This window comes from Medicago truncatula, chromosome 8 (genome assembly GCF_003473485.1).
Source record: "Medicago truncatula cultivar Jemalong A17 chromosome 8, MtrunA17r5.0-ANR, whole genome shotgun sequence".
NCBI classification, from domain to species: domain Eukaryota; kingdom Viridiplantae; phylum Streptophyta; class Magnoliopsida; order Fabales; family Fabaceae; genus Medicago; species Medicago truncatula.
The window spans coordinates 6,878,714-6,949,414 of NC_053049.1; the positions used below are offsets into that span (position 1 = coordinate 6,878,714).

General features: G+C 32.0%; 5 protein-coding genes across 8 annotated transcripts; 4 read left to right on the top strand and 1 right to left on the bottom strand.

Moving 5' to 3' along the window:
• Window positions 1-3,068: 3,068 nt before the first annotated feature.
• On the top strand, window positions 3,069-6,425 carry LOC112417246 (uncharacterized). Of its 3 annotated transcripts, XR_003007819.2 has the most exons (4): window positions 3,069-3,217; window positions 3,320-3,441; window positions 3,657-4,619; window positions 4,764-6,425. XR_003007819.2 is itself a non-coding variant. In XM_024772571.2 (2 exons), the coding sequence occupies exons 1-2, from the start codon at window positions 3,322-3,324 to the stop codon at window positions 4,056-4,058; spliced, it is 522 nt and encodes a 173-aa protein (XP_024628339.1). In that variant the 5' UTR covers window positions 3,085-3,321; the 3' UTR covers window positions 4,059-4,731. The 3 variants fall into 3 exon arrangements, 1 of the variants encoding a protein (XP_024628339.1); XR_005643422.1 differs by having other exon boundaries at window positions 3,088-3,441; XM_024772571.2 differs by lacking the exon at window positions 4,764-6,425 and having other exon boundaries at window positions 3,085-3,441; window positions 3,657-4,731.
• Window positions 6,426-17,700: 11,275 nt separating this feature from the next.
• LOC25500535 (protein Brevis radix-like 2) lies at window positions 17,701-22,236 on the top strand. Of its 2 annotated transcripts, none has more exons than XM_024773387.2 (6): window positions 17,701-18,023; window positions 18,449-18,604; window positions 18,967-19,346; window positions 20,602-20,737; window positions 21,318-21,712; window positions 21,804-22,236. In XM_024773387.2, the coding sequence occupies exons 2-6, from the start codon at window positions 18,485-18,487 to the stop codon at window positions 21,880-21,882; spliced, it is 1,110 nt and encodes a 369-aa protein (XP_024629155.1). In that variant the 5' UTR covers window positions 17,701-18,023; window positions 18,449-18,484; the 3' UTR covers window positions 21,883-22,236. The 2 variants fall into 2 exon arrangements, with proteins under 2 accessions (XP_024629155.1, XP_013444429.1); XM_013588975.3 differs by having other exon boundaries at window positions 17,702-18,023; window positions 18,446-18,604.
• Window positions 22,237-25,896: 3,660 nt separating this feature from the next.
• LOC112417297 (uncharacterized) lies at window positions 25,897-26,319 on the bottom strand. Its single transcript, XM_024772836.1, has one exon. It carries the CDS (start codon window positions 26,317-26,319, stop codon window positions 25,897-25,899), a length of 423 nt encoding a protein of 140 aa, XP_024628604.1.
• Window positions 26,320-30,478: 4,159 nt separating this feature from the next.
• LOC25500537 (uncharacterized) lies at window positions 30,479-38,531 on the top strand. The gene is made up of 10 exons (XM_013588977.3): window positions 30,479-30,876; window positions 32,190-32,233; window positions 32,334-32,892; window positions 33,899-34,028; window positions 34,631-35,238; window positions 35,606-35,948; window positions 36,067-36,331; window positions 36,454-36,546; window positions 36,923-37,375; window positions 38,008-38,531. Exons 1-10 carry the CDS (start codon window positions 30,690-30,692, stop codon window positions 38,344-38,346), a joined length of 3,021 nt encoding a protein of 1,006 aa, XP_013444431.1. The 5' UTR covers window positions 30,479-30,689; the 3' UTR covers window positions 38,347-38,531.
• Window positions 38,532-50,747: 12,216 nt separating this feature from the next.
• Window positions 50,748-52,380, top strand: LOC25500538 (protein BIG GRAIN 1-like B). Its single transcript, XM_013588978.3, has one exon. The coding sequence runs from the start codon at window positions 51,069-51,071 to the stop codon at window positions 52,284-52,286; it is 1,218 nt and encodes a 405-aa protein (XP_013444432.1). The 5' UTR covers window positions 50,748-51,068; the 3' UTR covers window positions 52,287-52,380.
• The last annotated feature ends 18,321 nt before the right edge of the window (window positions 52,381-70,701 follow it).

The following is a 70,701-nucleotide window of genomic DNA, read 5'->3' on the forward strand; positions in this document are numbered from 1 at the left end:
ATCTTTTTTTTTTTTTTTTTTTTTTGCAGATTATGATAGAAAGTAATAACATGAGATAAAAATGAATAAAGAAGTTGTTGAACTTTTCCATCAAATATTGTGTGCATGCATAAAAAGTGTTTTTCTCTTAAAAATAAATCAAAAAATAAGAATCAACAATCAACAACTCTAATATAAAGAAGAGGGAATGATGAGACTATACATGAAGAGAGAATGAAATAACAACCAAAGGAAGATGAATGTATTGAGAAAGTAGGAAAGTAAATGTGCAATTGTTGTAACCGTTACATGTATTAGGTGTGTTTCGAAGAGTTTGTTGGTTATGAATTTACTCATGTATTCCATGTATTTATGAGAATGGTGGATTAATGAGAAGGGTGGACAATTTGGTCATGAGAAGGGTGGATTAATTAGATAATAAGCAGTTTTTTTTTTTTTTTTTTTTTTTTATGTATTGTATGTGTGAGTGACATGAGTTAGTGGGGATATATAAATTATTTTTTCTATTTTTAATTTAAATTTCTATTTTTTTAATTTAATGATTAATGAATAGAATTAGAGTTTTGGGTGGAAATTTTTTAGTTGTAGGGATAACTTCTTTTCCAAGTTACCAGTAACTAAATTAATGAATAGAGAAAGATCTCCAAACAAGCTACACATAAAAATTGAAGGATATGCTAATCCCTCGTAGTATAGAAGTTAAACAATGCTTCACCAAATCCTAATTGATCCTTGTAAGAAGAGAATGGTTCCTGAATATCTTCCTTTGGTGCAATATCCTTCACAACATTAGCCTTCAATTTTTAACTCTTCAGACCAAAGGGTCAACATAAAAGTTACTTGCATAACTTTATAAACAATTCTAGCAGTAACATAATCAATAGTATCTTTATTCGGTTGGTACTTTGTTCTCTTGATGTTGTGCTAACCACTACATGTTTTCCCCTAAATACATTGAATGAAAAACAACATATATGAGTGGTAATGAGGCCTGTAAATGCAAAAACTTAACTAAGTTTATTTTTTGAATTTGTATGTTCTGCATATAGTCTTCTAGGTAGGATAGCTATACCATTAGCAGGTGATATATCGTTATTTAACATAAGCTTATAACTTTTTTTTTCACGAGTTACTCCATATCATATTTTTTAGACACCGTTGTAAGTAGAATTTGAGTTTATAACTTATTTCATGATTCATATTATTTTTCGATTACTTTCTTGATTTTTGTTAACCGTATGTATGTGTGATGTATTTTTCAAATATAGACCACCTTAGGAACAACCGACCTTCCCAGGTTGCATCTGAAAAACGAGTGCGGATGGAGAGGGATTTGATCGCATGGTCCATGACACATATTATTTCTTAAATTTAGTTTTTTTTGGTAACAAAAGGGAAGAAAAAAAAAAAGGGAAAAAAAAAACAGAGAAGCTAAGAAAGACCCATACTAGGGTCGAACAAACTCAACACCTATTGCATCTGCTAAGAGGACAGAGGCTATATCATGAGGGGCTTCATTCAAAATAACAAGGCTACTATCACTAAGAGCACCCTTTTTAGCTAGAAAATCAGCTGCAGCATTACCCTCACGCAATGTATGTCGTAAACTAACCACCCAATCTCTACGAAGAAGTTGTTTAATAGCCATGATTAAATTTCCATATTTGTGATGAACATTCAAATCTTTTTGGACGAGGTCAACAACAGTAGTTGAATCAGAGTGACACACCACATGCTTAAATCCAGTATCCCAACACAGCTTCAAACCATGGTATAAACCTAAAATCTCAACATGGAGAATGCAAGGTCTACTAATTTTTCCAAAGAAACCATGCAAAAAAGAACATGTATGATCCCGAATAAGACCACCAAAACCTCCCAAGTTGGAATCAAGGAATACACTGCCATCAACATTAAGAGCTACTGAATTCATACTAGGACATTGCCAACTGACAATACGTGCAGGCTGCTGAACACTGTGAGAGGTAGGATGAGCAAAAGCTTTCAAGATATGGTGCAGAGAAGATAACACTTGAGCACCAATTTCTTGGACAGAATGCTTGATATCCTCAAAGATACATTTGTTGCGAGAACACCAAATCTTCCAAATGATAATGGGACCAATTGGCCCAATATTTGAAATAAAATCTTTCATCCAAGTATGCAAATTATCTTGATCTGGAGGAGTGATCGACTTGTGGAGACAAAAGGACCACACGTCCTTGGCACGCGGGCAGGAGAACAAAGCATGAAACATATCTTCACTACCTTGATTACAAATAGGGCATAGGTCAGAAGAGATAATATTACGATACAATAAAACGGACCTGAAGGGAACAGAGTCATGACACAATTGCCATAAGAAAAATTGAATATTTGAAGGAACACAAAGGCGCCAAATCCAATTCCAACTTTCTTCCCCAAGCAATGAAGTCTGAGCTCCCATTAACCACTGGTAGCCTTCTCGAACAGAGTATATGTCAGATGTGCAGTTGGTCCACACCCACACATTAGGAACACCATGCACAAGAAAATGAGGAGCCGAATTAATCTTTTAATAATGTTGATGGGAAGTATGGAATATAGGCGAGAAAGTTTCCGATCATTCCCATCAACAAGGTCCTTGATACTCCAATTCATATCATGATAGTGAACATAAGGCACATGAGTGCAAAGAGGTTCCTTGTCTAGCCAAGGGCTATACCAAAAACTAGTTAAATATAGATTTTTCACTTTTTAATGTCAATTTTTTTTATAACAACATAATTTTAAAATAAAAGTTATATACTTTTCTTAAAAAAAAAAAAATTAGATTTATATATACTTCTCTCTCATTTCAACATTAAGGTGAATAAATGTTGTTAAAAAAAGTTGAATAAGTGACGGATCCAGCTTCTCTCTCATGATTATACTGTCTGAAGTAATCAAATTATACGATCCAAAAATAGTTAAGAAAGTTAGCACATTAATAAAATAATACGGGTCTTCAGCTAGTTTCCGCCAAAAAGGGAGTGTAAGTATCCTTGTTTAATATGCATATAAACATTAGCACCTGAATTTTGCTTTCAACCCTTTTTTACCATATTCTTCTCCATCTATTATATAATATATTCTCATCTTCTTTCTTTTTCCAGGGAAGTGCAAGAATCTCATACTCCATTTTTATTTTATTTTTCAAGACGCGGTCTAGCCACAGTTGAACAACCAAAAGTCCGGTGTAAGATATTTGAAGATCTAGAGTATAATTTTACGAAAAAACTACAATAATATCAACATTTTTATATTCAATATGATAGTTAAATTTATAAACTTATTGCAGAAATGGAAGAAGGAAATGCCCATAAATTACCTGTAGATCCCTTTGAGCACACTTTAGATAATGAGACTAAAATTTTTCGTACATATATGCAGAATTGTTATGAAGACCAATGTAGAAGATATGTAAGTCCGGTGCTAAGATGCAATAATCATTTGTTAAAGTTCCTTTTGTTTTAATGTATTTGTTTCATTTTTTATCAACCCCTGGTTTTACCATTTATGAATAAATGAGAAAAAATATTTAGCAGTTCTATTTAGTAGTGTGTCTTCTATTGTTTTGTTTTGTCACTTGCATTTTTTGTGCTTTCCTTATTATGAAATTTATGAAATTGTTGTAGGGGCCTGAGAAAACATATAATGAAGATACGAAAAAGGACGATAATAATCACTTTGGTAATCTCACAACCGTTGATCAGGGTGTTCCAACGATTGATCCACTGAGTCCTTATTATGTTCATCCAAGCGATGGTCCGACCTCAGTTTCAATTACTCCTGTGCTTACCGGATCCAATTACCATAGTTGGGCTCGGTCTATGCGTAGGGCTTTGGGTGGAAAAATGAAATATGATTTCGTTGACGGTTCTATTCCGGTTCCTACCGATCTTGATCCATTATTCCGTGCTTGGTCGCGTTGTAATATGCTTGTGCATTCATGGATCATGAATTCTGTCACTGAATCGATTGGTCAATCCATTGTATTTATAGAAAATGCGGTAGATGTTTGGAATGATTTGAAATAACGCTTTTCTCTAGGTGATTTGGGTCGTGTATCAGAATTACAACAAGAAATTTATGCTCTCAAGCAAGAGCATCGAACGGTAACTGAATTTTTTTCTGATCTTAAGATTTTGTGGGAAGAACTAGAATTGTATATGCCAATACCTACATGTACCTGTCATGTCAGTTGCTCTTGTGAAGCTATGCGTACTGCTAGATCTAATCATAATTTACTCTATGTGATTCGTTTTTTGACTGGTCTTAATGAAGAATTCAGCGTTGTTAAGTCACAAATTCTGCTATTAGATCCTTTACCTAGCTTGAATAAAATTTTCTCAATGGTTATTCAGCATGAGCGTCAAATTGTTCCTCCTATTTCAGTTAATTATGACTCTAAAGTCCTTGTTATTCAGTATGGAGTTCCACCTCATTTGCAGAAGAAAAGTTTAAACTATGCAGCTCATAAGGTTAATGCAGAAAATTCTGCGCCTCCAGCCCTTACTCATGAGCAGTATAATACTCTTGTGTCTCTACTTCAGGCTTTTAGCATTGGTAAACAATCTACTGCGCATGCTTCTAATTAGGTGAGATCCTCCCGATCAGTTGATCATCCATGGGATTAGTCTTATTTATGTTCCTAATTTTCTCTTATTCTAGTTTCAGTTTCCAAACTCTATTCCGCTTTACCTTGTCTTGTTAATTTCACTAATTCACAATGTCTTGTTCAGGATCCTTATTCATTGAAGATGATTGGTTCTGCTGAACTCGTTGAAGGATTGTATTGTATCACTTGGTTCTCCTAGATAAGATTATGAGTGCATCTGCTGCCCCTTGCAACTCTGTTGTCATCATACCAGAAAATGCATTATGGCATTTTAGACTAGGCCACCTCTCTAGTTCTAGAATGACTTTACTACATTCTGATTTTCCTTTTATTGTTAAAGATCAAAAAGGAGTTTGTGATGTATGCCATTTGGAAAAACATAAAAAATTACCTTATCAAAGGAGTTTGAATAAAGCCTTGAAACCTTTTGATCTAATTCACTATGATATATGGGATCCTCTTGCTATTAAATTTGTTCACGATTTTTCTTATTTTCTTACTGTTGTTGATGACTTCAGTAAATATACTTGTGCCACTGTTATAGATCTAAGGCTGAAGTTAGTCAACATGTCATGAATTTTGTTAAAGCCATAAAAACTGATAATGGCCCGGAATTTCTGATGCCTTCTTTCTATTCTTCCAAAGTCTAATCAGGTGTTTCATGTGCTAAGCCTAATCAGCTTTGTAAACTTCTTAAAAATCTCTATGATCTTAAACAAGCAAGCAGAAAATGATATGAAAAATTGATATCTTTGTTAGTGAAGGAAGGATATCAACAATCTAAATCTGATTATTCACTTTTCACACTGAAAAATGGTCATGAATTTACTGCCTTGTTGGTTTATTGAACAATCTAAATCTTTGTTGGATTTATTGAACGATTCGGGTTTATTGGGATCCAAACCAGATGGTAGCCCTATTGATCCTTCAATTAAATTACATCAAGATGATGGTAAGCCTTATGATGATATTGTTGCATATAGGAGATTAATTGGTAGGTTGTTATATTTGAATACTATTCGATCAGATATCACATTTGCAACTCAACAACTAAATCAATTTCTTCATACTCCAACCTGACACATTATAATGCTGCTTGTAGAGTTGTGCAGATTTTGGAGTATTTAGATTCTGACTGGGCTGGTTGCATTGATTCTAGAAAATCAATTTCAGGATTTATTTTTTTTATTGGTTCTTCCTTGATATCTTGGTGAGCTAAGAAACAGAAAAACGTATCTAGGTCTTCTTCTGAAGCCGAGTACATAGATCTTTCTAGTGCAACATGTGAATTACAATGGTTGCTTCACTTGTTCAAAGATTTACATGTCATCTCCACACGACAACCTGCGCTATATTGTGATAGCCAAAGCGCTCTTCATATTGCTTCCGATCCTGTGTTTCATGAGAGAAGAAAGCACCTTAAAATAGATTGTCATCTAGTAAGGGAGAAGGTTCAAGATGGCACTCTTAGACTTTTACCAATTTCATCACAGGAGCAGTTAGCAAATTTTCTCACCAACGCTTTGGCTTCTCCAAAATTCAACTCATTTATATCCAAGCTTGGCATGATAGTCATCTATATTGCTTCAACTTGAGGAAGGATACTGAGATAATAAATAATAGGCACATCTTTATTGGAAACCTGAAGTTATTGGCTGTTATATCTTTCATGGTATATCTGTGCATTAGTGTCAGTTGCACATTGCTTTAGGGTGTAATTTCTACCCAAAGTTCTGAGTTTTAGCAGAAAAATGCAGTTTTAAGTTCTAAGTGCTTGAATGCTTCATGTGACTGATTCTAAAACAATTTTGAAATATTATTAAGCAATTGAGTTATTGCCTTAATGCTTAAATAGGTTTAAGTCTTTAAGTATCGACAGAAGCAAAACCTCCCGTGTAGGAACTGGTTTAAGCACTTAACTGCGTAATTTAAGCAATTAAAATAGTTTCAAGATCATATTCTAACTTGTTAGATCTTACTTCATGTGGCTCAACTGTTGCTACAAGAAAAGGCTTTGTGAATGCATTGCTCTATTAAAATGACACAGTGTTATTATTCATTCTGATATTTGCTTCTTTGTGCAGTTTATATTATGATTTAGATTTTAAGGGCCATGTTTTAGACATTTTAGACATAGCCATTCTGTTCTTTTTGACAGAAAACATTTTAGACATTAAGAAGGTTTTGTATAATACAATAATATCATAATCACAAATAACAAGAATTTCAGGATGGTCAGTTCAATATACAAAAACAATCGAAAGAGAAGTACAAATCGTCTTCGGTTGCTTGTAATTCAAGGAATGAGACACTTGCATATTAAGGTCAACTACTTGTGCCAGATCTTTTTTACTATCTCCTACAAGGTCGTTGTGCCTTGAAAAAAACACTGCAACTGAATCTGATTCAACTTGAATCAAAACATCTCATTACATCACAATCAACTAAAAAGTGAGAAAAGTGTGGTGCTCGTCACTAAGGAAAAAAAGCTACTCAATCGAGCAATGTTCAAGCTCAATGGGAAAATTAACAAACCAATGCTTCATATAAAGATACTCAAATGATTATTATTTTTTTACTAAAAAGAAAAAAAAAAACAGATGGAATAACTTCTTTTACAAGTCACCAATAGCTACACATCAAAGGGTCAACATTACCTTCAATTCTTCACTCTTCACACCAAATGATCAACACAAAAGTACTTGCAAAACTTTATAAACAATTATAGCAGTAACATAATCAATCGTATATTTATTCAGTTGGTACTTAGTTCTCTTAATTTTTATTTTTTTTGAGGGATACTTATAGTTTTCTTAATGTAGTGCTAACTATGTCCCTCATGTTAGTAATTGAGCTTTATCTCCAATAAATTAATCATATTTAACTCTACATTTTCCATTGAAAATTTTAAATTTTTTAAATGTTTTTTTATGTAATTTTATATTTATTAATTAGTTCAACCACTAATTTTATCAAACATTATAAATCCAATAGGGCAACATATTCTTTACTATAAGCTAGTTTATCCGTCATCAGTTAACTTATCAAACATCTTTTTTTTTTTTTACCATACATCACTTAAGTAAATTAATTGATTGTGTAAAAAAATAAATTTATATTAATTATTAGCAAAAATGGCGTGCCTATGCTTTACCCCCCAAATATGTATGCCTATAAACCTCCTTTTGCTAAAAATAAATAAAAAAATTCTTTAAAATTTAAATGGAAAATGCTAACAAGTGCCTTTAAGGTATTGTTTAAGCATGATTATCCCATTTCTTACAAATTTATGCATAGTTTGCACATATTTATAGTGGTGTACGATATGTAAATATTAATCCAAATCAACACATACATGCATTGCTGCAACTAAAAAACTTCAAAGTCCACCAACATGATATATTGAATTTAACACAAAGGAGTTAGTCTCCCGCAATATGATGAATCATAATTTGAATTTCGATTGATTGGTGTCTACGTCTATTATCTTATGCTTTTCTAGATATGATTTACTTGATAGAGAGAACATATAACTGATGAAAGAAATCTTGAAGCACCTTTCATTTATGTTTGGAGGAGTTAAGAACATATTTCCAAAATAAGCAAAATGTCAACTTCATCTATCCCTTTTTCATGAATTGGGAGTCCTTAGAGGCCAATTGAATGATTAAAGCACCCAAAGTACCATAATTGTTTTACCCTCCCAAAACCAAATCTAAATGCTCTCAATTCTTGAAACATAGTACAAAAGCCAATCACGTCCTATTTTTTTCCTTGCAAAGCATGTGACTTATGGTCCACAAGATATGATGACACCATATATATCTTATTTCACCAATTGATGAACATTAACTATATAGTACATTAATTGTATTGAAATAATTCATATGATAATGTCCCTCTAAGAAACTAGGTGGGCCTAAATCTTTTACTCAGATGCCATAGGCTCTTGACTCCACCGTCATGGATAATGTCCTTTATGGCTCTAACACTTGCATACGTGAATGGATTTGAACTACTACCAGAGTATGATCATACCAAATATGAACAAATTTTAATTCTATGCATTAATTTCTGGGAAACGCCCATGCATGTGTAACAGTAACATCGTCTATGATAAATTTTGATTTCAATTTTGACTTTTGGCGCATACAAAGTTTAAATAGAACAAGTGTTTTTTAAACAGTCAAAGTCACCGGTGTAATTTTTAGATTTACAGTTTTTTCTGTCGTTCGTCGAGTTTGAATTCAAAATCTCCAACTCATCTATCATTTAGCTCAAATTAGTTAAGATATTCAACCCAATAAAACTAAATTGTACACAATATAGTACAATTATTATATTGATATTATACAATAATTATTTTAAAAAGAAAGAGCAGAGTATTGAGCCATTTCATTAGATAGTAGCAATACATATTAGAAATATCATTCAAAATGTGAGAGTTAACTACTAGTTATATATAGCCACCCGAGCTAAATCATATGCAACCACTTTAGTTTGATTTATAAAAAGAATGGAGTGGAACACACCTCTTTTTATTGGAAAAGACACAACACAACTAAAGTTGTTCGAATTTGATTAAAAGGTAAGTTATGAGATTAAACAAAATGAGAGGTGGCACAAGCGGACAAAAACAAAAAATTATGGGTGGACTTATTAAACCATGCGACAATTTTGTATCTCAAATATAATGTAATAATAAAATGTACATTTTTTATCGAGTAATTTAGTGGTTAGAGAAATTCATTTTAAAAATAAATAAATAGGGTGTCCAGGTTCGATCTCTGACCCCTCCACATATTGTGTATTATCTTTTACCAAATGAATTAAACTCACATAACAATACATTTTATTTTCTATTCAAAACATATTATGATTTCTCATCACCTCTTCTCTCTCCTCTATGCCATCTCTCTCTCCCCTTCCCTCTTTCTCCTCTCACTATCTATATTCTCTCCTCTCTAATTTCTCTTGTATCTCGCTCTCCTCTATATAGTCTCACTCTTTCTCTCTCTATTAATAATATAATTGTATTCATAAATATTTATAGGATTATGCTAACCATTGCCGCCCTTAAGGCATTGGTTAAGGTTTTAAAATAGGAAATAATTTATAAATTTTATGTATATAAAGTTTCTTTTTGAAGTTTCAATGCTTTGAATACACAATTCCCAAAAAAAAGTTTCAATGCATTTTCCATATTTATATTATGAGAAATCCTATTATTTGAAGGGTTTTGCTAACCATTGCCCTGAAGTAACATGTTTGCATTGGTTTCAACAACATTTTGACTTTTAAAAAGTTAAATTTATCACTTGTCACCATTTTTCAATGTTATATTTCTATTTTTATCTCATTATTCAATGCCCCATGGACAATGGTTAGCATTCTCCTTATTTGAAAGATAACAAGAAGGGGGCAGTAGGTGTAGCTAGGTATAGAAAAAACACGTTGGTGTGTTTCATGTGGTCAATATTTGTCAAAAGCAGCATTTTTTTGTGTTGTTCATTCATAAATCGTTGAATACACATTGTATTATTCAGTTAAATATTCATTCTTTGCAAATCAAATGAATCATAGAGAGATGACTGCATTTAATTCAAATTTGTGAGCACATTACAATTTGTACGAGGATTTTGATTATTAATGATATGAATTATTTCACCTTTTGTTTTTTTGGAGTACATTATTAGTTCACCTTTTGTAAAAACAAGTATTTGAAAGTTCTCAAACACAAACCAAACTACATTGAAATGAAAGCAAAATTTCATATATATATATATATATATATATATATATATATATATATGAAATTTTATAATTCCTTAAGAAGTAAGAATTCTCGCATACCCGTGTAACGTTTGTATATAGAAAGAAACAAAAAGAGTGTTCTTTTATTTTTGAATAAAAAAAGGAAGTTCCATTATAAAGAAAGGGTGTATTTCACTTTATTCCTCTCTTAACTTACAAATAAGAAACACAAATAATCCAATAATTTTTGCTCCAATTTGAAGGAACATGTATTTTATATAATATCGAATTGGCACTTTTATGTTAAAGTAACGACAATTATGTTGTGTTGATTGAGCCAAAGGCAATGTTTGCCCTAACACAAGATTTTTAGTAATTTTTTATGGTTCTTTTCATTCAGCTCTTTAAGTAAAGGGTTGGGTTTGGGTTCTTTCTTTTTTTCTCATCACATTTCTAAGTAGTATAATCGCCAACATTTAAGCTTGTATACTAAGGAGTACAAAACTTTTGATCTCTATGACTTTATCACTTTTCTTATTCATGATGATAAAGGTTAATGAGGAATATCTGGAAGAAAAGGGTTAGTGATGTTTGGCTTATACTAAGTAATCGATCAGTGTCTTTTTGTCATTATTGTACATATGATTGAAGAAACCAAATCATGTGATTTTTTATTATTTTCACACTATAATTTTTCACGAGAGAATAAAATTTATGTGCTTCTCTCTCATGATTTTAATGTGGGAAGCAATCAAATTATACAGTGTGAAAATACTTGAGAATTTTTGCACATTAATAACACTAAAAAGAATATGATTTTTGTAAATTGTTTGAATGTAAAGTATTTATTTTATTAAACCAAGTTGTTTGGGCTCCAGTGGTAAGGAGCTCATTCCAAGGAGGTATCCGGAAAATATCGGGTTCGATTTCCAGGTGGAACAACGCTTGGCTAGTGCGCATACTTTACACATGAGTCGAATTAGTCATCCACCTTTGGTGGGTAGGAAACCGATGTGAAAGAAAAGAAAAAAAAGTAGATTACGCTCGGACCATTCCTCTATCATAATTCCAAAAAAAACCACTGAAAAATAATAATTACCAAACATAATATACTCTGCCCTAGAATAATTATATGTATTTGATTTATTTGGTTAGCCTCAAAAAATAACCTTAGTAATCCAGGAAATTTTTTTGAGTGGCCGAATTTAAGCCTAGACATCGCATATATTATGCATTATTTTAATAACGAGAATTGCATATTTGAGTGCTGTTATTATTTCATGTGGCCATGCATTGAATGGCCTAACACAGTAGTTTCCAAATGTGTGCCTGTTAGAATTGACTAAAAAAACTGTAGCATGAAATTGAAAAGGAAGTTTTTGGTAGCATTAAAAGCTTGAAAGAAATGAAGGAAATTGAGGCAGACACACAAGCAATTTTTCTGCTTTGACTCATCACTCATATGCTTAGGTCAATGTCAATCTATGTGAATAGATAGAACCAAACCATTTGCTTGGCCTTCTCTACATGTGACTACTCTACACATATTTTGATTTATTCTTTTTGTTTTTCTTTACATTAAAAATAAAATAAAATAAAAAATCAACGGCTACAATGCTAATAAAGTAATAGTAGGGTAATGAGACAAATTTCTAATATATATCTCTAACTAAGGTCCAATTTATACAATTTGGTAGGGCTTACATTCCACTATATAATTGCATTTTAAATATGCTGCTTCCAGCACTACTTGAAATTTTAGCATACTACAAATTAAAGTCAGTGTTACTTATGCAAGTGACGCCAAAATGACATAATCTTGTCTCTTTTCATTCTTTGTCCTCTCATGAACACATTACTGTTTTTTTTTTTTTTTCCATTTTATAAGGAGTTATTAGTTCATATACGTTCAACAGTTACTACCTGCTTTATTTATTTCTAAACATTCAGAACTGAATAATGTTATGATGAACTTATTGGAACATTTTCTTTTTGACAAATTGATATTTTTTCACTCAAATTGTTAGACTACATCAAATACAACCATAAATTTAATACCGTTAAAAACAAAAATGATATATTTGTGAATAAACTCATAACATTTAAATAAATAACATACAAGTCATAATATTTAGTTCAATTTTATGACCATCGAAAATATTTTGACTTGTTTTTTCTTTCTCTAATTACTAAGGAAAATAAAAACATAGATATATATTTGTAGAATATGCTTTAAGAAAAGGAAGAATATTTTTTAATGACAAATATTATTTATTATGTTAGTTTTTTCTCTTGTCAGGACTGAAACCCTAAACCTCATTAGTACAAAAATATGAATCAAATATACACAGCACAAAAAATCTACTAATTTTGATTTAATTCCCCATGGTATGATAAATAGCAGGACTATTAGCTTGTCTACTGTAAAAACACCTATGACAACCCCCAAAATTAAACAGACAAATATGTCGTTGTAAACCCTTACAACCGTCTCTGTACACTTCAATATGATAATCTAAAAGACCTCTTCTTGAAGCCTCAGTATCATTGAGAATTACCATAACAAGAAGAAACAAAACAAGTGAAGAAATGGAGGATTTTTCCATAGTGTATATGAGTCACTCAAATTACTCCCTTGTTAATTTGTTTTCTTAAATTTTATATTATTTTTTGTATGGATGAAATTGCTTGAAACGTAAAGTGAATCAATTAATTTGGCATTTGCGTTATGGTTTTTATTTTATTTTAAATTAAGCTGATTGGATAGAGCTTATGGGAACTGTAGAAGAGTATACATATATGGTTTTAAATACTTTTTTTTTTTTTTTGTCAAGTAGTCTAGTGGCTAGAGCTCACACAATTTAATTGTGGAGAAGTGGAGTGTCCGGGGTTCGAACCCCGGCTCCTGCATATAATATGCAATATCCCGGTTTTAAATACTTATCATCCTTCAAAAAAAGAATTACGGTTATCATTTTCAATTTTTGGTTTGTGTAGCTGATGAATTGGTTGTTTTGGAAGCAATAAATGATAATTAAGTTAAATGAAACTAGTATAACTAGCTGATGAGTTTTTTAGTCGTAGCTATTTTAATTTAGGAGGATTATGGTTCATCAGGTGTCATTTCAATGATAAGAATTTGATTTTAATTTGCAACATCAAATGACATAATTTAAGTCTCAAATGGAACAGTTGTAAAATTATTATTTGTGTCCTAATCATTAATAAATAGTTTCCATGTCCCCCATTTTTCTTTAAAAAAAATCATGAATTAATAACATCTATTTTATAGTTACATTAAAAAAAAAACATTTGTTGGAGAAAGGAAAAAAAAAAAGAGAGAAAACAGTGGTTAAGATGTTGTAAATTTTGATGGTGGGGGAAGAGAGGAACGCCAAAAATGGTGTTGTGAGAGGGAAATGTGTAAATTTATTTAAAATGATAAGCTATTTTAAATAGCTTCTCATAAAAATCATTTTGGAGAGATATTTTTCGTTTTCTCTCGTACGAAAATACTTAATAATCTCCTTTTTTTTTTAACTTTCTTTTCTTTCCTCTATCTTGCTTTTTATCAACTAAACAATGCGCATATAAAAATTAACTCGTTTTTGTGACTTAAAAACTTATACCCTTAGACTTTGTTTGAGAGTTTGGAGGGGAGGGAAATTGAAGGCTTTGAGGTGTGGAAAATATGAGGGAAACCGGATAAATCTTTCAAAAAATTTAAAATAGTAGTTTTTTTAAAGAATGATAAATTAATGCATATGATTACTATATTTTTAATTTTAAAAATAAGTTAACAACATAAATTAAATTTGAAGAATTCATATTAACCCTCCAAAACCCTCCTCCAATACAATTTTTTAGTATTACAAAAAAGAAAGTTAACCTTCAAAGCCATCACCTTCCATTTTCCTCTATTTCTTCCAATTGCTCATTCTTTTTTTCCCAAATCTTCCTCTCCCTTCCTCTTCAAACTCGCAAACAAAACCTAAATAATTTTAAGGCTTAAATATGGAAATGGTCCCCGCAAATATTTGGCGTTTTGGTTTTAGTCCCTATAAAAATATTTTTTTGATTTTAGTCCCTGCAAATATAGAATATTTGGTTTTGGTCCTTGGTATTTTGTTTTAATCCTTGTAAAATCATTTCATATTGAAATTAGTCCCTATAATATTCATTTTAGTCCTCATTTTGAAGGACTAAAATCAAATATTCTATATATTACAAGGACCAAATCCAATATGAATCAATTTTACAAGGACTAAAATAAAATATCAAGAACCAAAATCAAATTTTTCATATTTGCAGGGACTAAAACCAAAAAAATATTTTTACAGGAACTAAAACCAAAATGTCAGATATTTGCAGGGACTATTTTCATATTTAAGCCTAATTTTAAAGATAATCCGAGAACTTGACAACAAAATGTGCAAATGTGCAAGAAGAGCCTTCATTTTCATGCCCTACATTTGTGGAAAAATTCTACCGATTTTCACGGTTTGACACATTATATTGAATCGATTTTGTTGACATTTTGATCCAAAAGTCTCTTGTGCACGAATGAAATGTTATCTATCACAATGATTGTTACGTTCCCCACGCAACAGTGACAAGTTGACAACACAAACCTTAAATATTAGAGTTTCTTTTGCACTCTAAAAATTAATTAACAATGCTTTCACACTTTCTCAGCTTGTGAAACACAAATGATGCACTTAGTTGTTCTGTCTTTGTTAATAAACTTCCTCTCTGTCAAGTACAACTAGGTGTGGTCAATGTAATCTCAAGTTGAAGGAACTTTAAGAAACATTTATACTATTGTCAAATCATTTTTTAGGTCTAAAGTATTGAGTCATATTATATCATGCCAGCGTTGCCATTTTTATTTTTTTTAAAACCACTTCAGTTAAAACAAAGTGATTAATTGAATAAAAAAAATCAAATGGTTAATGAGAACAAATTGTTTGTGAGAATTTGAATTATGTCCGAAACAATTTTTTATCGGACTTTACTTATCTAACTCTAAATTACTGGAATTCATTTATTTTGACAATGAAAGAGTTAAATAGTTAAGATATTTGACTTTAATAGCATCTTGGGCATATCCTTTTGCTTTTGGATAGGTTATGAACTAATCATCGATTTGACACTTAATTAGTTAACTACACTTAAACTTAATCTCTCCAAGTATTGTCAACTGAGGAATATAAAATTGGATTGTCATTTTCTCAAGTAGTATATATAATCGATTAATAACACTTAAAAAATAAGTTATTTGACCGCAAGAAAGGAAGAGTATTTTTTTGGTCTTTACCAAGACATATTAGTTTTTGAAGCTTAATTTTAAGTGTTGTAACAATCAACAAGCAATCTCAGCAATGTGGCCCTTTTCAAACTTGAAATTGTCATTCCTTTTTTATACTATTTACAAAGATTCAACCTTTTGTATAGTTGCTATAAGAAAAACCCTTCTATACAAATCTACATATGTTGCCATCAAGGAATGAGTAAACACGTGAGGAAAAGGGAAAAATGGGTTTGTGATAGTATTCCCTCGTCGCATATGATATTTCAATACAAAATTTATATCTTAAACTTTTTAACATATGTAAATTTGCACATGATATAATTATTTTTTATTTTTTTTAAGTTTTGTGTTGATCCGAGAGATCAATTCCAATATTCTTTTAGAGAATTTTTTAGAGGGGAGTTCAATTAAAATCAAATCAAAATACCGTGAGGACTAGTTCAACATAGAAATTGTTGACACATGAGGAATTCATTCATAAAACATAGAGTGGATTATTTATTTTTTTGGTGAATAAGGATATTTTATTTTCACTACAAAATAAGGTATTGCCCCGTAATGGTGATAATAAAATAAAATGGATGTGGTAAGAAAATCAAATCAAATATTGTAATGAGTTTCGAGTACACTTTATACTCTCATTAATTTGTTTTTCTTATAAAAAAAAAGTGACATGATGAGAATTTAATATCGAGATATTCAAATTCACCAACTAAACTTTCAAAACAAACTAAAATTTTGAACCATCCCCAATTCACCAACTATAACATTCACAACCAACGTTCAAATAATAATGCAATTGAAATTTACCATTTCAAGTAATGCATGAATCCCCCCTTAATCCTTTATAAGTAACGCACCCCACTGTAATTAATTAGGATCTGTCATAACATTCAAATATTAAGAGTTTTAAGAAAAGAAATAATGTGACTGTCAAAGAAGGAAAAAAAATAATGTAGTTTAAAACGAAATCACTACATAGTATACATAGATGAATAATTATTCAAAAAATCATATGCACAATCTCTCTAGTCAAATATAAGTAAAAAAGTAGATCATCAAAATTAGAAAAATGATAAAGAATTTTGAGGACTTAGGTCATCTTTGTTATAAAAAAAGAAAAAAGAAAAAGATTTCGAGGCAAATTTTGTTAGAAAATTAGTTAACAATAGATGTGATATCTTGGTTTTTGAAGATGAGGCAAATCAATCACTATTCTAAATGAACCTAAGTTCGAATTCGATCTAAAACAATCATATATCAGATTTTACCTATCCCTCGATCAAATTCTCAATTATGGAGGTTCTCTTCCTTATGAATCGAAGAGTTAGCACAAAAAGAAAAATCAAGCAACCTTTTAAAAATCAGACCAAAGTTGAATTACATAACAACACTTAAATAAGATAGTAAAAGATTTTTTTTTTAAAAATGATAGTAAAAGATCATTTCCAACTTAACCGAATGTCTGTGTTCGAATCTAATAGTGGGAATGCATTAGTGGTGCATCTTATAAAGGAGAGTTTTGTCATAAATTACCATCTTAATTGACTCAAGAAATTAGTTTACACACTTGTGCGCGTAGAATACATAGTTCACACAAAAAAATTAAATCAAAGTTGACTATTATAGAAAAATTATCAAAACCTACTAACGGATGATCAATCAAATTCAACTTGGTTCGATCCCAATTCAATCCAGTCAACAAAATGTCATCAATTCAATCAAAATCTAACCACGCGATATATTCTTTTAGATTTGATGTGTCTCTGTGTGTCAGATACATATCTTATCGACACGGAACATAGGATTACATTAAATTATATTTTCTCAACATATCAATATGCTATCCGGTATCTATGTCTGAGTCTATGTTTCGTAACAACTGATTGATTCTTGAACCGATCGATTCGGTCCGATTTTCAAAACATCTAAACGAAGTAGATCAAGACTCTGCTATGCTCACAGAAATTCTACCTTTTGTGTTGTGCCAAACATAGCACATAACTTCACGCCGCTACATTCCCATTTTCCACCTTTTCTTTTCAGAGAGAGAGAGAGAGAGAAAGAATAGGGTGGCGCATGCACAATCTCTCTCTCCTCTCTCTCACTATATATATACACAAGTGTACAACAATAACACTATCACAAGAAATCACACATAGAATAGACACATAGGGGACCAAGCCACCACGCCAATCCTCAGTACCTTTCACACGTTGTTGTGAAGAACCTATACATACATAGTTAGATACAGCTACCCACCTAAACAACCCAAATCTCAATGACCCTTCAGGAGTGACACTGAGAAGAAACCAAAGGGTACTCTTAATTTTCTTATTTACATTCTTGCATTCCTTGTGTTTGTTCTTATGTCTCACTCAGTTTATGTTTCAGTTTTAGTCTCCTCTGACTCATAGAGAGAGAGAGAAAGAGAAAGAGTTCAATTCACTCAACATGTAGTATATATATAAAAATTATCATTTTTTTATATGCATTTTGATCTCATAGATCCATTTTCTATATCTCTCTTGTGGGTGTGTTTATTTTGGTCATCATTCTTCATAGGATCACTGTTTTTGCCTTATAAGCAATACATTGATTCAATGAAGTTTTTGCATTTTTTTTTTAAAATATTTGTGTATTGAAGAGAATTGAGTTGACCCCAGATCTTATATTTGTTTGATTGCTATAAAGTTTCATTTTTTGGTATTAATAGCTTTGGTTCTGTTTTTGGCATTTAGAAGTGGAATTGGAAATTCAAGTGAGTTGTTGAATCAGAAATGTTGACTTGCATAGCTTGTTCAAAGCAACTCAATAATGGATCTCTTCATCAACAAGAAGAAGATGAAGCTGTGCAAACACCTAGCACCAAACAAGCCATCAAGGCTCTCACTGCTCAGGTAAATTGCCAGATTCCTCAGATTAGTCGGTCCTTGGGTTGGATAACGAGTTTTCAAAAGAAAAAAAATGTTAAATCCATATTATACACCTGTCTTTGTTTCTGACAAAGTCATGTAATAATGTTTATATTTGGGTGCTGATTAAGAAAATCAAAATTCCATTATTTTGCTAACATGAAATTTGTTAGTTAGTTAGTTATGGTTATGCAAACGTACATGTTCCTGTTCCTTTCATGTAGGTGTGAATTTTAGTGACCCTTTATGTAATTAAAAGACCCAATTTTTGTCTTTTTTTATTTATGTTTTTTGTTTTTTTCTCTAGAGGTGATTTTGGTGACAAATGTGTTTTTTTTCTTCCTCAGATCAAGGACATGGCAGTAAAGGCTTCTGGGGCATATAAGAATTGCAAGCCTTGTTCAGGATCTTCAAATGGTAACAAGAACAAAAAATATGCTGATTCTGACATGGGATCAGATTCAGCAAGGTTCAACTGGGCGTACCGAAGAACCGGGAGCGCAAGTTCAACACCAAGAATGTGGGGGAAGGAAATGGAAGCGAGACTCAAAGGGATTTCAAGTGGAGAAGGAACACCAACATCGGTGAGCGGACGTACCGAGTCAGTTGTGTTCATGGAAGAAGAGGATGAACCTAAGGAATGGGTTGCACAAGTTGAACCTGGTGTGCTTATTACTTTTGTTTCATTGCCTGAAGGTGGGAATGATTTGAAGAGGATACGGTTCAGGTACTTCCCTTCTCTTCTTTTTTTGTGTTTTGGAAATTGCACAATGTTTTTATTAGTTGGAGTTGTTGCAAATCACATGCTTTGTTATGTGGTAGAGAGTAGCTAGCTTTTTAACTACTGTGGCTTTGTCTTTTGTAGTTTTTAAACTTTCTTTTGTTCTTGTTTGATCTGGCACTTAATTACATGTTTGTTTGAGAGTGATTACATGCTATGTAGTACGGACATGTCGTGTTTAGTGTCCGACACTTGTCAGAGTTCAATACCAACACATGTAATTACATTCAAGGTTTAAATATGACTTTAGTCTATGCGTTTTTTGGTTTTAGTCTCTACAATTTTTTTCGTTTGGATTCAGACTCTGCAGATTCAAATGTTGTTGCTTTTAGTCCCTGACATCAACTTATTGGGTCACGTAGCATGATTTTGTTGGGCCACGTATAATGTCAGGGACTAAAAGCAACAATATTTGAATTTGCAGGGACTAAACCAAATTAAAAAAAAAAAAAACTTACTGGGACTAAAATAAAAAACAACTATAATTGCAGGGTGCAAAATCATATTTAAACCTACATTCAGTTACTTCCATTTTCCAAATTATTAAGTGTCTCTGTCGCGTTGGATTTATGTGTGTATGTTCCATAGATCACATGCTTTTCAAAGGCTGTACAGATTCTAGATTGGCATTTGGCAGGATCTATCTTGTTTGTAGTGTGCCTCTTTGGAGAACCACTGCTTTGTTTCGTTGTCAGTAACACATGCTTCACTTGTGGTAGTAGAGTGGGACAAAAGCAAAATGGATTTTTATCTCCTTGCTTGATCATTCAAATTCCCTCCCTCCTCTCATCTCACAAAAGAAAAAGGAAAAGGAAAAAAGAATAAAGATGGAAAAAGGAAAGAAAGAAAAAAGGAAAGGAAGCTATGCAAAGAAAAATTCTAGGCTTGTTTCTCTGCTAGAATAATATATTTTATGAAATGCAAGCAAGTTTGAATAGAAAAGGAAACTAAAAAACAAGAATTATACATTAAGGATCCATACATTGAAACATCAATAGTTTATGAATATAAAATTCTACTTTATTGATACTGAATAATTTCATTAGTAGCAAATAGAGTTCCCTTTTTTTTTATATATACTTTTTGCTGTCAATACATATTGAGCCTTATTCACTATGGGAAATATACTTGAGTATTATGGTGATTTCTTTGTTTTTACCCCATCGATGATCAAACTAACTGTTTTATAATTTCTGATCAGTCGCGAAATGTTTAATAAATGGCAAGCTCAGAGATGGTGGGCGGAGAACTATGACAAGGTTATGGAACTGTACAATGTTCAAAGGTTCAATCAAGAAGCAGTTCCTCTTCCAACCCCACCTAGATCTGAAGATGAGGTGAGAAGAATACACTTTTTGTAGTATCATGTTAAAGAATTCCATGATTGAACTTCTGTTTCAAAAACAAATCCATGCAGAATGCATGTTATCCGTGTTACTCGTCTTGAATTCCATCTAACTCATACATGATCTTGAGGTCTGAACTTGAGATATTTGAAATGGAAACCTGCCTCTTGAATGGGTGGGATGTGTTTAAGGATCAAATTCCTATTTAGGCATTGTTTAGATAAACAACTTAATTAAGTGCTTATAGCATAAACGCTTATCATATAAGCTGTTTTTATAACAAAAGATAAAGTAAAGACAAACTGTTTTCATATAATATAAGCTAATTTATAAAAAGTTATCCTAAAGAGCTTATGGAAATAAGCTGAAAACAACTTATCGACATGTCATAGGTTGTTTACATAAGCTCTCCCAAACAATCTCACAAATGTTTATGCCAGTAGATAAACTCAAATAAGTCAATCCTTAGTATTGGGCCTTACTAAGTAAGTGGATTGTTACCTTTTGTATTTTACGATAGCAATTTATGTAGAATACTTGGTGTTTAGGTACCTTTCTTTTCTTTTTTCAGAGTTCGAAGATTGAATCTGCGAGGGACAGCCCCGTCACACCTCCTCTAACCAAAGAGCGCCTGCCCCGTCATTTGCACCACCCAATGACAATGGGCTACTCCTCATCAGATTCACTGGATCACCACCATATGCAACCTCAACCTTGCTATGAAACAAGTGGTCTGCCATCAAAATCTAATCTTTCCAACATTGGTGTGCCAAAGACCGAAAGATCATCCATTGATGCTTCTGTAAGGACGAGTTCATCAGAAGAGGAAGATCACTCAGGTGAGCTCTCAATCAGCAATGCCAGTGACATGGAAACTGAATGGGTTGAACAGGACGAACCGGGAGTATACATCACTATCAGAGCACTACCAGGTGGAACCAGAGAACTTAGGCGTGTCCGTTTCAGGTTTGTCGAAATTGTTTGCATGGAAAATAAATTACTTTTTAAAGAAACATCAGTTTCATTCAAAATTTCATTTGTATATCCTTTTACGCAGCCGAGAGAAGTTTGGAGAAATGCATGCGAGATTGTGGTGGGAAGAGAACCGTGCGAGGATACAAGAGCAATATTTGTGACTATAGTAATGAGCCTTTACACACATAACTGCTTCAGAAGACTAACAAGAGAGGACAATGTGAAAGCTTTACATTACTGTGAATTTTAGATTCAGTTTCTTTCTTTCTTTTCAGTGGATAATATTCAAGTGACTACAACTTTCAAGTTTGGAGTTCAGTGTAGCTGTGGAGAAATGAAGATATTGGGAAATATTAAACTATGATAGTGCAATTTAAGTTATAGTTAAACTTGTTAGTGTCAATGTCTTGATGTAGTTGTCAAATATTTTCCATTTTGTATGAATTTTTAACTATTCCATGTGAGATAACATGTTTGGTTCTTGACAATGTTTACACTGAAAACTTAGTGCAGCAGATTGAAAACGATCTTCATTATATTTCAAATCTGGAGAAAATAATTAATGAATTTTTGTGATGAGTTAATGGCTATAAATACAACAGAATGGGGATATTTTTTTGTTAATCTGGAGTGGGGCTGTGAATATTTGACGAGTAACCGAATCGTTGTTGTTGGCCTCATTTTCAAGGTGTCACATACCTTTGGTTTTAAATGTTGCTCGTAAGAGGACAATAGTAAAGCAAGACAACAACATGGAATGAGATAATGATGAGAAACGGTGACACCAATGACCAAATCAAAAACCATATACTAGCTATGAAGGAGGAGTCGTGACAACAGAAGAGTTAGTATATGTTTGGAATGACAATGCTTTTTGCAAAACTGTGGCAGGAGGAAACCACGTCACTGTGAAAGCTTGGTTTCTTGGCTTCTCTTTTTCAACGAGATGCCTATTGGCACTTCTGCCGCCAAACCAAACATGACATTAGTCAACGAGACGAAATGTACTAGGAGTAAGTGTGGTAGAATCAAGAGGTATATTTTGAAAAAATAATTAATCCCTCTCAAACATAAAACTTTCATGTCTAACTAAAATAGCCATGAATTACACTAAGATTTAGAGTTTACCTTTTTAAGCGTGTTTTAGCCAAAATCACCTATGCACAAAAGAGTGACGTCACTACTTCTCCATGGTCATGGATGGTGCAATTACCAAAGATGCTCTTGAAGGAGAGAGCTTTGTGATTCTCTGGGTGCTAGTCTTATATATACTCCATCCTTCCATTATGATTTACTTTTTTTCATCCAATCCATTTCTACTCGCTCTGTTTTGTATCAAAAATGTCGCTTGGGGGGGTTTTGGATTATTGAATCTAAAATGAGTTTTTTTCCTGTTTTTGGATGGAAAATGAGTTTTTCACATGCTGAGATTATACAATACGAACTCAATAAGTAGTTTGAATTTTATAGTCTGAAGCACCCCATGTATAGGGTGTGTTCCTTGTTTTCTATATACCCCTCTCGTGTCTAGAATCCGAAGAAAACCAGTTCGGATTATATAATATGAATTGTAACAACACAAAAACCGACCTTATTTGTAACAGGGATAGGTAGTTCAAGAACCATAATAACCATCCTAACTCCTATTTATGTGCTTTAGATCATTGTTAGTTATTGATGCCGTGTCTAAGTTGAAAATCCGGTTTTCAGACTACTTGATTAGATTGCTCTGAAACATCCCAAAAAATTATAATAAAATAAAGAACCTTACTCTCGTAGAAGTTACACTGAACTCCACAACCTTTTTGCGGGAAAACCAATTTTTTTATTTTTTTTCAAGAAATTTTCGTTTTTGTTTGGACTTTGGCCTATTGGGGGGTAAATCAAAACAATTGTTTTTTACAGGGGGATAAATAAAAAAAAATTACAGAGGGATAATTGGAAATGACATATATTACAGGGGATAAAGACCTATTAACCCTTCAAAATATTATTATATGTACATCTTTAGAGAATATCTTTTTTTTTTAAAACTCGGTATTCGATCCAAGAATCGACTAATCCGAGGGACCAATCCCACCGCCAACTTGCGGGGGCCCTGTTTAAAGCCAGAGCAAGCTCTGTATGGACTTAGCCCACCGAAATTGGCACCAGAGGGAATCGAACCTGAGACCTTTAGAGAATATCTTAATCCACGACGAGACATACAAGTATCCTATTTATATATATATATATATATATATATATATATATATATATATATATATAACTCTTGTGTTCTATTTTGTTCTTAGGATTGATAGAGACATAATATGAATTAAAGCAGAATAATAATAAAATACGATATAGAAATGATAAACAATTATTCTACAATATATTTGATGTGCACACGATAATAAACATCATAACATTATCTTATCATACCATACTTTTGGTACACAGACATGATATGATATATATCATATATTTAAATGTGAATATTATCCTTATAAAATAATTATAATTTTAAAAATTATTTTGTAATATTATTTAAAATTAAATAAATAATTAAATCATTTTAAAAAATTCATTGACACTACAAAATCAATTATTCCATTTTTTTTAAAATTCATAAGTAAATGAATAATTTATTATATATGCTAGATAAGCCAAATAAAGGTAAGATATATATTACATTTTTTATAAGGCAAGATATATATTACATATAAATGAAAAAACTACTAATGCAATAATATTATATTGAATATATTATAAAAATAAATTAAAATTCATATTTTTTAATTTTTAATAATTTTCTTTTAAATTAATTATTAATAGCTTTTAATTCAATATCTATCTGTTTTTTATTTATATTTTATTAGATTTCAATTTTTTATTTTAAATTATATTTTATAGGGATGAATAAGTAAATTATTTTATATGTCCTCGTGAGCTTAGTTCAGCTGTTATGCAAAATGCATAATAATATGCAAGGTCTGTGGTTCGAACCCCGACCACCACAAAAAAAGAAAAAAAATTATAACCCTGTCACATTGGTTTCTAATGCAACTCAAATTGTGAATAAGATTTTTAACTGCAGAAACAATATATGATACATTTCAGAAAAAGTTATTTTACCATTTTTTTTTTTCAAACATCGGATAGAGATAGATTTATGAGTTGTTTTTTAATAAAATTTGTAAAAAAATATTTTAGTTAAGAAAATATTTAATTTAATTTAATTAATTGATAAAAATAGTCAACTTTTTTTAATTTATAAGTTAATATTCAATTTAATTTGTAAATAAAAATATGTATATGCTAATGAAAATTGAAAAAAATATCTTAGTAGCTATGTATAAGTTAGTTTTTTGACCAAAATTTACAAGTGCTTATGTATTTGTCAAAACAATGTATCTATATATAATGTAAATATTTAATTTCTTTGACCAAAATTTAAGTTATTATGTATCCATGGAATTATGGCTCCAAAAAAAAGTGAATCTTTAATTTTTGAATTAATCCCTCTTTTGAAATAAAAAAATAATAATTGTCAGTTGTGAATTAATTTTTGAGATTCCTTATCTTTTTTGTGGTGGCCAGAGTATGAACCTCACACTTTGTATATATTATACATTTATTACCATTACCAACTGAGATAAGCTCACAAGGACTGAGATTCCATATCTCAAGCATTCAAAACGCCACCCAATTTCTTTTCTCAAAAAAAAAAAAAACTCCATTCAATTTCTTCTTTCTTCAACAAAAAAAACTCCATCCAATTCTCTATTAAAAAAAAAACTTGATCCAATTATCCACTTTTAACTTTTGTAACTGCACCACCATTAATTATAACCACGCCTTCGATTGGATTCATATTACTTTTAAATCCAACTAATGATTCCCATTTTAATTATACATGATTTTGTGACAATGTTTTTTGGTACAAAATTTTCACCCTTCAACAATAATCAATGCGTTGGTTTGTGGATTCCAACTTTCAACTCTTTTTTTCGACGAAAAGGTACTAATTCATTTCATTAAAAATCAAAGGATCAATATAATCAGGTATGTCAAAATAAAGATGAGAATTGGCATTATATACAGCCACCTTTGCAAGTTCATGAGCAACCATATTAGTCTCTCTCTTAGAAAACTCGACATAAGAGTTGTTACAAATATTAGATAAATTTACTCTACACCTCTAAGATGGAACCAAGCTCTGTGTCATCTCGAACATGTGAGTTGAATGAGTCTACTACTCCTTTTGAATCTAAACAGAAGATAACTTTCTTGAACTCCAATTCTCTTACCCATTCCATAGCGGCTAGTAATCCTGATGCTTCTCCTATGTCAACTGACATAATCGGTTGCAGCCATATAGTTTTAGCTCCTATAAACATACCAAATTCATCTCTTAAACATATTCCAATACCCACTTTATTGTAGTTCTGAGAGAATGAAGTGTCAACATTACACTTTACGAAGCTATTGGGTGGTCGTTGCCATTTCACCCTATCAGGATGAGTTTGTTGTCGTGACGACGGCAGCTCCTCAATTTGACGTGCATTCCGCCATTCTGTCAACATGTAACTCCCTCTATGAATAATTTCTGCCATCCCCTCATTTTGATGGTCCCAAATTGATACATTTCTCCTCTTCCACAAGCTCCAAATATTCATAGCAAAAATATATTTATCTTTCTTTGACATTAAGTTCATAAGTAGAAAATCATACCTCCAATATTACCATGTTGTGGCTGGGCCTGGTCTATGTAATTAATCAGATCCAACTTCACCCAACATTCTCTACTTTTGTTACACTGCATCAGAATATGTGTTGTTGTTTCCGGGACAGATTGTTCCAATTTGAATACCCTTCTCGCTAAGCCTCACGTGAGTTGGCAAGCAATTTCGAGCTACTCACCAAACAAAGTTTCTAACCTTTGGTGGTACAGCTAGTTTCCAAATCGAAATCCAATCCCCCTCGACCTCCAGCCCTACATTTTCTACTAGTTCTGTTAGACAAAACCTATATGTTGAGCGAGCGGTGTAAGTTCCACGCTTATCTGGCCTCCATACTCGCTCATCATGTGCAATAGAATTAAATAACGGAGTGTTCATAGCCTCACACATCGACTGTGGACTTAAATAATGTTGCAGCACATCCAAATTCCATGACTTTTGACCCGGCTGAAGCAATTCGTTCACATTAAGTTGCAGCAACTGATTGTACTGCGCAGTAGGCTGTGCTAAACTGCCATTCATGAGCCACCTATCTTGAAAAACCCGAATTTTATCTCTGTTACCAATCTTCCACCTTGTTCCTTGCTTGACCATGGGTATAGCCTCATGAATACTCTTCCACACATAACTTGAATTGTTTCCTTTCTTTGCCTCAAAAATATCATTCCTTCGGTAATGTCGTGCTTTAAAAAGTCTTGCTACTAATAACTCTGGTTGAGACATTAACCGACATACTTGTTTGCCTAGAAGTGCCATATTGAACATATATAAATTCTTAAAACCCATACCACCATTTCTTTTATGGACATATAATTTATCCCATGAAAGCCACCTGATTCTCTTATTTCTATTTTCACCATTTCCCCACCAAAAAGAATTCATCATTTTCTCGATTTCATCACCAAGAGATGAGGGAATTAGAAAAATACTCATGAAATAGGTAGGAATAGATTGGAGTACAGATTTAATCATCACCTCTTTTCCCGCCGTAGATAAAGAGCGTCATCCCCATGACTTGATCTTCCTCCATATTCGATCCTTAATGAATTTAAACAAGTCTTTCTTGCTCCTCCCTGTCATGGAAGGAAGGTCGAGATATTTACCGGTTCCAATTGCAATGTTGACTTGTAAGATATTCGATATGTTCACTTTGGCTTCTGCACCTACATTCTTGCTAAAAAATATTTATGATTTTTGGAAATTTATTTGTTGGCCTGAAGTGTCTTCATATATGGAGAATATGTTCTTTAATGCATTTACTTCTCTCTCTGTGGCCCTGCAAAATAAAAAGCAATCATCGACAAACAAAAGGTTTGTGAATGTAAGAGCCCCCGGACACACTCGAACTCCATAAAGGTCTCCCCTCCCTTCCGCTTTGTCAATCAGTGAAGTCAAACCTCGTGCACACAAAATGAAAAGGTAAGGGGACAATGGGTCTCCCTGCCTGAGCCCTCTACCTGGTAAAATAGGTCCCTCAGATACTTGATTCACTAACACCTTATACTTCACAGAATCCACACACATCATGATCCAACCAACCTATTTCGCATCAAAGCAGAGTCTTAACATAACTCTGCGCAAATACTCCCAATTAATTTTATCATATGTCTTACTCGTGTCAACTTTTAAAGCCACATCCCCCACATTCCCTTTGGTTTTACTCTTCAAGTAGTGAATAATTTCTATAGCAATCATAACATTATCCAAAATAGATCGTCCAAGAATGAATGCAGACTGAACATGGGAAAACATTTATGCAGGCAATACTTAAGTCTATTAGCTAAGACTTTAGAAATTACCTTATACAACACATTGCATAAAGAAATGGGGCGCCGATCCTTCCTAGATTCCGGACTATCAATTTTGGGAATTAAAGCAATATTAGTCTCGTTTAGTGTTGGCGGAAAGGAGCCATCTTCCAACCATCTACACCCTGCTTGAAAGAAAGCATCTCCATAATTCACCCATAAATGTTTAAAGAAACCAGGGTTAAACCCATCAGGTCCTGGAGCTTTGTCTGCGTCCATCTGCTTGAGAGCCATTGAAAATTCCTCTCTAGTAAAGGGTTGGATCAACTCTTCATTATCTTCCAAAGTGATACAAGGTTCCATACAACTTATAACAGGTTCATACTTGCCTTGTCTACTTTGAGACAGATCTTGAAAGTATTCACGTGCCACATTCTGAACATGTGCCGGATCATTCACCACATCCCCTATTTCATTTTCGATCTTCTCAATTTTATTACACTTCTTCCAACAAGTTGTTGATGCATGAAAAAAACGGGAATTAATATCACCTTCTCTAAGCCAAAATGTTTTGGCTCTGTCTCCAAAAAATCTCTTCCTGCATCACCAACTTGTTCATTTGGTCCTGGGCTGCCTTATACCCCCTGACTCCATCTTCATCCCTCCTATACCGAAGCCTTACTAACTATTTCCGACACTCATCTATATCTTCCTTGAATTTCATTCGGATTCGTCTACTCCACTTTTGAAGTCTATCAGCACATCCTCCCAAATTAGCAACCACATCACCACCACCACCACTTCTTTGCCACCCTTCTTTAACCACGTAATCAATATCAGACTCTAGTAACCATAAATTCTCAAAACGGAAGCGTCGGTGCCCACGATTCACCTCCATTTTGAATCGGTTGAGAAGAATCGGGGAATTATCTGATCTTGATGCCACCAAATTTATGAGCTTAACCTCTGGGAACATTTGGAGCCACTCTACATTTTCCATGGCTCAGTCAAGTCGTTGCTCTATGGAATGGTATGTCCCCATCGCAAACCTCCAAGTGAAAGGATATCCTTCAAGAGGAATGTCAACAAGTCCGACATCCTGAGTTGCTTCACGAAAACCTTGAAACAGATAATTCGGGTGGTCACATCGTCCGACCTTATCATCACTTGTCAACAAGTCGTTATAATCCCCTACCATACACCAAGGTAAATCAAACATACCTGCAAGTCTACGAATAAGTGCCATGACTCTCTCTTCTTCGTCTTTCTGGGTACCCATAATATCCGGTCAACCTCCAAACACCTTGTTGGTCACTATCCACCTTCATGTCAATATGATGCGAAGAATAATTGAGGACTTCACAATTAATGTTGTTTTTCCACTAGACTGCTATTCCACCTCCTTTGCCCACTCTATCAACATTGAAGCACGAATCAAACCCCACTATCATCTTCACCATCTCCATGTTATTTGCAAGTAACAAGGTTTCAAACAAGAAAACAATTTCTGGGTTATATGTTTGGATCAGGTTCTTTAAACTAGAAACAACACTCTGATGGCTAAGGCCTCGACAATTCCAACTCAAAACTGACATTTTTCTAATTATACCACACCCTCTGTTCCACTATGATATACTACCCTTCAACTTGGTCTTTAATCCATATATAAGAGACCAAACTTAATTTTAAGTTTTTTGATAAACAAGAATAAGAGACCAAACTTTAACAATTTATTTAAAGATGTCTCAAATTCTTTATTACTTGACCCAATTTATAGTTTTTTTTTTCTTCATAAATTTTGTTTAGGTGAGTTGTCTTGAGCAGAGACCTCCATAGCCATATAACATGTTCTCACATCGACAGTGAAAGTTATATACTTTAAGAGTCAAAATTGTATTATTACTATTACAGTAGTGCTATACCACGCGAACAAAAATAACCTGATCCATTCATGAATTGGTCGAGAGCGTTGGATAATTGAGTTTCTAGAAAATCATGGATGAATAAAAATAAAAGGGATCATCATACACTTACACGTCACCATCGTGAGGAACAAACATTTCCCTTAATATTATTATTATCATCACAAAAAAAGTTTATTGTTATTATTCTTATTATTTTGACTAATTTGACACTTTATTATTATTTTTATAATTAGTAGTATAATCTTAAATTTTAATGGATTAACCAAAGGGTATTATAGTAGTTTAATCAACCCATCAAATTTTCACTCACCAATCAAAAAAACATTAATGACATAATTATTTTTCCTCAAAACACATAAAACGTGATTTGTCAAAGGTTTTCAAAACCCTCACTCTGTCGCTTCGCTTGTTCTTCTCAAAGCCGCTATCATTTTCATTTTCCTTTCTAAGAACCCTAATCCCAAAATCTCAACCACCCTTTAAATCTTTTTCACTGATTCATCATAAAGTTTTGTTTTTTCTCATTCTCCTTCGTGATTTCTCATCTGGGTACCCTTTAGTTTTCGCTGAAATGGTCCCTGCTTCAAGAACGGAAGGTGCTGGTGGCACTGGAACCCACTTGTTGTCTGCTAAAGTCCGTAAAACTATTCAATCCATTAAGGAAATTGTTGGCAATCATTCTGAGGCTGATATCTATGTTGCTCTCAAGGAAACTAACATGGATCCTAATGAAACTACTCAGAAATTGCTTAACCAAGGTTGGGTTTTTGCCGGGTTATAATGTTTTTTTTTTCTTGAATTTTTTTTGGTGTTATAAATTGTGGGGTTTTGATTATTTTGTTGGTATTTATTGATTTTGGATTAATGGGGTTGTTTGTTTGTTGTTGCCAATCATTTTAGGGTTGAATGATTAGCTTCATTATAGTGAAATGTTATAAAGTTTTGATTTTTAGGTTATTTTGAAAGTGTGTTGGTTTATTTCTTGATTTTGGATTAATGGGGGTTCTTTGTTTGTTGTTTCCAATGATTTTAGGGTTGAATGATTTCTTCATTTTAGTGTAATGTGTTGATTTTTAGGTTATTTTGAATTTTTGTTGGTTTATTTATTGATTTTGGATTAATGAGGTTCTTTGTTTGTTGTTGCCAATGATTTTAGGGTTGAACGATTAGCTTCATTATAGTGTCATGCGTCATAAAGTGTCTATCTCTTGAATTTGGATTTATGGGGGTTCTTTGTTTGTTGTTACCAATGATTTGAGGGAGGAATGTTTAGCTCTGTAGCGTGACCCGATCTCCAACACATGTCAGTGTTGCGATTACATTAAATTATGTCATTTTCTCAAAATTTTATCAATGTTAGTGTCTGTGTACAGTGTTGGTGCTTCAAAGATGATTAGCTTAATTTTTCCTTTAGTCATCGACATTGTATGGTGTAATGCAAATATTTTAAATGCAATCATTTTCATTACGTGGTTAATGGTTATTGACCGAGTTTGTGAGTGCTCATATGCAATGATTAGGAAGAGGTGTACATGTTCGGCTATGTATCTTGATCATTATGTTTTGAGTGATCGGTTTAAGAATGTCAGTTAGGTTTGTTGTATAGTTTAAATTTGGTTTTGAGTCAGTTTCTTTTTTGTTGTTATAAGTCAGTTTATTTTATTTTATTTTGGAATTGTGATGGTTCTTTGTTTGTTGTTGCCATTGGTTTGAGGGAGGGATAATTAGCATCATTTTGCCACTAGTCATGGATATTGTATGGTGTAATGTAATTTTTTTTGAATGAAACCACTTTCATTATGTGGTTAAATATTGGTTAAATAGTTATTTATTGAGTTTGAGTGTCCATTGCTGTTGCTATGAAATAGTACAATGATTAGGAGGCGGTGTACGCTTTCGGCTATGTATCTTGATCATTATGTTTTGAAAACCATCTGTTTGATGATGTCAGATTGCTTGTGTGGTTCAAATTAGTTTTTGAGTTACAGTGTCTCAGATTAATTTGAAAGAAAATTATGCAATGATTGTTTGGATTGTGTTCTCCTAATGTACATTGTGTTTTGTTATTCAGATCCATTCCATGAAGTGAAGAGAAGGAGAGATCGAAAGAAGGAGGTATTGCCTCTTGTGTAATTTTAACGATGTTCTATGGTAACACATTAAAGAGCTGTGGTTTTCTCATCTGTAATCTAATAACAAATATCTCTTGTTGCAGAATCAGAATCATGTGAATCAGAATGTAGGGAACAGGGGTTCGAGTGAACCAAGGAGGCATTCTGACAATGGTGGTCAAAGAGCGCAATCCCACAACCCTTCTGAACATAATGCTGGGAACAGGGGTTCGGGTGAACCAAGGAGGCATTCTGAGAATGTTGGTCAAGGACAGCAATCCCAAAAATCTTCTGAACATAATGCTGGGAATAGGGGCTCAGGTGAAGCAAGGAGGCATTCTGACAATGGTGGTCAAAGAGCGCAATCTCACAACCGTTCTGAACATAATGTTGGAAACAGGGATTCGGGTGAACCAAAAAGGCATACTGAGAATGGTGGTCAAGGACCGCAATCCCACAACCCTTCTGAACATAATGTTGAGAACAAGGGTTCAAGTGAACCAAGAAGGCATCCTGAGAAGGGTTCGGGTGAACCGAGAAGGCATCCTGAGAAGGGTTTGGGTGAACCCAGAAGGCATCCTGAAAATGGTGGTCAAGGAATGCATTTACACACCCCTGCTGAACATAGAGTTCGAAGAACAAACTATTCTCGAAATCCACCCAGTAATATTCTTATCTTGCATCTATTTATGGGTTTAAAATATGATGTCCTAGTTTGCATAACTGTCTGCATAAGTATCCATTTTCTACATGTAAAATGTCAATGCAAATGTTAAATCTTTTGGACATGTTTTAATTTCTGATAAATTTTTTAATATTGATGATCATCATTTCAATGGAATTTAAACTAATAGTTAAAGCAGCCTAGGTGAAGACACTAAACTATGTTGAACTTTGGTTTTCCTTTGTAGTTGTGATTTGCTTTTCTTTCGGACACTGGTATTTGTGCTGCATTTAGAGAGACAAACTATTTGATTTGTTAACTAATTTATTGATGATATTTTAGTTATCTATTTACTTCAGATGGTTAATCTGTGGTTTTCATAGCATATCTTCATTAGTTTATGTATTTGTTAGGAACCTAGAGAAATTGAAATGAAAGAAGAATCAAAAGAATAAAAGTTGAACAGAAAATGGAGAGTAGAGTTTTGACTAAATAGAAAGAATAGCAAGAAAAAAAATTCTACAGAAAATGGAGAAATTTATGTATTTGATCATAACTGTATCCCATAGTTGATCAGAAGTTTTTAGGGAGATTACATTTTCTCACTAGTTACGAGTTTTCAGGTTACTTGTTAGGAACCTAGAGAAATTTAAGTGAGAAATATAGAAAGAGTCAAAAGATAAGTCTATTATTGGATTCACACTTTTCACTCACAAAGAATCAATTGTACGATGTGAAGGCTCCTAATCTGATTTCCTTCACCTCTACTAAAGCTAATAACTGGACATGTTTTCCTTCGGACGCTCCTACCAAACCCCTTTATTTAATCCTTCTAAGTAGCTACCTAATCTTATTATTAAAGTAACTGAGTAACACAACACTTGTATCGCTTCCTTTGATCATGTTTTCTAACAAAAAAATAGATGTTTTTTTTTTCCTTCTTTCTTATTGCACCTCTGTTAGCAATATTATATATGCTGATCTTTATTCATGCCAATTGTTCAGGTTACAGCAGAGAGTTCCGTGTTGTCAGAGACAACAGAGTAAATCATATATATAAAGAAGTGAAACCTCCTTCACAACAGCACTCACCATCTACCAGTGATAAATTACCTGCAAACACTTCTGAAAAGGGGTATGCTCTGATCTTCAAATTTGCATATCTAGTGTCAGTAGTTGTCCTTGTATGGACATCCCTTACTTTATGACCTAACAGATAGATTTTTGTTAGATTCTGCTGCTAGACTAGTGGTGACAGAATAGTATGTATACCTGAGTTGTGAATGCAGTTCTATTGGGTGAAATTTGTTTAATAGATTGCTGTAAAAAGAATTATGTAAAACCTGGTTCAGGGATATATATGTACAACAAACTACAAACTGAAAAGTTAATTTTTTTTTAATCTCATGCAAAATGTGCTGCTACGGATTGAAAGATATGAGTAGACACTAGACAGTTACAAATGAATCCAATGATGAGAAGTGATAAACCTCTCATGATAGGATAGTAATTGCATACGTTCTATCAAATGTAGTCAAATACTTTAGGTGTCATTAAGACTATGAAGGTGCTACCTTTTTTTTTTTTTTTTAACTAATGCACTTGGCTATTAAAGTAAGACTTCTAAAGTTACCTTATATAATTTAAAAGCAGCATGTCTCGGGTCACTTTTGATTTGTTTTCAGGTCATTGGATAAGTAAACTTTGTATATAATTCATCTGTTTTCTCTGTTCCAGCTCGTCAGCAGCTTCGACCAATCAAAGGTCATCTGGGGCTAGAAATCAGCAGACTCTAAATGGTCCTTCTGATTCACATGCTAGACATTCAAAAGATGCTGCCACAAATGCTAGCGACAAAAAAATTACATCTGATGACAAGCAAGGCTTGATTTCGAATGCATCAGCACGGGTGCAACCAATTAAGCCCGACAACATCCATCAAAATTCTTCAACAGTGGCTTCAACCAGTTCTGTCGTTGGGGTGTATTCCTCTTCGACAGATCCAGTTCATGTGCCCTCTCCTGATTCCAGATCATCGGGTGTTGTTGGAGCCATTAGGCGTGAAGTTGGGGTTGTTGGTGTTCGGAGACAGTCTTCTGATCACAAACCGAAACAGTTGTTTCCTCCTAGTAGTTCTAATGCTAATAATTCTATTGTTGGAAAAGATAGTACATCTGCAGATTCATTTCAATCGGTTGACACCGTCCAAACAACTGAACCACTTAGCCAACCAGCTGTCGGCGTTGTTACCGAACCCTCATTCTCTGGCATGTCTGTTAGCAGACCATCCTTGAACAATCAGTATAATAGTAGGGCACATCAACAACTTGTGGGACATCAGAGAGGTATATCTTTAAACTGACACCAACAAAATTATTGTTTTAATCTTACGTTCAATCTTCGAGATCTTTAGTTAAAGTATATCATAGTGTAACTGTGTCGTTTGTTCTTAATGCCCTATTTGGATGAACGGCTTGATTTAACACCAATACTCTTAAGCGCTTATATATGAGCTATTTTCTATAACAAGATAAATTGAAGTCCAACTGTATTCATATAATCTATGTTGAACTCAATTAAATGCTGTTAATAATATGAAAAGCTACCCATTCTGTAATCCACTTTAGTGAGGGCTTGATTTTAGGCAGAATATTTTTATTGTTTACCATTTTGTTTCATGCGGGCTTTGAATTTTGATGAGTTCTGTTGCAGTTTCCCAGCATAATAAGGAGTGGAAACCTAAATCAAGCCAGAAGACAAACAGCAACGGTCCTGGAGTAATTGGAACACCCAAAAAAACTGTTACATCTCCAGCTGAAAATTCTAAAAATTTAGAATCAAAATCAGCACAGCTTCAAGATCAAATTTCACAAATGAGTGTATACGAGAATCAAAATGTGATCATCGCACAACATATTCGTGTTCCAGAAACTGATCGCCGTCGGCTGACCTTTGGTACCATTGGAGTTGCAACAGAGCTTGGTTCTTTGATGCATCAATCTCAGTATCAATTAATAGAAGCTACTGCAAATTTAAATGGGGATTCAGCCACAAGGTTGGCATTCATTTAGTGTAGATAATATGTTATGTTCATAACTGCCAGTAAAGATATCTTGTTAATAAAATGCATTTTCAGTAACCTAGTTGTGATCTTGTTTAATTTTTGATGCCAGCTTAACAGTACCTGCTTCAGAGTTGTCCACCGACGATGTTTCTGGGAGCAAGCAGGTGGATTTACGTGATGACCACGTTAGAAGTTCCGAGTCCGAATCTCCAGCATCCGGTGCTGCTTCTGAGCAACAGTTGCCTGATAATAAAGAATCCTCAAGCTCTCAGAATCTGGACAATTATGGCAATATCGGATTGGTGCGTGATACAAGTCCATCCTATGCTCCAGCAGCACAACAACAAGATTCTCACAACATGCCCGGCTTCTCTGTGAGTGATTACTTTTATTTCTACCATCGGAATATTTGGTGCTCTTCTGCTTGATTACATATGCCATGTATCTGTTTTGCATTTTGTTGTTTATTCATTCTCACGTTTATGTTTCCAAACAGGCTTACGACCCTCCCACTGGTTATGATATTCCTTATTTTAGACCTAATATGGATGAAACTGGACGAGCGCAGGTTCTTTCACCACCTCAGGAGGTATAATAATTAATACATACATAATGAAGTATTTGAAGTGATTTAATTGCTGGCATCTGAAGTCCTTTAGTTGCTAAATTGTAATGGAATATATGCAATTATGCAAATGTACTTTGTTCTCTTTGTTAAATATGCATTTAAGGTTGAGCAGTGGGAGTTCAATTGATGAATCTTACAAAAACTACTGATATTTCGGTTCAATGTTTGATGTATGCTAAATTGCTAATAATTAACAAGAAAGCACCTAGTAGAATGCACTATTTGATCTTATTGCTTGTCGACGAGCAACACAAGCTGGCACAGTGTTATGGTCATTTTATCCTTAACTAATTCCTTTAATTCTTGCCTCAGTTTAACATATTTTTGGTATATGCAGGTTATGAACTCCCACCATGCTGCCAACAATGTTCCCACATCTACAATCTCGATGGTGCAACAACAGCAACAGCAACATCAAGTTGCACAGATGTATCCACAAGTTCATCTTTCACATTATGCTAATCTAATGCCCTATCGTCAGTTTCTGTCCCCAGTTTATGTACCACCCATGGCTGTGCCTGGATATTCAAACAGTGCTCCATATCCTCATCCAACAAACGGCAACAGTTACTTGTTGATGCCTGGAGGTGGTTCCCATCTTAATGCCAACGGCCTTAAATACGGAGTTCAGCAATTCAAGCCGGTCCCTGCTGGTAGTCCTTCTGGGTTTCAAAACTTTGCAAATCCAGGGTATGCCATGTTAGCTCCAGGCGTGGTTGGTGGTGCCTCAGCTTTAGAAGATTCATCTCGAGTCAAGTACAAAGATAATCTTTATGTCCCAAATCCTCAGGTATGGTGCTTTTGTAATGTTTTGAAAAAACAACTTTTTTTTTTGTTTGAATGTCAAGAATTAGAAACATTAAGAAATATGCCGGCGCCTTTTTAATGATTTTTATATGGTAAAGCTTGATACTCATGTCGTTGTTAACATATCTATCTCTGGATTAATGTTTTGATGAACAACTTCAGCTCTTATAACATAAGCACTTATCATATAAATGCTTATGTATAAGCTATCAATTTCTATAACAAATGGAAGCTATAAGCTGTTTTCATTAGCCATCTTGGGGAGCTTATGAAAATAAGCGGAAAATAGCTTAATGACATGTTATAAGTTGTTTCAATAAGCTCTCTAAGAGAGTCTCACAAGGCTTATATCACTAAATAAGCTCAAACAAGCCAATCCAAATACAAGTGCTTATGTATACACAATTTCTATTACAAGAAGTTCTGAAAACTTTATGGAAATAAGTTCTGAAAACTATATATCGATCGATATGTCATAAGCTGTTTCCATAAGGTCTCCCAAACGATGTGTTTATTCCAGTATTTAAGTTCAAATCAGTGAATTCAAACATGCCCAATATATTTATTAAGATAATTTATTTGGTGTTCTATTTTTATTTTTCTTCCATTTCACAGGCTGAGACATCAGAAATATGGTTACAGAATCCAAGGGATCTTTCCGGAATGCAATCTCCTCAATACTATAACATGCCAGGACAATCGCCGCACGCTGCTCCATTCATGCCTTCACATGCTGGCCATGCTAACTTCAATGCAGCTGCAGCTCAATCTTCTCACATGCAGTTTCCCGGCATGTACCACACTCCTCCACAACAAGCTCCTATGCCTAGTCCTCATCATTTAGGACCAGCAATGGGAAACAATGTCGGAGTGGCTGGAGCTGCTCCTGGAGCACAAGTTGGTGCATATCAGCAACCTCAATTGGGCCACCTCAATTGGACAACAAATTTCTGAAGGGGGGGAAGGGGATTAGAAAGAAAAAAAAAAGGCTGAATTTTAACCGGTTTGTGAATTTACGGACGGAAGTAGATATAGAAAAATCGCAGTTTTTTTTTTTGTTGTGAAATGAATATCGTATCGTTTTTCTCTCTCGCTAATGCATTGAGCCATCACATTATCAGCGTCCTTTATATGCAGTATGTTTGGGAATCATTCTGAGTTTTAACTTAAGAAAGTCAAATCTCAGATAATGCTTAGGTTGCACATTCTCGGACGATAACAATCTCCTTAAGTCACTAATAACTAAGTTTTTATGCCAATTTCAAACAAAATAAACATGATAATGTCACTTGGATTGAAAATTTGCTACATGTGTCCATTTCTTAAGTTGTAAAAGATCATATAATGGAGTTGAAATTACAGTTAATCGAATGGTCTCAACCGACAAAAAATATATCAAATGTTGTCCAATAATGTCTAGAAATGGATCATGCATACATCACTTGACTTTGTTCATTCAAAATGGTTATGAGGAGTGTTATTTGAACAATCAATTTGGTGACAACTTAATTTACAACCATAATTTACAAAAAAAAAGTAGTATTGATACGGAAACCATAACAATAGACAGATAAAGTAAAAAAGTAATGTGAGTATGAGAGAGAAAGTTGTCACCAGATTGATGTTCAAATATCATTTCTCAATGGTTTTTATCTGTTGGAATGTCAATATTCGACATGTCTATCGGATCAATGAGATGGGAACGGATATCATATCATATTATTGGACCAGTAAACTTGAAGTTGAGAGAACTAAATATAAAAACATGCCTACTTATTCAATAAAATAAAAATTGGAGTAGCCAAAAAAAAAAAACCTACCTCATTCATATGTAAGTAGGCCCTGACCTCAATGACTTCATAGTCTAAATGATAGAGGTTAATGGAGGGACCCTTTTAAGTCATGTGTTACAATTTTAAGGATTTCTTCGCTAAATTGTAAGATTAGATGATTAATATTCACAATTCTGAGAATTAATTTGTCTAAATCATTATTACTTTTTCAATTAATTAACTTTACATATAAATAGGTCCAACCAATAAGTTCACGTCTTTATCATTCATCCATAAATGTGATACACGATTCATGAAACTCAATCCTTTTAAATTGTTGTTTTATGATTGTTTACACATACTTAAAAAAATCAACAAATTTTATTAGTTTAGATGAAATTATCTATCTTTTTAAATTGTTAAGAGTATTATTGACAAAATAATAGTTAATATTACATTTAACTTTAAAACGCCACATAATTGGAACATATATATGGAATGGGGAGAGTATCAATTTACCTATAGTAGATGATTTATTTTGAAATGACGTAATATTATTGGTGGGACCATTTAATAAAATTTGTAGAGGTGCTAAAATTAGGGAGATAAAATTCTTAATAGATACTGATTAAAAAATATAAATAAATGAAGTGTAGATGTAAAATTCACTTAAATACATTAGATTTTGCTCCATTGTAAGTACTCTTCGAATTATTCTTGTAAAAGAGTACTCTTTGACTAATATCCACAATAAGAGTGTTTCTACTTGGCTCCAATTCTTAACGATTAAGCACTATTTTAGAATCATCATTGTGGATGTTTTTTCTTTTCTTTTCTGAAGGACCATTGTGAATGATCAAAGCTTTGAGATATAGTATGTTTGGTATATTATAAGTTATTTAAATCAAATACATCAATCTTTATTGATCCAACCAAATAAATCAATTTTTATTGACTCATAGTAGGTAGTATATATAAGGACTATGAAATATTTCTACTCAAGAAATTTCTCAAATGTTTCCAATTAGTTGAAAATAGGTTTTTCTTGGGTAGTTTTGCAGGTTGCTAATACTAATACACTTCATTCTACCAAACAATTTTTGAATTATAAAACAACATTCCATTTCTCAATCACATTCCCTTCTTTTTCTAAAGTAGAAAAAGAATAAATTAAAAAGCAAAAAACAGAAATCGATTTTGCACTTTTATTCTTATAGCTGAAAACAAAAAGAGAGGGTAGCTAGGTAGATAGATTCACTTTAAATTTGTATATATGTATACATTAGTTCATTCCTCGGGATTGATGTACCCTTTATCTTTTGTATTAATAGATATTTTTATAGGTCACCGATCCCTTTTGGTTGATCAAAATCTGAATCCACATGTTCATTCAAACCCTACAATTATAGGGACAAATACCCTTCTTTATAGAGCTTTAGACCCTCTTTCATTGCATCATGTGTCCCATCTTAAAGGACTAGTGCACGTTCAGGTACTGACCCTTCAAACAAGGGAGTTGCTATCTATCTATCTATCCTAATTGTTTCAAATAATTCTTCTTCCAGGGTGTTCCCTAGCCTTTTAATTTGTGCTTTTTCTTTCCTCAAAGAATCTCCTAAATAGGGCTCATTATGATCATAACTAACATGTTTGCTTTTGGCAATTTTGGTGTTTACACTTAAACGTTCTTGCTAACTAACATGTACAGATAAGACATAACTGGTGCATTATACTACACATATGATTTGAATATTTTGATTTATAAAAATGATAACCGGTGTCGTTAGGGCAAGATCACAAGTTAAAAAGCTAAATATAAAAACATAATTTTATAAATTGTACATTTATAATCTTAAAAGTGAAAACTAAATACGAGTGTCAAGGGCCTTTAACTTGTGCTTTTTCTTCCTCAAAGTTAAGGGCTTAGTTTATGCACACAACAGTTTATGTACTCATGATATATGAACCCTCAGTACTCTATATCTCATCGAATTTTTTTGGGTGCGGGTTTGAGAGAATAATATGTATACACATGCACCATGTACACTTCTTAGTGAGAGGTTCTTATTCATTTTATACTGAAAAATAAATACCATAAAGAAACACCATGAAAAACAGAAAATAAAGTTCTATATACTACATGCATGCATGCATGCCTCCCTTCATGCATACATATTGTTTATATAATATATTTTTTCATCAAGTAGTCTAATAGCTATAATTCACTTTTTAAGATAAATATGTGGGATATTCGAGGTTCGAACCCCAACTTCTGCATATAATAATGCATTGTCCATGCAAACTGTGTTGTGCGATCACGGGGATTATGTAATATTAATACCATGTTGTTGATCAAATGAAAAACAATTATGGTTTAAAATATAATAAAATTAATACAAACCAATTTCATCATTTTTAATTACATATTTTTCTTAATTCAAAATTTATTTTCTAATAGTATTTTTTTTTAAAAAATTTGTTTGGCATAAGTTCAAATGATATCTGTTAATATTTTTTTTTTAAATGATGGACAATTTATATTTTTTTCCTAGATTCCTTTCATTTAAGATAATTCTATTTGAGACGTGTTAGATTAAATGTGAATACCTTTTTCAACCAAGATTCTACATATATATTGTGAGTTTAACCCTTGAACTTGACCCAACAACTCACTGGTAATTTTTATTTTATTTTATTTTATTACGACAATAAATACGATTAAGTAACATTTTTATTCAATTTGATTGTTTTTACTTGTATTCAAATTTGTTTTTTTTTTTTTGGGAGAGAGTATAAGATGGTTTATGACCAATGAACCTAGCTAGTACTCCATTGTCGGCTTAATGAGGTCAAAATTGACACTATACCTCACCAATTATAATGGATATGAGAACCCACATAATAGGGTTTTCCCTAGCTAGTGTAATCATACACTCTCTTTTATTAATAGCTTATCTTTTTCCACTTAATAATCAGCAACTAATCATGACTGTTTATGTCACAAACATGTCTTAATTTTGTTTTAGCTAGGTAAATTTTTATCATCTCTAATATATAGGTCCTAAACCCAAAGCTATGTGAAAGTTTTGTTGCTCTAACTAATTTTGATGACGAAAGCAAAAATATCCAAATAATAATTTATAGGAGTAAATCATTGGGCTTTTGCAAACCACTTTGTTTGTTAATAGATATCCAATTAAGAAGAAATAAAACGATAAATATTGAAGCATGGAATTTAGAATGATTTAGAATGATTTTATATGAAAATCGTGCAACAATAGTTGAATGGATAGGCAAGAAGGAGCAGTCATGCTTGAATTTTAATAAGTGGATGTATTGAGGAAACGATCAAAATGGGCCAAAGCAATATATTTGTTTTGATTGAAGCAAAGGTTGTGGGGGTGACCCACGATTTGAAACCAAGTTAAAGAAATGATGGAGGCATGTAAAATGGCTACCAACCCAACCTTTGCAAAGTGTTTTGTAGTGTGGAGAGGTGTCACTTGAGGCTGATCGATGCATCTCTTTCTTTTTCATAAAGGGAAAAGTTAATTATTCCAATTTCGCATCTCCCTCTTTCTTGTGGAAACCACTATATAATATATAAATTAATGAAGAAATATTCACAACACTTCTTTAATATATACATCCTCTCATTATACTATCTTTTTGGCTTAAATTTTAGAGTTTCTCACTGGAGTAGAGTTAAGTGCAGTTGCAATTTTAAGATAGAGAAATGATATTTGTACAGTCATTTCTTAACAACTTTTGTGACAACTTTCTATCTCATATTTACATTATATTTTATTTTCTCTCTCTATTGCTTTGGTTTTTGTGCCAACACATACTTTTCTTTGTAAAAATATGGTTGTCAACTAAATTGATGTTCAAATAACATTGCTCTTTAAGATAATATTAAAGTCTATTTAAAATTTATTGGGACACCAACATGTTATCATAGGGGTGGCACAATACATTGAATCGATCAAACCCACCCAAATATGATGGTTGAACAAGCAAACGGTCAGGTTTGATCGGGTTCACGAGTTAAAATGGATGAGAGTTATGATACATACTTTTTATTACGGTTAAAATGGGACAATCAGAAATCAAACCTTCTCGAACCTATTATGTTATAGTTAGATATAGTACAAGCCCAATTACACTACACATCTAATATTGATGAGAAGTTTTTTTTTTTTTTTTTTTTTTTTTTTTTTCCATTTCAACCCAATTTTAATCCAAAAAAAGAAAAGAAAAGAAGAAGCCAAGGTTGCATTACATATCCAACGAAAAATTGTAACTGAAATTCATTCATCTCTCATTCTAGGGTTTCATTTCCATATCGTGCTCTCTCTCTCTCTCTCTCTCTCTCTCTCTCTCTCTCTAAATCGTAACCCAAATTCAATTTCATTGTCTTCCACACACACACACACTCCCCCATCTCTCTCTATCCATTTTAACTTTGAATCATCGTTTTTTTTTCATCGAATGCATCGTCTTCCCCTACTTGAATCTTCATCTCCATCTTCTGGGGTTTACTGTTTGGATTTTTGGGTTTCTTAATCTTCTTCTTCATCTAGATTTTTGGTTTTACCAATCCCTATTTACCGACTTGGTCAACCCAAAAACTCAAAATCTAACCAAATCGTTTCAAAAACTAGTAGAGATTAGGCCATTGTTCATTTCCCGCAGGTCTGACTGGATTCACGGGGGTGGTGGTGGGTTAGAACCGATGACCACAACCATTATCAGCTTAGAGTTATCAAACCACTCGAGTGTGTTTAGAGTTTCACATTGAATGAGATACGACACGTGTTTATAGGTGGTGGCAATCCTCATCTTACAAGAATATTTTTGGTTGGATATAAAAGTCTAATTGTCTTATAATTTGGATTGGATATAACTCAATCTATACAAAATTATATTGTAAAGCGACAATTGTCCCCACATATAAAGTCATTTTCACGTCTTATTGCATATGATTTGAAATTCTTAACACACATCTCACACTCATGACTGAATTTCTTGACCTAAGTGGCTCGATAACGGATCATCCAAAGGATATTTGTTAGACTCAGATACTACATTAGAATTTAATTTGAAACTAAATCTACCTTATAAACTATTTTCCCTGTAAACATCTTGTGCTCTTAAGTTGTGGTTTTAGTAATTTAATTTGACCTTTTCCCAAACAAAAACTCATTTAAATTTCGATCAATAAAAAAAGGAAAATATTAGGAGGAGTGTGTTAAAGAGAGTTTTAACACCCCTCGCTGTGTGTGTGAGTGGTAGACAAGATATTTCTTCTTTCTTTTTTGATAAACAAAGTGGTAGACAAGAATTGGTTTAATATCTCAACATGATTGTTCATAGTAAGTCTTGTAACTCCTTCCCATGTGTATGTTCTTCTATTTTTAGCAAATTTATCTTGGGCATCAAACAAGTATCTTACAAGTGTAACCTTTATTTCTTTAATATATCTTACATGTAACCTATGAAAACGAATTTGGTATATGATGGAAATGGGGAATCCATGAAAATGGAATTCATAATTGACATAGGTATCTTTTAACCGTTCATATATCAATCAATACGAAGTGTGATCAATTTTACACGTGTGTGTATATATAGTGAGCTAGCTAGCACTGAAAAATTATTTCAAAACACATGCAAATATATGAATGAGAATATGCTTGTCAATATAGTGTCATTAAATTTAGCTTAATATCCCATTAACTATCTTTATATTTGAACCACATGTTCGGGTCTTTCTTTTGCATTTCAAAGACAAAGTGTGTTTTGCGTTGGTCTATTGGTTCCATAAATACAAAGATGTTTCAGACAATTACTACTTCGATGATGATATGCTAAAAACAAAAGTTTCGGAAAGGTATAAACAAACGCATTATGTGAAATGACATCCTTCATTTTCCTTCACCTTCAAAGTACTCCCTTTTCTTTGCTCTTAAAAATAAAAGCATATACCAAAGTAATGGTGTGTCTATTCATAAACGGGGTGATATTGGTGAAGACTAAGCTTATGTATGTACACAAGGAATCAAACTTCAATACGTTCTTAGGGAGGATGATGGCAATTGAAACATGGGGCACAATTCAAGTGACTTTTTCTTAATTGGGGGACTTAGATATAAACCATGTCAATATAAATGTGGTATATGACTTGGCTTTGGGTCCCTTTATTGATTTAAATGGAATCTTAATCCTCAATCACGTATATGTCTTTTTAAGTAACTTGTTTTAGGGTTATTTATGCATAAAAAATGATTTTTTAATAGAATTATTTATTTTGTCTATAATATTCTTTACTTTTTATTATTTTATGAAGGTTTTTTTTTAATGAGTTTTGAGTACCCTGTATTCTTATTAATAAATTTGCTTATAAAAAAAACTATATCTTGGAATAAAAAATCCTGATAAAAGTGACAAGTAAAAAGGAATTGTGTGCAATAAATATTTACGGGTAGAACATTGTTTTTAAAAGTGACAAGTAACTTAAAACAAAATCTTCATATAAAAGTGACAAGAAAAAATGAATAGATGTAATTATCTAGGCTATCATTAGGCATGGCAAAATAACTCGTATTTGCGGATGTTTGCCCGATCCGCATCAACTTTGATCGGGAGAGCCTGAGTTGATTAGGTTCAAATTCGAGGTTTATCTGGTTTCAAAAGACCGGGACATGGTAGGTATTGGGAACATTGTCGAATCCGCCCCACTTGCATTAAACTTGCATTTTTATATCTCTTAGATTAGAAATCCTTAAAATAATATTTAAATTACATTTCTATGTTTATTTTTACTTTTAAGTTGAACCCCTAAACAAGTCGTTTTCGTTAAAAAAAATTATATTGTTGAGTTTTGAGTTTTTTTACTTTTTTATTTTTAACAAAAAAATTCGAAAACTACAATCTAAGTTTATAGGATGATTGAATGAGAAGATGATACCCAAACTCAATCAGATACGAGGTTGGGGTTCTATTTTTCACCCCGTTGAAATTGGACAAATATGAAGATATTTGAATACCGAGCCCACTCTATTACCATGATTATAATAATTATGAATATTGACATCTTAAATACAATGAATATGCATCTTACTCTCATTATCATATCCTCGAAAATTTCTGTTAAAAAAACTAACACTAATATTCCCGTTCAAGATATCATTTGTTTTATTTATAAGCTTAATCAAGATATCATTGAACTCCTCTAATATCATAGGCAAAAAAGACTCTTATGCTAATCTAACTTATTGATTAGATAATGGATAAAACCCTTAATTCTTAAGGATAGTATTTTGGAAGTGATCGATTACACATCGATTTAACAATCAATTTGTCATAAATGGTGTATAGTATTATGCATACGAGTGACATGATAATAGAATCTCCAATTTGTTTTATATATAGCAAAATTGTTTGTAATTTGAAAATCATTTTTTTTAACTATAGCCAAGTACTTCGTACGTATTAAATTATTATTAATTTCTTACACATGAGACGTGAGAGTTGAGACTCGTGTATCAATCATAACATCCCATGATTGTTACATGCGTTGTGTATTTAGTTAGTTGCTTTTTTTTTTTTTTTTTTCTTTTGTATAATTATTATAATAGAAGACACTTTAGTGGGGATGTTATTATATTAGCATCCTAGCTGGTACATTTCATTATGAAATATATTCTTGAGACTTAAGGGAAGGTAGTAGGAAAGAGATGGTACCAAATTTGGGGCCAAATAATAAAGATTGGTATAGAAGAATGCATATCACACATACACACACGTTGTTTTATTTGGTGTGATGCCTTTTTCTAGCTTATCTACTTAATTAATATCTAACTTTTCATCACTTTGTTTATTATGATCATTTTCATGCCCTAATCCTCTTTTAGGAGTTTTCTTTTTTGGATTAATTTACTTGTCGTCTTATTCGAGGTCGGTAGACTAGCAATGAAAGACCTTCACCACAAAATATGCTTTTTTGTTGTTGTTAGATAATAGTATGTTATAAGGTTTTTTATTAAAACTATAGTAAGGTTTCACTGCGGTCCTTATGAAATCGGAGGCTCAACTCTCATAATAAAAATAGGTCCTTAATAATAAAAATGCACAATTTTTTAAAAAAATTATTCTTCAATTTAAATTGAAAATAACATTCGTATAATGATTATTAGCCACCAAAATTAAAATTAGCAATTATTTTTACTAAAGACGTATTTTTTAAAATAGTAACATGGAACATGATTTTTTATTTAGAAATTGAAACATGAAATATGTTTATTTTTCTTTTCTGAGTGGGGATGGGGATATTGAACAATAATTTTTTTCTTGAGGTCCATCACTTTGGGAGGCCCAACTCGGTTGAACTCTTTGCACTCCCCAAAATACGATCCTGGTAAGGTTAGTTTAATCCTTTTAGCCTTTTATATTTACATTGTTTGTAATTTTTGCATTCCTAACTTTAGTCATTCTTATTGAAACACTAGTCTCTTCCCCGTTGTCCTCTTCTCTACTTCTTTGTGAATCTCTATTGGTAGTATTTTGCATAAAGAGTCGAATCAAAGATCTTAAATTAAAAGCAAAAGTTGCTTAAATAATATGATGTAATTGATTCAAATTCTAGACTAAGTACGTTATATATGATACTTATTTAACTATTTTTTGCTTTTATTTGAGATTGATGTACTCTTGTACACATTAAGTTTACTTGCAAACCTAGCATAGTAACACACTTTTACAATAAATTTGAATTTTACACATTTACGCCGTCAATACATTGAAGACCGTTAAATCGACATCAAAATGTTCAAATTTCAAGTTCAATACTTTATATTTAAAATTTCAAAAATTGCATTAAAATTTAAATTATCTAATCTTAATACAATGATCATTAATATATTGGTTCCTTGAAGAAAATTGTGACCCTAGAGAATCCAAATCCTTCAATAGGGCCTAACACTTTGGCTATAATCCTTCTTTAGTGTTGATAAAATCTCTAATAGATTTCTTTTAGTTTCAAATTTGTTTCAAATTCTCTCCCTTCATAAAGTTTAGGAGAGCCACGAGAGCAATGATTGTGGAAATAAGCACACAATGCTCCCACTAATTCTATCTCAGTCACTCTCTATTTCATCACTATAGACCCCACAAACATAGACACACAAAGATGAAGACACGTACACATTTGACCATTGATGCAAGTGAACAAGCATTAGTGTGTTCCTATTTCTTTTGCACTGTCAATTTAGTGTGCCTTCTATAAATGACAAGAGCAATGGTGAGATTATTACTAGTCTTGCTTTTGTAATTTATGCTATGTTAGTTTAAGCCTTGGAACCAAACTCTCGTTATTTCAAGTGACCCCATTTCTTTATTAGAATTTTCTCCTCCTCCTAAAAGAATTTTCTCGTTATTTTAATGTTTACTTTTCACATTTAAGAGAAATTGATAATATTAAATAATAATTAGTAGTATATTTTAAAAATATAACAGCATCTAAGAATTTGCAAAGAATCTTATATTTAATGGTAAACAAATGTTCTAATTTTTTTATTAAATGTTTGTATATCAATTATGAGTAAAGTGTCTTACATTGAACGAAAAACTTGATATTGATAATTTTATAAATGAAATGATTCATAAATTTAATGTCTCAAGGTTTTAATGTTTAACTCACTTTTTTGATTGTTCAAAATCTAATGCGATGATCTCCTCGACCCCTCATGACCCAACATTAGACTAGTAATAGTGTAAAAGCATTTTTTCTAAAGAAATATTTTATGTTTGAAGATTTTTTTGAAAGTTTTTTTATGTTGAAGATATGAGCTATGAGACAGGGGCGGATACACACATAGGCTATGTGTGGCTAAAGCCCCACATGCCTTTTCCTGTTTTTTTTTTCTCTCTTTCAAATAATAGATTTAACACAAAAGAATAAGTCGGTAAATGAGTAAATTATTTATTTGTAATGTATTATATCAAACAATATTATTTCTTATTTTTAATATAGTTTACATTACTGTTTCTTTGAAAATTTAGCCCCACATATATCAAAAGACTGGATCGTTGATGGGATGCATATGGTTAATTGAAGCAATAAATTACTACTAATAAAATTGTAAAAAAAAGTTAGGTATGTCTCTATGGTAGCTCATAGGCCATAGTAGCTATGCAGTTGATTGATTAAAATAGGCTAAAGTTGAACAGCATTAAGTTGAAGGTAGCACGGGCATTTGAATCCAGAAAAATAAGTGTCCTAAAGCCCAAATTTTAGTTCTGTAGCCGCATTAATTGACTGTAACAAATAGTAGCATAATTGCAATGTCTCATAAATTCACAATACAGTAGAGTAGAGTAATACTCAGTAAGTCCTCCGAGCATAATTCAGTTGATAGGATAATGCATTATTATATGCAGGGGTTGGGGTTCGAACCACGAACACTCCATTTATTCACCTTATAAAGTGAATTCTAGCCATTAGACTATCTGACCAAAAAATAGTAATATTGAGTATATTTTTTTAGGGAAGTCCTTCTCATGTTCATGGTTCTCATTCACATTTCCAATCGAAAGGTAAACACTATCCTTTAACCACAAAAGCCATAAATTAAATAATGAGACAAAGTACCAAGAAGGGGTTAAAATCCCACTATGTAGCGTACCAAAATCCAAATTCCAACTAAGAAAGGTATCTATATTTGATATTCGTCATTGCTTTCAATAAGATTATTTTCGATGGAAAGAATCTATATGAAAAAAAAATCACGTGAAAAGAATATGAATCAACGATTTTATAGGGAAGATAAAGTCTACTAATCCATCCTTATTTATACATATATCAATCACCATAAGGTGTTTATGTTACACAACTTAAATTTTGTGTACTATACACAAATGCTTGGTTATCGTTGATACAATGCTATTATGGCACCTCCGACGCAACCAGTATTATTGGAATGTATTTGTCTACCTCTCTATCACTTTGTGTCTTGTGTCGTCGCCAATACCATGCTCCATCTCTTCTACAACACAATCAATTGTCTTATCCTGAGACGGACTATTTGGAGTGTTTCGTCCTTTCATCATGTCACTACAACTTCAATTTCCGATCATTTGTATATCTATACACAAAACTTAAGTTGTATATTGTAAAGATCATGCAATATACATTCATATTCAAATTAGATTAGATAGTATCATCAATTTTTTTTTCTTGAGATAGAGATATAAAAAATGTTTATAAAGCATAAGAGGAATCTTGTTTGCAAGATCAATGCATCATCTATAAACCAAGAGCAAAATAAGGTATGTGGTGTTAGGATCAAAACCTACTTTGCATGGTCCTACAAAACAATACAATTTTCTTTCTTTTCTTATATAAAGAGAAAGTAAGGATCTAATGTCAATTCATGGGATGAAGGAAAATTTTATAAGAAGGTGAATAGAATAATCAAACTATTAATTAATTTTTATTTTATTTTTATATAATAAAAATTCCACATCATTATTTACAGCCTGGCCAACTCAACTTCCATAACCCTCTCCAACCCTTATAAAAACATCCAAAAGAAACAACTCTCCAAAACTCTCTCTCTCTCTCTCTCTAATCATCCATTGTTTTCTCTTCTTCTCTTAGGCGTGGAATTTGGCTTTCATTACTGTCTCAAAATCATTTCATTCTCTTCATAATTTCCACTTTCTCTCTTTCTCTTACAAACCCTATCTCACACTCTCTTAAAGCTTTTTTTGTACTATTTGAAGCAGACAACATAGTCCAAGCAATTGATACAATTCATAATCCTCTGTTTCCTCTGTTTTTTCTCTCCTTTATTCTCTTTCATCTTCATAGCTTCTTTTTTTAATATAAAAAGAGATAACACAATGGAGAAATGGAATAAACCTTCAAGAGATCATAGAAAACAACATCAAAGAGAAAACCCATCATTCTCTTCATCTCTTCTTGATGTAATTTATCGATCGATCGACGAAGGACATCATAAAACAGAGGAAAAAGAAGAGAAACTCATGTTCTGTAGAGAAACAACAACAACCATGAGGAAGATGAAAAGTGTTGAAGCTGAAAAACCAAACTTTAGAAAAGCAAGGAAGGTTGAGAATTGGAATGGAAGAAACTCCTTAACAGAATTTGAAACAAGAACAACAAGAAGCAATTCAAACACACTCTCCATGCATTCAAGCTCATCTTCTTCAGAATCAAGTTCAGCTGGTGGTTTTTCATCATCTGATTCAGAATCATTCTATGGTTTACAAAAACCAAAACCAATTAGAACAAGTGTTTCTGAAAAACCAAACATTGATTCATTTCAATATGGTTATAGTGCTAGAAACCATAACTATAACCATAACCATAACCATTCTGTTCAAACTCAAAAACCAAAAAATGAGAATGGTTTAGGTAAAACAAAGTCCAAAGCTTTGAGAATTTTGTATGGTGATTTGAAAAAATCAAAGCAACCTATTTCACCTGGTGCAAAAATTGCTAGCTTTTTGAATTCACTTTTTACTTCTAGTGGAAATACCAAAAAACCAAAGATACCATCATCAACAGCTACAAAAACTACTACAAATTCTGTTTTGGAAGCAAAATCAGCACAAGCTTCAACATGTTCATCAGTGTCTTCATTTTCAAGGTCTTGTTTGAGTAAAACTCCTTCATCAAGATCAGGTGCTAAAAGATCAGTGAGGTTTTGTCCTGTTAGTGTTATTGTTGATGAAGATTGTAGGCCATGTGGACACAAGAATTTGCATGAAGGTGAAAAGGGTTCTTCAATCTATGATGGAAAGAATAATAGTAGTGAAGAGTTAAGGTTGCATGTTTTGCAAGAGAGTTTAAGGGTTGAAGAGTTAGCAAGAGACTTGTTGAAGAATTATCAGAAAAAAAATGAAGTTGATTTTAATATGCAATTTGAAGATGAAGATGAAGATGATGATGATGGAGCTAGTTGTTCTAGTTCTGATTTGTTTGAATTGGATAATTTATCAGTAATTGGGATTGAAAGGTATAGAGAAGAATTACCTGTGTATGAAACTACTCATTTCAATCCCAATAGGGTTATTGGAAATGGTTTCATTATGTAATTTTGAGAAAATATGGGGTTTAATTTTAATTTTAGAGAATTTAATGGTGTGGGGGTTTACATCTGATAATAAGATGGGGGTTTATATCTTTTTATTTTTTTTATTTTTAATTTGATGTTGTTGTTTTATTAGTTTTTATAATCTAACTACTTTTTCTTTTTTAATTGTATTATATGATTTTAAATTTCTCAATTTATTATTGTTGTTTGTTTTTATAGTACTCTTCATGGTTTTTTATTTGCTTTTATGGTTGGAATTGGAGTGTTCCTCATGCAAAATCATTAAAGAAGAGAGGGTGAGAAATACAAATATTTTGCCCTAGAAATTTTACATACTTACATAATTAGTGATTTACAGCTGTTGGGATTAAGATTGGATCCTGAGTTTGTGTTTCAATATATAAATTTTTAAGTTTAAAATTAGAATCGTTAGGTTAAGATTGAACGGTTTTAATTTTGAACTTACCTTTAAAATTTTATGTATTGAATTTAAAATTGAAGTCATCTAATTTAAATCTAATACCTCTGAACTATGAGCTGCGAGGAAACCCTAATCATATGAGATTTCAATTTATGTGAAATTTAAAGATAAGTACAAGTTTGTACCATTTAATGATGATTTTGTATGTGAAATGGGAAAAGATAGAAAAGCAATTAAAGAGTGTGAAGAAGAAGATGAAGTTGAAAGCAAAGGCAGAATTTCTATACTTGTTCATGGCAAGAGAAAAGAGGGTTTTTGCTTTCTCATATGTAATGGGGCCTCTTTTGCTTGAAATTAACACTATCTTCTTCATGCATCACATATGCGTGGGAGCAATAGTCAAAAAGTAGCTATGTTAATCTAATGAGATTCCTTTTTTGTTTTATTCCTTAGAATGTTAAAAAATGATTTTACTTGATAGTCTCACAACATAATTTCTCAAATTAAATTTTTAGTAAAATTATTAGTACTTGGTAGAGACTATAGAGGCAGCCAAAAAGAGGTCAAATGATGGGGTTAATGGAAAAAAAGTTGAGATGTATAGCATGGTCTCCAAAGATGTGGACAAAATATCTCTTCATGGATTCTCTATATTCTTGATGTCAAATTGGTTGGCTTCAACCCAAGAGCTTGTCCTTGAATTATTTTAAAGTCTTGTACAAGTACAACAAAAATTAAGTTCATTTTTTGTTTGTTTGTCTTGTTATTCATTTCAAATATTTTCTTTGTGTAGTTATAGCCAATTTTGATTTGAGAAAAAGGAACTTCTATGGTACACTCATAAAATGAGGTGTATCGGTACTTTTGCTTCTTAATTTTATAAATGAACGATCATTTTTTATGTAGTAAATAGTTATTTGTCAATATTTATATTTTATAGAACAACATTTCATAAGAAAAAATATCATTTAATTGTTTATAAGAATCATAGTAATTTTTTTTTACATATTTCCTAAAAAATAATGAATGTTCTCAATTATGAGTGATAAAAATTTAAAAAAATAAAAAATTATTTCGTTGACACTTTTGATGAATAAGATTTAGTTATTATAATTATAAATGATAAAAAAATAATATTTTTTTCTTTAAAAAATAACTCATTCAAATATAGTGGGTGTACCATAGAATTTACCTTGAGAAAATCATAATAATTATGAAAAACAACATCAATATGCTGAATATTACTCATGAAATAGTTCAACATATATTAAACCCTTTTACTATGTTTTTCTTTTGTTTCATTCATGTTTTGCCCTAACTTTTTTTCTTTTTCATTATGTTATGTCTCATCCTCTTTAATGAAATAGAGTTCAGTAGAAATTTAATCTTTTCACTTTAAATGTCTCAAGTTGTTTGATCTTTAGTTTCTAAGACAAAAGGCTATATATCTCATACTATGAGGGGTAAAAAAAAAAAACAGCTTTATATAGGGATTCTCACATTATCTCGAATCTAATAAAGGTAAGGGAAAAAGCAAAACAATAACGTTCGATTCAAAGTCCAAAATTGTCATTTACTTTTCACTTTGTTAAATTGTCTCTATTATGTTTTTTAATTTTTGCAATCAACCATTATGACATTCTCTCCTTTTTTTTTTGTATAAAACATTCTTTCCCTTTTATTATTCCTTACAAAAACTAATATATTTCTCCCCTAAAAAAATAAAAATAATTCTTGTACCAAAAAAACCTAATACATCTCTTGCTTTATTCTTCAAATTAAATTAGTATAATTTTATATAATTAAATTAGTGCAAATTAAAGCATCATTCAATTAAGAAAATGAAACCCTTTTAATAAAATATTATAAAATTAGAATCTGTTGGACCACTAAATCATAACAGTTTGATATGCTAATTAAGTTGAATACCCTTAATTAACTATAACAATCTTTTAATGGAATAAGACTATGAACTTTCAAAGTGTTGGATTGTAGGAAAAGAAAAGGCTATGCTATGCTATGGTCTAAAGTGTCATAGGTGAAGAGTGTCTTTGTAGGGAGTGGCGTTTTAGTGTGGTCCATCCATGAGATGCCCTTAACCGCAATTGATGAAATTAAACATTAAGAAATTAATTAGTTAAGGGAAATTGGCATGCAACTGTGTAATTATTGGGTAAGAAAAGCACTTTGCAATCTAATAAAAATGATTTGTTTCAAAATTAAACACCATAGTTGTTACTGTTTTCATATGGTTGGTGGAGTGGGGAAGTACTACAACAATGATAATATAGACTTGACAGTGGGTGTGAAACCACCTACTCCTCTTAGAGTTGACGATTTCTTGGATTCCAATTATTTTTAATAATGACTTGCAATCTTCTTCCCCTTCAAAACAATTACTAGTAATTACTAGTACCAACTATCTTTTTTATTTTATTTTATATATATATATTTAGAAGCAAAGCTAACATTTATTAGATTAAATAAAAACATCTCAAAACTCAAGATATGCTATGATAATGTCAAAATACAGGGCAAGATCAAAGATTGCAGAAGACAAAACCCCTGAGTACCAAAAACAACAACAAGAATGTCAAATAACTCCAAAAGGAATAAAAATCGAGCACCAAGATAACAACTAAAGCAACCTAGATAAAACCAAGGTAAAAACTTTAGCACCAAAGGGTGGGAGCTCCAAAGAAAAAAAAATTAAAAAAGCCAAAACTCCACCAAAGTGCATTATTCGAGCAAATTGATCAAGAAATAAAAGGCCGAAGATCGGAAAGATAGAGGAACCTTAGGATCTCACTCCAAGCCACTAACGAGTTACTGAAAGACCGTAGACAATGCAAGGAACATTATTTACTACTCCAGAGCCAAATAGACTAGAATTTTGAGATACGACCAAGGATTCTTTAAAAATGCGATCCGATAACACACAACTAAAGAGCACACTTGATTCCTCTATACATGAATTGGCGTGTTTGGCAGTTTTGGTGCAGTTTGGCAGCATATTCGTGCTTGGATTGGCGTGTCAAGTGCTGACCCTCATGATCTCAGTGACCATTTTATTCAGGTTATTAATTGTACAGGTCACTCGAAGGCGCGTATATCCTTTCTTCAGCTTATTTAATTTGATTACTTTGTGTGTGGATGGTTTGGAATGAACGCAACAACAGACTTTTTAATAATATCCAAACATCCATTGAAGGTTTATCAGAACAAGTAAAATTACATTCTTTATGGTGGCTAAAAGCTAGTAAAGCCACATTTGTGTACGGTTATCAAAGATGGTGGTCGGACCCTATGCTTTGTTTGGGTATCGACGCACCCGGTGTATTGTAATTACTACATTTGTTTGACTCTTGCAGGGGTGACTTCTTAGTACATCTTGTACTTAGAGACTTCACCGCCTTTGTTAATATATACCATTTTTGTTTCTTCAAAAAAAAACTTCTTTAACCCTTTTTAAATTTAAAATAAAAATAAATTATGAAAATATACCTTAATAAAAATATAATAATTCATATTGCATTTCTATATTGATTTAAATGTTTTGTTAAATTTAAGATAGTAAAGTTTTATACAATCTTAAAGGCTAGAAATAAGCTTAAAGTGATCACCAAAAATAAATCTTAAAGTTATTTCTATATCAATACTCCTATTACTATCTTAATGTTTTATACCAAAAATTGCGCGTTGAAGCGCATTTGTAATTAGCTAGGTTGCATTTTAATTAAGAACAGACTAATGGAAAATCTAAAATTAAAAGTAATAACATTGGAACATATTGTTTGGAAATTTAAAATATCATTATTTGATATGAACAAATAAAGAAAACATATTTAACGTCAAAAATATATTCTCCTAAAAAGAATTATTTTCAAACTTTATTTCAAAATATGAAAAACAATAAAAAGTAGTATCAACAGAGTAACTGATTTGATTTAACGTCTGAACTGCCCTATTTTCCCGTCTTCTAATGCATAATAATCTATCTATTACACACGAACAGGTGGATTCCTACTGTCAACATTAGTGTATGTATATACGATATCACTACATACTTGTGGCATTCCGTAGCTTGGCATGTCACTCACCCACCATGCACAAACAACTATGTGTGTATGCAAAAGGAATGGTGTATGAAAGACTTGACCATGGTGGCTATTCAAAGTAGGTCCAACCTTTGTTAAGGTTAGAGCCGTCAAATAATTTTCAAACTCTTCGAATAAGGTTTAAGTTGACAATTTTTCCATATCAACAATGTAATTGCACTATAGATCAACCTTAAACCTATATCTTTTTACATTAATTTTGGATGTGCTTATAAGAACTAGCAACAAGATGTATCATTTTTGCAGATGGTAGTCATGCTTGGAGAGTTAATTGAGAATTAAATGGGAGGTTGAAGATAAAACTTAGAACCGTATGACATCTTTCTGAATTGAAGCAAAACAAAATATACGAGATGTAACTTCAGCAAAAGGCGTAATATAGTTTTATTTTAGAGTTGCAAGTTGGAGATTATATAATACAACAAATTGCACGGTTTAAATTCCATAATACAAAATGATAGAGAAATCGAAGCATATGTAAATTATCGAATTCAATCTGAGTGACCGAAATGAAGAAGAGCATCATGTGTTTGATGTGATATGAACATATTGCTCAAGTTGGAGGGAAAATTTTGTCAGCCAGCGGTAAGACCAACAATGTTGTATGGAACAAAGTGTTAGACGGTGAAGAACCAAGTTGAAAATAAAATAAGTGCAGTGGATGTGAGGATGCTAGATTGGATTTTTGGTAAGAATGGATTAGAAATTGTTAGAAATGACAATATTAACGAGAGTTAGGGTATCACCGATGACAAATTTTACAAGTATACCAAATCATTCAAGTAATAAGAAATATATGCATCGTCTTCACATGAATTATCGTTTTCGACTTGAAAATTTACTAAGTAATGAAAAATAGTAAATTGGGTGTGGGGGTGGAGGTGGGGGGTTAACTTTGCCGAATCACACAATTTATCGATAAAAAGACTAAAAACACTTGTGCATTTGTCTAACTAAGTAAGAAACAAGATTAAAACAACTTAAATTAAAACAAAACAAAATATCCCTCGAAAAATGAGCAACTCATCTAAAATTTCTCTAAATTATCTTCAAATACTTATTAAAATGACTCAAAAGCATAACTAAAACATCATATGATGAGACATTGTCAAACACCAATAAATTATCACGTATTTCAATGATAGATCATTGGATTTTTTTTTTATTGCGTTGAAAATTATTGGATGATACAAGTACCACTGATTTTTTTTATTATTATAATTATTAATTTTCATTTAAAAATGACCAATATTTGAGGGTAAAAAATATTTTATAACCATGACCCTTGAGAAGAAGGAGTAGTTATGCCAACAAAGATTGGTCTAGTTGTTCACAAGCCTTAGTTTAATTGATAAATGTCAAAATTATGTCAAAATTGTTAGGTCAGACGCTATGATTTGAGTTCGAATTTCGACACCGCTACTTATGTGTGTGAGTTTATAATAACTTTACAATTTTTTCTATTTAAAAAAATTGGTCTAATTGGTATTTTGGCTTAAGTAGGAATCACGGTGAATACGAAGATTTCGTTGGTTAATAATATATGTTCTATGATATTTTCCCCTAACTCTAATAAGCTCTAGAACTCAATTCACACTTTAATAACTAAAATAATTTAAAAAAAACAATTTTTTTTTTTAGCAATTATACTCATAACTTAGAATAAACAAGATGAAAGCAAATAAGTGGTTGCGGTTACTTCACCTACTCATATAATTTGTGCTGTCAAATTTGTTTTTTTGCATAATTCCGTTTTTCCTACATATTCTTGCTAATCAACACATACATGCATGTATTGTATAGCTAATCAAGCACATTCACTTAGTTGAGAAAAGTAATTTGTTGAGCTAACAAACGGAATCAAAATAAATATCGATTAAATTCTTTACAATAAAATAGATTAAAAGTATATTCTTGCTTATTGTTTAATAGAAATAATAATGTATGTCTTGACAAAAAAAACATGTATCTATCTAGCTATGTTTCAACTTTCATCCAAAGATACGAGTTCATGCAAGCATCAATGAACTTGGAATAACTTGGAACCAATTCCTATCTTATCTTAAGTAAAATAATTAACATTTTTGTTGTTGGTTGGAATAAACAAGATGAAAGCAAATAACTTGGAATCAACCACAAACTTTTTTTGACATGAACCAACGAACTTAACACATACTAACTTATTTGTAATGTAAAAAAATAAACACACAAGTTATATGATTTTTTTTATCTAATTGGAAATATAGGGTACCCTTCTGAACTTCTCTTTTGCTTTAAATTCTTACTTTTTGCACCCACACGTCCACACGTGATGAACTGGTCCCACGTGTTTCATAACTGTCGCGCATGCACACGTGTGCTATCACCTTCACTGATGCCCTAGCCATAGGGATCCTTTATTAAATAAATACTAGTACACCTATCAATATCAAAGCAAAGCAAACCAAAGATCAATGTATAATTGTACAAGTAGTACTTGTATGGATCTCATCATCATTCATCCTCATCCATACACCTTGCTTGGTTCTATTACGATTCATTAATTCTTATACACAAATCCCTCAAAAAATAAATAAATCATTCTCTCCACATACAATACAAGTGAAACAATAGTCACACCCTATAGTTTTCATATATTTAATGTATTAATGAACAATATTAACTTATTTTTGGTAGAAAACTATATTAATTTAAATAATAAAGGTACATATGTTTAGTTTAACTATTAGAATGTTTTTATTTTTTTTAAAAATGAAATCGACTAACTAGTAATCTAGTATACAATGAAAAGTGAAAACAAACAAAACACAACGTATCCTTATTTATTTTACATCTTTTCTTTTAAATCAACAATATTTTTAGACAAATCAATGGAGTATGTTGAAAACATAAACTGACTCTGTTTCTTAAAGTATAAAATTTTCAAAACAATAATAATTATAAATAAATTTAATATACTTATCCACTTTTTTAATATAAATAGGATCGAATGAAGTAATATATTGAATGCTCGTTCAAATTCGAAATATTCTGTAACCAAAAAAAAAAATCGAAATATTCATCTTCTCAACTTAATTGATGTGTGTGATTTTCACACATGTGTCACAAAGTCATTGATAATCGAGCTACACCTGAAGTCCCACACATGTGTCACAACTTCATTGGTGAATATCTCTTGCTAGGCAGTAAGGGAGCAACAGTCATCAAAGACAAGGTCCCCTCCATACAAATATATCCCTTTCGCCCTTAAAATGAATGTAATTGCTTACATCAATATATGAATGTGGGCAGGTATTGTGGTGTATGAGAATGACCTTACTTGTGTCTGTTTCCTCATTAATTCTCCCACACACACATTTCAATATTGTTTATTATGGTAAGAAAATGTTATTTCTCATTAATTAATTAACAATATCATCGATCTGCCACAAATATTCAATTGCCTGGATCATCACATTTATTGAAAAAACAATCATACAAGTGAGTGTAGACACCACAAATTTACCTGAAATTTGAAGTCTTTTTTTAGAGTTTGGAAGAGGAGGGAAGGATATGATTTGACGAAGGGGAGTAAAAGAATGAAAATCATTCCATATTTTAAGTATATTTTTGTAGGGTGTAATAAATAAATATTTACGATTTATATCTTTTTAATTTTGAAAATATAATAACAACATAGACTAGATTTGGAGAATTTATTTAAACCCTTTAAAACTCTCCTTCAATGGATTGGAATTCAATGGCACGAGAACGTTATTTTGAATTTAGTGTAGTTTTGTGTGCTTTATGAAAGAGAAATATGAAAGAGAAATAAGAGTGTAATTAAGAGATACACACAAATCAGAGTGAGTTTGCTGCCTTCAAGTTACTGAATCTCAATCTCTCTTTCAAGGTGGATGTTCGGGGTTTGAATTCTGGCCTCTACATATATTATGCAATTCCACTACAGCTGAGCTAAGATCACAAATATTTTCTTCAATACAATTTTTAGTTCTCCTATTTTGAAGTATAAAATTATGAGATTAAAGTATATGAACCTTCTCATTTCAAACGAAAGGTCACAAACCATTGACTACATGCAATCATTGTACATAATCCTAATCCTTCAATCATCTATATATAAAATTCAGATATATAGAATCTTTCTAGCACACACTTCATCTTCAATACGTGCAGCCAGTTTGCCTACATCAATATGAACCGTCTGATCTTAAACCATTGACCGCATGCAATCGCAGTACATAAACATGATCCTTCAATCATCTATATATCATCTGATTAGAGCTCTCAAGAGACATATGTGGGGCTTAAGTTTGATTAATTTTTAAGCATTTGGAATATATGGTGTTAGCATTTTGGTATAAAGTGAAAGTGCATATGGAAGAGTTTTAAAAGAGGTGAAGGTAGCAGCTTTAACAAAAGAAAAGAAAGTAAAAGGGAATTAGATTAGATAGAACAATACAAGGTATATGGGATCGATCGTGGTGGGATTAGGATGTGTGAATCACTGTTTATGTCTATACGGCAAATGGAAAAAAGAGAAAGTGAACAAAATTTTGGTGATCCCAAGAAGATTGTTTGTCTTTAAATATTTCAATTGTTAGCAGCTTTATATTTTTCTCCATTTTATGGACAGACCAGACCAGACCTTTGTGGGAGAGGGTTATAGGAGTACGGGAGATTCTCTAGTAGCACTATTTGGGAATTAGTAAAAACAATTAGGAATTATGTGACTTTTTTTGTATGTAAATTTAATTAAGAGCAATGACATTATATATATATATATATATATACACACTACATATGCATATTCCTCTGAGTCAAAATTTTGTAAATGATGAACACATCTAAACTCTTTGTTAAATAACTTTTCTTTAAAAATATTTTATAGGTTCTCTACACTAATATCAGCACTAAATATAACCACATTTTTGGGTAAGAATTCAAATTTTAATTCGTCATATGATGGTCTAGCTCCTTCTATTGGTCGCAACCCTAGTTGGACATTTGCTTAAATTATTAGTCTTTCATTTATTTATAGTATTTTCTTACTCATAGTCATAGACATGAAATAATTAAATCTATAACTAATTATGGGACATAGTTGAATACTTTTATTGATTAATGAAAATTTTAAGGTTTACAAAAATAAATGTTATTGAAATATAAATGTTATTTCATTTTTCCACTTGTGCTTGTGAGTGCCAAATTAGTTAGTTAAAGAAATTCATTTAGTTCTGTCCAAGACTGAGCATCTTTCAATTATTTGTGTCTGTTACTATAATGATCGAATTTATTTTTTATCAGCTGACCTACTACAAATTTGGTGATATGTTGGGAATTGAGCTTATTTGATTCTTGCATGTAATGTCAGGCCTTACACCAGTCCAATAAAGTTTGAATTTAGAATCTCAACATTACAGTACTTAATGTTCAATCATTTGGTGGTGTCCCTGTCCAATTTTATATGCAGATAAAAAAGAGAGATTTCATAATTTATAGCTCAAAATTTAGAGAACACTTCAATGAATGATTGCATTTCTACAAAAAAAAAAAAAATTGATAATGTATTTATATTCTACATGATCATATTTTAACTTATTTTATATAGAGGAGTGTTATTTGAACAAACAATTCAGTTGACAACTTATATGACAACCATATTTTACAAAGAAAAAGTAGTTATATGCACAAAAACCAAAGCAAAAGAGAGATAAAGTAAAAAATAATGTGAGTATGAGAGAGAAAATTATCACAAAAATTGTCACCAAATAGATGTTCAAATATCATTTCTCTTTTATATGTGTCATGTGTGCATATTAGGAGGGACTTTAATTAATTAAACATGTCAGTACTTTGAGAGTTGAGACATCAGAAAAATTATATTAAATCTTGAAATTTTTTGAAAGTTAGATTCCACAGTCCGGTTCAGTAATCATGGATATTAATTGCATGCATATTGAAGAATAATTAATAGTTTTGCTATTATCTTCAAAATTTGTTATCTGTTACTTTCTTTTTCCAATGAAGATGTTGAAAGTTCAAGTTTCATTTTCAAGCTCTTACATCTACTTTAACTTTTATAGACAAAAAGACTTTGTTTTGTTATCAATATATAGTATTTTTTTTTTTAAATGAGTTATGTATTCTTTGTATTTAAAAAATATTTATGCGCAAATAGGGACTAATATTTTTATTTTATTTTATCATGCTTGTGTAACATCTCTCAAGAAAAATCAAAATTTAATACTTTTGGATTTTATTTTCTTTAACACCACGTCATGCATGATATTTTCTGGTATATGTAGTTCATTTTTATTTTCATTTAGATAATCATTATGAGGTAACTTGTGCTATACTTTTCAGAGAATTTAAGCATGAACTATTTATGGGAAACAAGTTATATCGGTTAGGCATTATCAAGGACAATGCACTAAGGGTTGCTAGGTATTAGCCTATTACCACTATCTTGCCTAACCAATAACGACCACACGATAAAAAAATCCTTCAAAAAATAATCTATACGAAACTGAAGTTTAATTTTGACATATGAAGGTTGGCCAAACTCAAGTGTCAAAGAAAAAGAGTAATTTCTCTCAAAAGTGAATGTCACCTAATCAATTTGATGCAGATATGTTTGTATTGATGCACACGTACTCCTATATATGATACTTGTACAAATCATAGGGTTCGTCAAATGTTATGTTGATATCTTATATACAATATGTGTACTTAGATTTTAGGTCTGAATTTCATGGGTATCAATTGATCTTAATTTAGCGCTATGGTAACTTAAATTGAATAGACAAAATACAAAACATTAATAAATACAGTATAATTTTGTTCTCCGAAAAATGGATCACATTCACATATATATACATGATTAAGTAGGTAAATTCAAGCCATTGTATAGTAGTAGATGCCTAAAAGTGGACCAATCATTGGCTGTTTACTTGTAAAAATCATTTGATAGCGGCACAATTCATGCCCAAATCTGCACATATATGTAAATTATTATGGTTATAATCTGGCACCATAGTGAAAGTGGTTAATTTGTTTGCAAGCAATCCAATTATTGGATTTAAGAATTAATATTTTAATCAATTTTAAATAGAGAAGATACACATTTGAGAGCGACCCATATGCATGTTCGATATTTGATTTCTATTCTACAATATGACTAGATTTGACATTATTTTTTAAACTTGCTCTTTGAACGAAAGAGATATAGTAATTTGAAGTTTAATTTAGTCAGGAGCTAAGTAAAATTTCACTAAACATCGTTTTGGTGGGGATTGAAACTCAAATTATACATTATTTGAGTTTGAGATGATATAAATAAAGATTTAGATGTCATATTGAATTTCACTTGCATATTTTTAAGGTTCTTGGGAAAAATTTGTCATTTGATGTAAATTTTTAACTATTTAAAATCAATCACTTAGTTTGCTCGTTAAATTTAAATAGTGAGATAATCAAATTTCATGTTAAAATTCAACCTTTAGTATCCAAATCAATATACAGTAACTCACTAACAATGATTTGTTGATTTTTTTTGACACAACAATGATTTATTTTAGAGAGCAATGAATCGTTGAAAAAGTCATCATCATCATTATTATAAATGAATCCTTGTCAAAAAAATAATTATTATAAAAGAAGCATTAATTATCAAAGTTAAAGAAGCATTATTATAAAAGAATTTTTTTTTAATACATCTCTAATTTCCTTGTGAAATTAGGGACCGCTCTCTATATTTATTTTATCTTTCATTCTCTATTTTTCTTCAATAATTCAACTTTCTTTAGTAGCTCATGAGAAAGAGGAAATATAAATACGTGCCTCCGACTACAAATATGGCTGCTAGCTATTTTATTTTTAACTAGCTAGGATACCTACTTGCTAAAATTATTATTCTTGTGTGGAGTTAAAAAAGAAGGAATCTCTCTTGAAATATTTGTTCATTTCGTTGACTATATAATACTCCTTCTATATGGGAAAATGATATTTAATTGTTTTCAAAATTTTAATCATGAGAGGTGAGTAAGATGGATGGTATTGGTGGGCTTGTCCTATGCATGAGCAAGGGTTTTCAATGATTTTTGTGATTAATGTATCTTCAACTCCCTTTTTTTACTCTCAAAACTAGCAGCAGTATTTTAATAGTAGGTAGAATCGTACGTAGTTGGTGTGATTAATTTTTTTTGGGTTTTTTTTTTCAAGAGGTTGGTGTGATTTTTAATTTTTTTTTTTTGACAAAGAAGTTGGTGTGATTATTTTTGAGAGGAATTATAGAAATTACTTTTGTACTCTTCCTAACTAATCAATTTTATTATATTTAATATTATCATCTCCATGATATGTTTTTATTGATTAGAGGATCAATTTTCACCGAAATATCAAATAAAGATTTTTTTGATAGAAATTAAATAACGATTTCTAACAATAAAAATAAAATTCCTTCAAAAAAACTATAAAAATAATTGGTGTCTGAGTTATTTTTTTTTAAAAAAGAAATCATTGTAATTTATATTTGAGTTCATCAAATGGAGTTGTAATATTATTTTTTCTTCAAATTCTTTGGAGATAAATTTACAATGTTACAATCAATAATATATAAATTGGTTTAAGTGGTAAGAGATTTGATCATGATAGAGGTTCGATCCCTAACATTAACATAAAAATTTCATAAATTTAACATGGAAACCTATAAAAGATATATCATTGTTTCAATAGTACTCAATAATAAATCAACCGAATTGTTGCAAAAATTATCAAATTAATTACAATGCAAATATTATGGGCAGATATATATATATAACATTGTGCATGCATGAACCATAGAACATTTACCATTTGATTCATTGGTTGGTTGTTTTCACTTCCCTGCGTATAGAGTTTAAAATAATACAAGTAGTACTATCCCACATTTTGGATCTAGTAAGTGGTGCTAAATCCACTTGAAAATATTTCAAAATTGTGAAATTGCGGATAATTTCCTTAAGTATATGGTTAATTTAGATCATTTAAAAATTGTGAAGTCGCAGTTAATCATGTAATTGAATTAACGATAATTTAATTGTAAATTAAATTAGCCACATTTTTTAATATGATTAAAAAGATGTCGCGGGTGTGGAAATAAATGGGTGTCTGAATATCATTACTTTTAAAATATTTACAAAAGAATAAATGCTAAGTAACAAACGTAATGATATTTTAAAGGTGAAGGTTTTGATACTAAAATCAAAACATCACTGTAACATGTTCAATATTCCACAAATTGACCTTTCTGCATTAATACTTCTGCTATCCAGATTTGAAAATTTCGGAAAATCTATTGATCAACCTTTTTAGATGCCGGTAAAAGTTTAGGGAGAGTTTACCGCCTATTTAAATTTCACAAGATCTGAGGGATTAGTCTCCGCAGTTACACGCGGAGAGAATACCCAATTTACACCAAAAAGGATGCCAGCAAAAGTTGGATATCAAGACAAACACTACTTATGTTGATGTTGTAGACATCAGTATTAGGTCTAATAGCATAATACTAATATTTAAGCTAAAATGAAGTAAAAAGTATGCATATCAGAAAAACTTATTCTATATTATGTTACTCTTTACCGTTCAAGATTCTGATGGCTTCATGTAAATGCTCTTTTCTAAGTGGCTTCTCTATATAAAAGTCCATTCCGGTCACCGACGTCGATCTATCAATATCTGCACTTAATGCAATGATAGGAATGCGAACGCCGAATGGTTTCTCGATCTCTCGTATACGCCTTGTTGCCTCAAATCCATCCATTACCGGCATCTGTTGAATTCATTCATCATATAAAATTAAAGCACATATTGTTCTAACGATGAAAAATCAATCATTTCCTAAGTTTGATAAAGCTAACAAAAGAAAAGGAGAAGAAACCTAACCATAGTACATGGTCATTATACCTGGCAATCCATTAAGATGTAATCATAAGGAGGATTAGGAATAGGATCATTCCTTTTTAGACCTAGCATTACAGCTTCTTTGCCATTCTCACATTGCTCGACAGTTACGTTGCACCAAGCGAGACCAATATATTTGTCGCTATCACATGTAAAATAATAGTATCCTCAACAGCTTGAGTCTTCACATTCTTGAATTTCTTCTTGATGAACCGGAGAATTTCTAGAGTGAGGTTTCTTAATGCTTTACCAAACACAACCATTATCATACTCAGGAAGAAGCATTATGACTTGGAACAAACGACTACCGTGAAATGGTTTCGATATGACAATGTCGTTTTGATCAATTATTCTAGAATCAATACGATGCATATGTTGATTATCCAACCAAATTAACAACATTACAAGAATTCGAAAGGCCTTTCTTGAATTTGGATATAATCCCAAAGAGTTCAGAAAATGATGATCCTGCATTTGTAGTATCGATGACAATCAAGACGAAACATGCTACAGTTCCAAAATTTGTCTTTTTGAATACTGGATTAGTGAACAGGAGTAGTTTCTTTGACTTGAACATAATTCTCAAACACAGACTTGTAATTCTCTTTGGGAATTCCTTTTCCTGTATCGTTCCTTTTCTTGTTGAATTGAATTCATTGTTTTTTCTATGTCCTCCTCATCTGCTTCATTTTTCTTCTTAGAAGAAAATAACCATGACAATTGTTTCATGAAACTATTTTGGTTAGTCATGAATTAGCGATTTCGTCTTGAAATTGTAACATATTAATTATTATATTATGTTCATTACTAGAGACTTCAATAAAATTATATTAAATTTTGAAAATTGTCCGGCGATATAGTCAAATTAACTCTTTAAAGATGCTATTTTATCTGTATTGTGGATGGTTATCATTTCAGCAGATTCATCGATGGTCTAAATGTACGATTTGTTCCTCTACACCATCAAAAAACCTTCTTAATGACAACAACCCACCTTAAGATATAATCGCATTATTACAACACTAATTTGGTTATATTCTTGAATTTTAAATAAATGTATTTCTCCTTATTATTAAATGCATACAAAAAACTCAAACTTCTCAAATAAATATATTTTGTTTTTGTTATTATTTTTGAATCATACTGAATTTAAATAAAGAAGAAAATATGAACATTTTATTGTTGTTCTTCACAAGAGGGATGATCCCTTACGCCTACATAGTTTTTTTTTTCCATGGAAATGTTTGTGATAATTTTAAAGAAAGGATTTTTGTTTAAAAATATATATCACTAATTTGATGAAGGAAAAAGATATTGAATGCAAAAAGTTGACTGGTGAATTAGTTTATTGATATTTGTATATAAATAAATCAAAAATGGGTTTAGCACAATCATTATATTTTTTAGTTTGCATTTTTTTAAAGATTTTTGCAATGGGTAAACTAAAAAAGGATTTAACGTAGTTCATATTTTATAGATTTGTATAATGTTTAAATCAAAATTAGATTTGACAAGATCATCACTAATATTTTCGGTTTATATTTTATTTAAGAAAAGTTTGCAAAATGATTATAATAAACAAGAATCAAATATTGCCGTGAACGTTAAAATTTGGAAAGTGTTGAATTTATTTATTTTTGGTTACTGAAAAGTGTTGAAATTAAAAGTGAATTTGAGACATTCATTACTTACATTTATGGAAATACTTTCAATTTTTAACAATCTCTTCGATTTGAAGGTTTTAAATGAAAAAGGAAAATGCTTAATCGCACGATAGCAATACAAGCACGAATGGGCACGACACATTACAGACCGTTGGATGAGCTTTTTTCTTTTTATTCATGATTTTCTCTTTCCCATGTTTATATTTGCCGAGACTTGATTGCCACGTCGTGCTAGACTTGATTGCCACGTCGTGCTACATTCGTAGGCTTTTGAATCGTGCTGCATAGCACTACTCAATGAAAAAAGCAAATGTGAAAGGAAAATTGAGATGAAGCTAAAAATGTTAAAACAATATCGGTGGAGTGTAACTGACAATAAAATGGTAAAAATTATCATGTAACATCGTACATTTCCTAATTACAGTTTAACATGGCGTGTACTTTCTCTGTTTTGTAAAATATTTGATTTGTTGTGAATAATATTGCGGAAAAAATAATTTAGGTGTGTATTTTGTTGCATCTAGCACAAGTTAATTTAGTTTTTAGTGATAACAATTCACTTCATGTATGGTCTTCCATTTACACATGTTTGGGGTTTGTGATTATGTTACTGCACTCTTGTTTTGTCTATTGGGAGATATATGTACTATGGGACTCTGTGTATTGGCGAAAAACTTCTAATTGGTTTGATTTGTGTTTACGATATTATTATCTAACGGTTAATTAGATCTTGAATTTAAATTTCTCATGAAATTGGAGATGGTATAAATCTTTATTTTCAGAGCTCTCCTAAGCTTCTTTAAAATACATACGAAGTAAAAAAAAAAAAATTGTAATTAATCATACATGTACAAGTTATATATCCACCAATGTAATATATATCATATGTTGGAGAATATATATATATGTGGGGGACGAGTTTCTTGGCTTGGCGGAGAGATTTCTCTTTTGTAGAGTTGGTAGTGTCCCTTTCACGTACCTTGGGTTACCGGTTGGTGATAACCCCCGCCTGGATAAGACCTGGCATCCGCTTATTAAGTTGCTTACAAGTAAATTGGGCTCCTGGGGGAATAAATAAGTTAGTCTTGGTGGTAGAGTTGTCCTCCTGAACTCCGTCCTTAATGTTATCCCCATCTTCTACATGTCTGTTATGAAAATGCCTGTTAAGGTGTGGAAGAAAATTGTTCGTATCCAGAGAGAGTTCCTTTGGGGTGGGGTCAAGCGGAGTAAGAGCATCCCCTGGGTCTCGTGGGCGGTGGTTTGTAAGCCTAAGCGTGAGGGGGGTTGGGTGTGAGGGATCTCCGTCAGGTTAATCTTGCCCTTTTGGCCAAGTGGCGGTGGCGTTTTTTGTTAGGAGATGGTGGTTTGTGGCGTGAGATCATTACCGCCCGTTATGGGGTTTGTCATCCCTCCCCCCATCTTGGTGGTAGGCAGTCCGACCTTCGTGGGGTGTCCTTCTGGTGGTCCAGTATTTCCCTTTTGGGTGGGGAGAAGGATGCGTCGGGGGACTGGTTCTCTGAGGGGGTGGTTAGAGTCATTGGGGATGGTCTCTCTACCCAGTTTTGGCATGATCCCTGGTGTGGGCCTGCGATCCTTAGGGTTAGGTTTAGGCGGCTTTATCACCTTTCCCTCCAGATGGTTGGAAAAGTGGGGGAGCTTGGGCACTGGGAGGACGGTGCCTGGGTTTGGGATCTTTTGTGGAGGAAACCCCTTTTTATCTGGGAATCGGAGCTTCTTGTTGACCTTCTTGCGGTTGCGGTTAGGCCTTTAAGGGTAAACAGGGAGGATAGGTGGTCTTGGTCTATTAGCACTGATGGTCTGTACTCTGTGAAGTCGGCCTACTCGATTCTTATTAAGGATCTTCCGGCTACGGGTACCCCCGTGGGGGAGGAGTTGCGTGCTGTCTCTAGGGTGTGGAAGTCTTGGGCTCCGTCTAAAGTGATTTTTTTTCGTGGCAGCTTCTCCTTGATAGGATCCCTGTAACAGCCCGATTTTCCGTTAGAATTATTTTATATGTGTTATATGTGCTTGCATGCGATTATCTGTCATTGGGTGCATTTTCATGGGTTTCCGTGTTAGAAGGGTATTTTGGTCATTTTGTGAGAACGGGTAAAATTGTAAGTTGTGGTGAGAGTTACTTTTAGTGTTTAGTGAGAATAGTTGTTTCACTAAGTTACTAGAGTAAAAATTAAGATTTTACCGTTTAGTGACCGTTAGTGACATTTTACCGTTAATTGACCGTTATTAGTGAATTGCAGGTTAGAGTATAGA

Excerpts from the sequence above, each read along its gene's own strand:
- LOC112417246 (XM_024772571.2), top strand. The coding sequence starts at position 3,322 with ATGGAAGAAGGAAATGCCCATAAATTACCTGTAGATCCCTTTGAGCAC. Across the intron at positions 3,442-3,656 it reads AAGACCAATGTAGAAGATAT|GGGCCTGAGAAAACATATAA; the intron begins GTAAGTCCGGTG and ends AAATTGTTGTAG.
- LOC25500535 (XM_024773387.2), top strand. The coding sequence starts at position 18,485 with ATGTTGACTTGCATAGCTTGTTCAAAGCAACTCAATAATGGATCTCTT. Across the intron at positions 18,605-18,966 it reads TCAAGGCTCTCACTGCTCAG|ATCAAGGACATGGCAGTAAA; the intron begins GTAAATTGCCAG and ends TTTCTTCCTCAG. Across the intron at positions 21,713-21,803 it reads CTTAGGCGTGTCCGTTTCAG|CCGAGAGAAGTTTGGAGAAA; the intron begins GTTTGTCGAAAT and ends CCTTTTACGCAG.
- LOC112417297 (XM_024772836.1), bottom strand. The coding sequence starts at position 26,319 with ATGGCAGAAATTATTCATAGAGGGAGTTACATGTTGACAGAATGGCGG.
- LOC25500537 (XM_013588977.3), top strand. The coding sequence starts at position 30,690 with ATGGTCCCTGCTTCAAGAACGGAAGGTGCTGGTGGCACTGGAACCCAC. Across the intron at positions 30,877-32,189 it reads TCAGAAATTGCTTAACCAAG|ATCCATTCCATGAAGTGAAG; the intron begins GTTGGGTTTTTG and ends TTTGTTATTCAG. Across the intron at positions 37,376-38,007 it reads TTTATGTCCCAAATCCTCAG|GCTGAGACATCAGAAATATG; the intron begins GTATGGTGCTTT and ends TCCATTTCACAG.
- LOC25500538 (XM_013588978.3), top strand. The coding sequence starts at position 51,069 with ATGGAGAAATGGAATAAACCTTCAAGAGATCATAGAAAACAACATCAA.